A 72,089-nucleotide genomic window follows, 5' to 3' on the forward strand; every position below is an offset into this window, starting at 1 on the left:
ATAATACTAGTGCAATCGCTATCACTCACAATCCGGTGCTTCACTCAAGAACCAAACATATCGACATTCGACATCACTTCATAAGGGATCATGTTGAAAAGAAGAATCTAAAGATCGAATATATCCCTACGGAAAACCAAGTTGCTGATATTCTCACGAAGCCTTTATGCGAAACGAGATTTTCTAACTTAAGGCACGAGTTGGGAATGATCGAAATGAGCTAAGTATCACTGGACTTACTCTCTCTATTTAACTTGATACTTGTGCTCAAAATAAATTGTTCTATGTGATTATATGCATATGTTTATTCGAAATTTTTATATAATAAAATTGCAATATGTGTTAGGAATTTATTTGTGTATTTGCATGTGTTATTTAACGTGAAATCATATGCCATGCAAATTAATTTGATGAAATGTGCAATTCGTGATTTATTTGACAATTTGTTTAAAATTGCATGTTTTAACGTGTTATTTAGTCTCTAAGTATTTGTTCATGTTTGTGTAATTTAAATGATTTGTTTGCATGAACAATTTGCTTTAAAAGATTTAATTTAGTGTGTTTATTGCATTATATATGTGTTGCGTGCATATGTAGTATATGTGTTATAGTTTGCAATAAAATGTTTAAAAACCTGAGCTAAAAGTTAATTTATTTGTTTCTAAAATATTTTGGAACTAATTTGTATGCTAATTATGTGAAGTTGTTTCTAATTATTAATTTGGAATATGTGTGTTAATTTGTTTGTTTTGATTGGAAATTACCGTGTATATGTTTAATATATATTGGTATGTGTGATTGATTATTTGTGGAGTAATTTTTGCTACTAACGAGTTGTTTGAGTGTGATTATATTTGTGGTACACGATTTCGAGAAGGAAATCAGGAGATAAAGGAGGAAAATTAGAGTTTAATTGGGCATCAAACCTCCACCCATAAACTCCTACCCTTTCTAAACCTCCACCCAACCTAAACCTCCCCCCATAATCCTCTCCTAGATCAAATCTTTCCAAACTGATTCACTCTCTCTCTCAAATCGGCACACCCATACCTCCTCTCAACTAAATAATCTCAATCGTCTCCCACATAGCAATTAAAACCTAACCCCTCATTAAACTCTCCCCTCTAAACCGTTGCCCATCAAATCCCTTCCCATCCACCGTCATCTCGACCAATGAGAAGCCTTTCCACTATCCGTCACATCCCGTAAACTCTAAACGACGGCAAGCAAAATTAATTCATCATCGGCAAGTAAACCGATAGTCTTCCTGACCGCCCTATATATTGGGAGACAGCCGAGAAATATTTGTTGTGGAAGATTGTTTGTTTGGACTCTTTTGCAGGTACAAAATGGTGTCCAGTGAGTCTTAGGAGAACGAGATGAGGAAGCAAGCTCAGAGAACTTGGGAGAAAGTTCTCAAATAACCCCGAAGGGCAACGCGAACAGACACACCTAGAAAAGAAGGAGAAACCCCAAGCAACCCTCTGATTTTAATATCTGAAGAAAAGGAGCAAGAAAAGGAGTCGCCACAAATTCAAGCAGTAGCGGAATCACCACCGCGTGAACCGGGCTTCATATATGAAGAAGACAATGGTGACAAGAAACAATCTGTGGAACAAGAGAAAGTGGAAGGGTCTGAGCCTCCATTTACGAAATTTTCACCAGTTGTTCAACCTGATATGTATGCTGAGATTCTAAATATGAGCAATTCAGAATATCTCCTCTATTTAAAACTATCTCCTCTATTTAAAACAACTGACGTTTGGACCGGTTCTACCCTCTCCTGGTTTCGGTTTCGATGGGCTCTATCAACCTCCACCTCCACCAGAGCCTCTTCTGAAGTTTCCACCAAGTCTGCCAGTTCTTGCACCTCTTCCACAAGAAGTTCCTGCTCCTCCACCGCCTCCTCAACAGATGCCACTCAACCCGTTCATCCATCCTCCTGTGGACTTTACCAGGTTTTTTAATCAAACCTACTCATCTTCAAGCTCAAACGGGTCAATGTTCGAGGAAAGTGAGTCCAGTGGTGACTCTGGACTAGGATACGCCCCTTCACCACCAGGAGGTTATGACTCAGAAGATTGCATGAGTACTGGTTTCTCTGCGTGCTGAAAATGTTCTGTTATCTCTCTCTCTCTCCTTCTCCCTAAGAAGGAGATAAATAAAATTATGGATGTTTTTGCTACTGGTTCTTTCTATCTCTCTCTCCTAAAAATGAAAAATCCCTAAGATTTATAAAAAGAACAAAGTTTCGTAGCCAAAAAGATACACAAAAAAATATATGAAATAAAAAAAAATATTATATGGCTACAAGAAGCGATAAAAGACAAAAAGAATTAAGAGGAGAAGTGTCAGAAGAAAGAAGAAGAGATATACCAGTGGAAGTTGCAGTAGAAGTTGCTACGGAGAGTAAACAACAAATCACAGAGGATTTATCCAGTGTATTGCCAGTACACCATACCGAGTCTACCATGCCTATCATGGACCCTGTTCTAGAAAATGAAGATTTATTTGCAGACAACTACACAAGAACAGAAGTCTTAGAAGAAGAGATTGGTGATCTCAATCAAGAAATCGAATCACCTGAAGAAGAAGAAAGGATGCAACTTGTTGATACACCCGTTCTTACAGATCCGAGAAGGAGTCCATTCGGATCCCCTCAAAATTTCGTGCAGACAAGTGATCAAGAAGATGGCATTTTTACATCCTTATTTGCCAAAGTTGCCGAAACCGGTGATGTTGTTTGTCAAACCATTGGAGAAAAGTTGGTTGAACAAAATCAAAAGATGGATCAACAACACACGGATACACGAGTCAATCTGAAGGAATTAATGGAGCATCAAAATATTTTGAAGACTCAGATTGACAAAGCAGAAAGAATCTTGAAAGGAGAACTGACAAAAGGCTTACTTGAAGTGATTCAACTGATGAAGAAGGAACGAGAAGCAGCTGAAAAGATTAACAATGAACGCCACTTGCGACAAGTCAAGGCGATTCAAGATCAAGAAAGCCGAATCAACAAACTTGAAGTTGAGCTCACAGTTTCAACAAACAAGCTGGAAAATGTACAAGCTGTTTCCATTGAAACACACAATAGTGTTGAAGCTGTGAAGGCAAACCAAGACCGAGATTGTAAAACCCTTTGCATTTTTGGTTGATAACGCCAAAAGGGGGGAAGAAATTCTTAGTCACTTGGCTTTGCAACAACAAGGATTTATTCTTGGAAGCCAACAACAGCCAATAATATCGACCCAAGGTCGAGGCCGAAGCCGCGGACAATCCTCACAAGGACCATCTCAGATTGGTTTTGCTCAGTTCGCAAATCCTAGTCTTGGTACGAGTAATCGAAGGTTGCTGAAACTCATGGCTGGTTTGAATGCTCTAAAGGTATCGCCACTCAGACAACAATATGGACTAAGGAAAATCTACCAAGCATGATCAAGAAATGGCCTGCAGCTGATCAAGCCCAATGGATCTCGGAGAAGAATAAAGAAGAAGAAGGCAAAAGGAAAAGAACCGAGATGTGGTATGAACTAAGAGATTTCACTGGAAACATGGGCATGAATCTTGGAGAAGAAAGAAGCTTCGAAGAATGTGTTTTATGGTGGGAAGCCGGAGTTCTTCCAGGCAACAATATCAAAGAAGCTTTTGGATATTACATGGCCGGGCAAGTAACAAAGAGATTTCAGAATGCGAAGCTCAAAGATGATTTCTTCAAGCTCAGAGAACATGTCAAGGAAATTTTGAAGAAAGACTTTGGTGCGAAGAAACCCAGAAGGTAATCTGAGAAATCTCTTAAGCTGATGGTTTCGCTATTTTCGAACCTCTGTTGCGTTTTTCTCTAAAATATTCGAAATATCTCAATAATAATTTCCCATGGTCTTTTTTTTAGTTTAATATTTTATTTGTCTTTTGTAATTAGACTTTCGTGAATTAAAAAGACAAGGAATGTCAAAACGCACATAAAAATTTAAAAAAAAATGATGATCAAAAATAAAAATAATTCAAGATGCATTTAGGAACCTGTCTAAAAATTAATTCACAATTTTCTTTTGATTGTGTCTAGAAAACCATTTGTTAAACTCATATTGGCTTTGTCAAATAAAATTGAGCAAAATGATCATTTTTCAAAGACTTAAAGCCAATGACTGAGTATAGGTTTTGGCATTATCAAAAGGGGGGGAATTGTTAGGAATAAAATGTAATGGTTTTGATATGCCAAATATGTATTTATAGATCCCCCAATTTTATTTTCATAGGTCTAGTAGTCTCTTAGACCATGATCGGGAAATTATTTAAGTTACAAAAGAGAAAAACAAGAGAAAGATGCATGAAAATAGAAGAAGAAGATATCAAGCCGAAAATCAAGAATTTGTCTGGAGAAAATGACAAATTAAAGAAGAAGTTGAATGATATGAATAATCACGTCAAAGCTACTCAAGAAGATATCCCAGAAGAATTTTCGTGAAAGAAAATTAAGTTTTGAAGATTGCATGAATTTGACTTGGAGATCAAGCATCTATGGAAATAAAGGAGTACATCAATTATGATTGGAGATTTAACCAATAAGTTGTACGGATGAAGTGGAAGATGCCTGATTTATTATGCGAAATGGCTTAAGTTCAAATCTCACCATCAACAATTTTACAAGGTAAAATTTGAGAAGCCAAAATTAATTAAGTCTGATGGAATTGGGCGCGGGAATCAATTCAAGTAGGGAGCCAAATGTAGAATTGAAATTTGGTTTGCAATTTCAAATTGGGGACCGATTCAAAGAAGACATTGAAGATAAACTTAATCTGTTATTACTTCTAGTCCACTGCTATGAGGTTAGAGTTATGTATTAATTTATGTTTAACGTGTCTATCTCACCGCGCAACCTAGAGTCCTAAGCCTAACACTTAGCTTCTTAAGGTTTCTTAGAGGTCTCAAAATACACTTAACCACTTAGAAAGTCTAGACTTAACTCTTGGATATTTGTTATTTGATGGAATATTTATGAACTTGCAATTGTGACGACTTTATTTGACCGATAATTGCTCACTTTTCTTAATTGTGATTGTTCAATTCTGGCTCTCGTATAACAAACTTAAGAATTAGCACAAATAAAGAAATACTTGATCATTGTCTTCAGACGTGTGAAACACATAATTTTCAATTTTCTTACTAAGCAACAAAGGTAATCAAACCAGAATTTTTGAGATACAAAATGATGTCAAATTTCTCAAGTTATTTAATTTTATGAGTAATTCACCAAGGAATAACTTGAGATTTTTAGTATGTAAAATTTTTTCAAATGCAACAGTCAATAATCGTTTTTAGAAGTTACAAAAGTTTTTAAGCTCGCGTTGACTACGTCCCTGCCCTTTGTACACACCGCCCGTCGCTCCTACCGATTGAATGATCCGGTGAAGTGTTCGGATCGCGGCGACGTGGGCGGTTCGCTGCCCGCGACGTCGCGAGAAGTCCACTGAACCTTATCATTTAGAGGAAGGAGAAGTCGTAACAAGGTTTCCGTAGGTGAACCTGCGGAAGGATCATTGTCGAAACCTGTCACAGCAGAACGACTGGAGAACACGTTTGTTATTCACCCAGGAGAAGTGTGGGAGCCAATTTCGAAGCAATTGAAAGCACCAGGAGAAGATTGTTGGAGCCAATTACAAGTCAAAGTCAATTGGGAGCCAATTACAATGGAGAAATTCAAATTGGGTGCCAATTACAAGTCAATTGCAATTGGGTGTCAATTATAAGATTGGGAGCCAATTACAAGTCAAAGTCAATTGGGAGCCAATTACAATGGAGAAATTCAAATTGGGTGCCAATTACAAGTCAATTGCAATTGGGTGTCAATTACAAAGGAGAAATTCAAATTGGGAGGAAGTTCAAAGCCAGTTTGAAGTCTGAGAACACCTAGACGTGAGAATGAAGAAGATGAAGATGAACTTACATGAAAATATTCTCACAAGGAAAAATACTAGTTTAACTAGTATGGGATTAAATTGAAGAATATTTTTGAAGTATTTAAATCCCAAAGATACAAGGACCACTTAAAAGCTAATCAGAGAAGTCGTTCTACACCTAGATATTCCCACTCAACGTAAAACCAGAGGAATATCATATGAAGATTGGGAACCCATTCGCATGAAGTTCAAGCTCTCAAACGGCTAGCTTATCCTTTCTGACATCTTTGCAGAAGATAAATAAGATCTCTGACAAAAGATACAAGATTTCAAAAATGAGATCGTCTCTTTCCAACGGGCAGATTCTCATTACGAGCTATAAAATGATGAAGATATGAAGACTTGAAGATAAGAGCAGAGAACACAAACAAAAAGCTAAATAAGAGCAATAGAGCAAAAATCTCATTTGGTACAGAGCATACCAAAAATCTTCAAGTGAGAAGTGAGAAAAGAAAAAGAACTCAGAGAGCTTCAAAAGAGAAATATTCTGAGAGTTCTTAAACAGAGCAAAACAGAGCATAAAAATCAAGTGTTTTACTTGATACACTCAAAGAGAGAAAACACTAAGTTCATTCAAGAGAAATCATTCCAGAGTGTTTTTATCTTCATCAAAGAGACCTGCGCATTATTGAAGATCAACTACAGAGTCTCGAAGTTGGAAGCAAGACAACACTTGTTTTGGAGCAAAACAAGAAAAGGGAGGAAATTAGCACGGAGCTATGAAATCCTGGATTGTCACACGGAGTTGTGAGATCCGAAGCAGCAGTGTCAGAGGCACTGGGCGTGATTAGTGCGGGCTTTGTGATCAAAGCACTAGATCACGGGATACGTTTCTACCGGAGTGTGGAAGACGGGGGGAAAGTAACGCGGAGTCGTGAAATCCTGGGATAGTAGCGCGGCGACGTGAAACCCGAGGCAGCAGTGTGGTGTCACTGGGCTTGATTAGTGCGGGCTTTGTGATCAAAGCACTAGATCACAGAAATTCATTGTATCTTGGAACCAAGAAGTGGTGGATATAGTGAATTTCTCTTGGAGATAAGAGCAAGTGGAGTAGGAGGATTACACCACCTCGCGAACCACTATAATTGTCTTGTGTTCTTTACTGCTTTCTTTACTTACTGCTCTTTACTTAATTGCCCTACACGAGATATACTGCTCACACAATCTCACACACACTTTATCTTTATTTAATTCCGATGTGCACCATACTCTAACAATCTAGTTAAGAGTTTTGGTTTATCTCTGGCTTAGCAATTGTTGTGCTGTGCGAAAAAGTTTGAAAGTCTATTCACCCCCCGCCCCCCCTCTAGACTTTCACCTTACCTCTTTTGAGACCAACACTAACACCAAGTGAAAGGTCAAGAATACCCTTACTAACATAAGGAAGTGTAAGGAACAAGGGAACTCCTTACAAAGCTCAATGTAAAACTTTGACTTTGGGGTTGACTAGTCAATTTACTAGTCCCCAACTATTAAATTTCAGGAATGTAAGGAATTAAATTACAAATTGAAATAGGATTAATTACTTAATTAATCCCTTAATTGAATTTGGATTTCGGGGTGTCACAAATACCATCGTGACTAGTGTCCCATACCACTAGTCGTGCAATCCAGGTAAAGTCACACACACATCACACCACAACAGGAATCAATCAACGGATCACAACGAAGATATGAAACCATACTCAATCAAGGAATGGATCACAGTCCAACAACAACGATGAATAACACAAGTCATCATCAACAATAGGAAAGGACAAACAACACACATGCTAGCATTTAAACACCGAACTAGCATGCTTATCAAACGGGTAAACCGAAAGTAGTTTCGAGGAACACACAAGACTCATCACGGTTCAACGAATCACAATGTTGAACACTTAGCACGGTTCAAGACACCAAAACCTACATGGATTTCCTACCATATAGTTCTAGACATACGAAACATCAAGAAGACACTCAAATAGTTCCACAAAAGAACATCGGGAAGTCAAAAGACCAAATACCGAGTCAAAAGAATCACGGGGAACAAATCCCCGCCCAATTCCACAATGTACCCCGCGGGTGGGCCCACGGGTAGGCTCCTACCTGTGGTTCCGCCCGCGGGTACATACCCACGTCTCACTTGTACCCTGCTGGTAGGCGGCGGGTAGGCCACTGCACGCCGTTCCGCCCGCGGGTACATACCTGTACACCAAAATAATCCCTTCGGTGATTTTCAACACCAAGCTCAAATTCAAGTCCAAAACATGCCAAATCTCACCAAATACAACAAAATGACTTGAATCAAAGGAATAGCCAAGCAATGGCATACCAGAATCCTAAACACAAGCTCTAGATATGCATTTTCACAAGACAATGCATAAACACTCACATTTCATAGCAAAATCACATGTAGAATCCAAGAATCATCAAATAGGTAAGCAAAATAGGTTTATTAGAGCATGGGTTACCTCTTGTAGACAAAAACCTTCACTTAACACTTCACCAAGCTCCTAAAAAGGCTCACCTTCCAAACCCACTTCAAGAACACACCAAAAGATCATAAAGATTCTATCTTTAAGAAAAGACAACCTAGAAAACACTAAAAACACAAGATGAAAATAGATCTTACCCTCCTAGATGCCCAAATGTATGAAAGGTAGAATCTTGGAGACAACTCTTGAAGATTTGACAAAGCTTCAACTTGGCTTGGAAGAAAAGCTATCTACCTTTTTAGAGAGAATGTAAAGCTAAAGTTTGGAAAGTGTAAGGAGAGAAATGAGGAGTGTCTACTAGGTTAGCTTGCATTACTAACACAAGGTGAAATGTCATGAATACCCTTACTAAAATGAAGAGGTGTAAGGGAACAAGGGAACTACTCACAAAGTTTAAGGTACGACCTTGACTTTGGGTTGACTAGTCAATTACTAGTCCCCAACTATTGAATTTTCAGGAATTTAAGGAATTAAATCACCAATTTGCTTAGGATTAATTACTTAATTAATCCCTTAATTGAATTTGGATTACGGGGTGTCACATCCTCTCCCTCTTCAAAGAAGCTTCGTCCCCGAAGCTTGGGTACGACTAATTAAAACAAACGGTGAAATGAAACAACAATGTGACAAGAGGGTCAAGAACATCCTCTTTTGGTCAAGACCCAAAAGGTTCACAATACATCAAACAAGCATGGAAGTATATCAACACCAAGATTGAAAGAATGAAACCAACGGATAAGATGAGCATATCGAACTCTAAACTAAACACAACTACCAACTTCTAACCAACAACCACGAACTAACAACTAGCTCAAAGCACCAACCAACAAAGCTAACTACTCAACTAAACAAACAAGCAAGTACAAACACACAAGGCAAGCAACAAGCAACTAACAAACGGTAACAACAACTAAGAGGATAACCACAACAAAGGAAGGGCGAACGAGATTACCACAACTCCGAGCTAGAACGACTCGCTCTCCGACTCATCGGTGCTCTCCTCGGATTCTTCGTCATCCTCTCCTCTACGACTTGAACTGGCCTCAAACTGACCTAGCTTTTGGTGCACGGCAACAAACTGCGTCTTCATGAAAGCGAAGCAACTAAACCAACTACTCAAACTACAAGCTAACAACCACGACAAACAAGAGAGAACGACTAAACGCACAACTGAGGAAACAACTACCAACGAACCTACTAACAAAACAAGCAAGGGACGCAACAAGGTTCCACAACGAAAACGGTCGGCTTGCGAAACGGAGGACAAAGCTTAAGAGATGGGTTGCAAACGAGGTTTTAAGCATTAAGGGTATTCGTCGCCAACCAAAGTTAGAGAAACCAAGGGTTCAAATCAAGGTGGTGGGATAGATAGGTTTGGTCACAACGAAGTTCAACACCAAAATCGTCGTTTAACAACACGAGTGGCAAGGCTTAGAAATAAACTGAGGGTTCGCAAAGGTAAGACAAGAAAGAAAGATAAGGTGATAGATAAAAGATTTACAGGAAAGGAAAGCTAACTTCACACCGAGCCTAACTCCTGCTCAAAACTAGCCAACGATCTACTCAAAACGAGACGACTCAGCTAAGGAACAAGCCACAAACAGAAACTGACACCACAAGAACTCTAAACTAGATCACTCGGGATCATAGGATCAGGGTTGCATCTTCAACTGATCTCTGCTGGCTTCTTCAACCAAAGGAAACAAGTTACCCCCACTACTTAACTTAAGCTCGGCATCTGCTTGAACTTGATTCGACACTTCCGACAAGGCTACAACTGCTAGATCCAAAACACGGGTTGGATGTCCTTCTCTCCGGCTCTAGGGTGAACTTGATGCAGGCTACCGACTTAACACTTGCATTAGCACTCCACTTCCAACTCTCTACAAAGCAACGCTTGAAACTTCAAAACTCCAGTCCGGATGAAAAGTTCAAACATGAACGATAACAAAGGAGAAAGGTGTCTCAGGGGAAAGAAGGCTCACACGAAGAGATGCGGTTCAACGGAAAGGATTAGAGCGAAAGGTTTGGGTTCAGAAACTCAAGGAACACGTTACTTAAGAGTAGGATCAAAGTCATCAAAGTTGCAACTTAGGAAATAAGGTTGCCACCTTGCACAGAATCGTTAGAAGCGGGGAATACAAGAACGAGATTCGATTCAAAGGGGACGATCAAGGTGAGAGTTTGGGTTCAACAATTCGATGACCAAGTTGATTAAGAAGAAGAGAATTGTAAACGAGGTTACAACTTAGGGAGTAAGTAATCAAAACGGGGTTTAAGGAAGTTGAAAAGAATTTCCCCATAGAGGGTATCCGATTTAAACTCAAGGGTAGTGTTGATGAGGAAGGGAGTCAAAATTTTCAAAGTCACAACTTAGGAAAGATGAGGTAGTGACCTTGGACAGAGTCAAATCAAGAAGGGAACAAGAACGAGGTTTGAAAAGACAGGAAGGATTTCTCGAGAAGGAACAAGGGATTTGATGAGGTAAGAGAAGAAGATCAGCTTCACGAGGTAAAAGGGTTCACGACTTCCGGCGAAACTTTGGCTTGACGATGATCACTACGCTTGGTAGAACCGAAGGCTCTCTACCTCGACTCAGATGCAGTTTAACTCTTAGACCTTGCCAGATTCCTTCATAAACAGAAGTGCAACACCCCGCGTTACGACCCCTAAAACCAATTAATCACTTAACCAATTACCCAAAGAAAGAATTAAATTACAATAATTAATTAGGAAAAGGCCCACCATAGTCCGTGGGCTCTCATCTCTAAACCCAACCCCTAGTCCTAAAAGGAATAGAGTTAGCAAGCCTATAGTATTTGGGCCCTAATTAGGACTCTTAGATATATAAATAGGGGACATAGGAGGCACCTAGAACCCCCACCACAATAATCTCTCACCACACAAGGAATTCCAAGAATTCCCCTAGGAGAAATCAAGAAAGAAGAAAGGCTTAGAGAAAGACCCTTCATAGCCAAGGAAATCAATTAAGGCTAAGAGGTAACCCATGTCTCAACAAAACCTATTTTCTTAGCTATGATCTCTCTCTTAGGCATCCTCCTATATTCTTGTGTCTTGATGAATTGTTATGATATTGATGATGTGATCTTGATAATTGGTGATATGGTTTTATCTTGATAATCTTGATGATAATAAGGGTTTCTTGGTGATTGTGTGATGTTCTTGATGAATCTTGATATTTCTTGATATTAAAAGATGAGTTACGTTCTTGGTGATTTAATTGTGATTAGAGCCCTAGGATGTAATGTGGAAATCGTATGATGTTATTCTTAATGTATTGGGTGGGAATTCGCATGTTTGGGGTGTTAATTATGTTTAGAAAGCATGATAGGATATGTGCCGTATGTTTCTCGCTTTTGATCCGTTAATTGTCTACGTGTTGTCATCAATTGCGTTTAAAAGTGTCTAAGCATGGTTTCGGGTTCCACAAAGGTTCCCGGGGCGTTATTGGTGAAAAAGAGTCAGTGGGGGGTAGGGGACCCGCCACCTACCCACGGCCAGTTTTGACGTCGCCGGCAGCAGGCAGCCGGCGGGCAGGCGACTGCCCGCCGGGCACCCGCTGCCCGGAGACTTGTCGCCGGCGGGTGACCCTTCACCCATCGGCTACCCGCTGGAAATTCCCCCGCCTCGGGATTCCGGCTTCCCAGTTTGATGTTCCCCCGACCCCCGTGGTGTCCCAACGAACCCCGTCCATCGTGCCTATGTCTAGTTTGATGTTCGGGTACCATTCGTAGGTTGAATAAGTCTTATATATTGCATGCTAGTTGAATTGGTATCCCGTTGGCCTAGGCGTAAGAAGTATGAACCCCTTAGGATTATTCTTAGTATGTGGATGATCACGCATAGGTTTCGTTATACGATTTCCTCCCCCTTCCCAATGTGTCAATATGGGTTGCATGTGTTTGCTATGTGTTATGTGTGCATGATACCCCAATTTGGTTGCGATCAAATTGGTTATTCCTGAGCTGCGGTTCAGAAGCTGGCTGCGGTCAGATTTACACTCTCGGGCTGCGGTCCACCGTTTGGTTGCGATCAAACGTTTTACATGAGCTGCGGTTCATATTCCTGGCTGCGGTCAGATGACTACTCTTGGGCTGCGGTCCACTGTTTGGTTGCGATCAAACATTATGATGAGCTACGGTTCATCGGTCGGTTGCGATCGACCCCTCCGTGTTGCGATACGGGGCAGGGTGCTGCGGGGCCGTGTCAGAGCTATATGCACTGACCCTCATGTATGGGCATGCGATTGGTCCTGTGGCGCCATCAAAGTGTGCTATGTGATGAGATATGGATGGTTTGATGTTATGAATGTTATGAAAGCGTGACCATAGGATACATGCTAGTAAACTGTATATGCTTGGTTATGACTATTGGCTATGCTTATCTCTATCTGTCGAGTCTGCTCCCTATGCTTGTGAATTGTATATGCTTGATTATGACTGTTGGCTGTGCTTATCCCTATCTGTCGAGTCTATTCCCTGTTTTGAAAGCTAGAGTCTCTTAGGATATATCTTCATGCTTCAAAATGGTTTTTCGTATATCTATGTATATATCTATATGTATTGTATTTCAACGCGTTGGAGTGGGTTACCAGCATCTCTCGCTGAACAAATATATTTGGCTTTCAGGCACAGAGGAGTAGACACTGGAGCGTGCTAGAGTCTTGGAGCATAGAAGTAGATAGTTTCCCTTTCGGCCTGCGTGCCATGCTTATGCATTTACATTTGAGGATATTAGTTAGTTAGCCTGTGCACCTGAGTTCTCTAACTCAGGTGTGGCATAGCACCCCGTACTCTTTATATTATGTTTTGGGATTTAATGAGAATTTACCTTTATTATATAAGCTTCAAAAGTTTAAAAAATTTCGGGGTGTTACAAGAAGTCACTGCCGCCTTGCACAAGATAGTTCGGAAAGACAACAAGAAAATGGTTCGGAGGAAAAAGGGTCACTTGGCAAAAAGGGTGATTGAGTTATCAAGGGGAAAGAAAAGATCAAAGGGGGTCAAGGGTGACACTCAAACAAGCTAACGCTCAAAGCTAACACGCAGGAAAGGGCACAAAGACGAAGGAAAGTGCAACAGAAAGGGTGCAAGAGCTCACTTCAACGGTTCCCACTTGCATATGCCTCACGACGGTGGATCTTATCTTGCCGAGGTCCCGACTTCATACACAGGTCTTGGTTGCTACTTCCACTGAGCCCATTGTTGCTTCTACTTCGATGCTTACTTCCCGACCAAGGCCTTACACTACCAACTGGTTTTGAGTCCGTTGAAATCTTCCTCTTAGCTAGCCCTGCACTCAAAGGACCGGTGACCTTTCTTACCACCAACAAAGCACTCTATCGGTTTCCCAAGACAGACGACGCTGGGGTGGTCACCTCTACACTTCTTGCAAACGGAGCGCTTTCCCTTAGCCTTGTTGTTCCGGATTGGTTTGGGAGCCTTACCACTCTTAGAGTCGTCACTTTGAAGACTTCTTGTTGATTCAGCACCAGTAGCCATCAAACTCCTAACCACAGGTGTAACACTTCCATCAAGCTTCCTCTTGCGGTTCTCTCGGATTCCTTTCTAAACTTGCTGCACCCGGTAAAGGTCAGCGGCACAACGGTAGGCCTCCTTGGCATGAGCAGGATAGAACCGCGCACGTAATTTAACCTTCAGGTCTTCTCAACTGAACTTCGGATCTTGTCTACAAGCTGGCCTTTCAAGCATCCACCACGAGTCCGCTTCTTGCCTAAGATAGAACGTAGCTAACTCCACCTGGCGATCCTCCGGGCAAACCACAGCTTCGAAGATCTTGTCAAACATCCGAATCCACTCGTCCAGCACTGCGGGATCTTCTTCACCGGCGAAGATCGGGGGACGGAGACTTGCGACTTGGCGTACTATGTCACGATTCCCATTCTGAAGAGGGTGGTTGTTGAGGAGGGCGTTGCTTAGAGTCTGGGTGATTTGTGTTAGTTGATGAAGGCTTTGAGCTAACTGTTCATAGGTGACTGCTTCTGAAGACCTTGCACGACGTCTCGATGGTGCCATCCTCGACTTCTACCGCAACAGCACGATAACGGGAGGAAACTTAGGACCCGCACCCTTACCTGGTGCCTAAACTAAAGAGAACCAAAGCTAAAAGGAAAACAAAGCACAGAAAACACAACAGAAAACGACACAAAACTCACAACCTCACCGCGCGTCCTAAGAATCCTAATCCTAAACACTTAGATTCTTACGGTCACCTTAAGGTCTCAAACCACACTTAACCACTTAGAAGTCTAGACTCTATCATCCTAGGCTCAAACCTAGGCTCTGATACCAACTGAAACACCCCCTAATTTCCATGCTAATTTAAGCCTTAAACATGCAAATATCTAAACCAAACATCAAACACAGCGGAAGACTGAAAGAGAAATGTATAGACTGGAAGCAAAAGGGGTGCTATGCCACGCTCACCCAGAGGTGAACGCGCAGGCTAACATCTGCATAGTTCAACATCTAAAACCGTATAAGCTCAAAGTACTAAGTCTAACTGGGCTCACAGGCCACAAAACACAAGAAAGGAGCTACACTATATAGCACTAAACCACGCTCTAGTCTAAACATCACCTGAAAGAAACACATAAAATATGGGACGACGCCCGGTCAGCGAATAATGCTGGTAACCCACCAATACATGTGAAATATCATACATAGATAAGATATACATTTGTAAAATCATTTGCGAAACGGAATACATATATATAAGTTCAAAACCAAGAGTAGTAGTCAACATGAGACTCAAACACTCACAACAAGAACCCGGGAATACATCCCAAGACCACAAGGAACAACAACAACTCACAAGATGTCTCAAGGTATAATCTATCATCACACAATAGATTAACACCCGACATGCACAATACAAGAGATGAAGGACACAACAAATGGCAACACATGCCTTTGTGACTAAACACGTCACAAAATAGAGAATACACAACAACGACTACACAAGCCTTCGTGACATCACCAATCACGAATTGAGATGCCTTCCTTATGCCCGGTTCCAAACTTATGGCTACCCCCAACCTTATGTCTAGTTCCAACCATTACCTCCAGGACCCCTGTACAACCAAGTCCAACCTTTTCCCTCCTGGGACCGTTGTCCCCCACCAACAAACCACCAACAAGACCACCAATTCATAGTACACGAGGCTACCGATCACAGACACGGCAACACATGCCACCCAAGAAATACGCGAACCTTACACAAAGGCCACAAACTCCATAATCGCGTCATGGCCACCACGATGACCACTGCAATACCTTGGTGACTAGTATTTCATACCACTAATCGTGCAATCCAGGTAAAGCCACACACACATCACACCTCAATAGGAATCAATCAACGGATCACAACGAAGATATGAAACCATACTCAATCAAGGAATGTATCACAGTCCAACAACAACGATGAATAACACAAGTCATCATCAACAATAGGAAAGGACAAACAACACACATGCTAGCATTTAAACACCGAACTAGCAAGATTATCAAACGGGTAAACCGAAAGTAGTTCCGAGGAACACACAAGACTCATCACGGTTCAGCGAATCACAATGTTGAACGCTTAGCACGATTCAAGACACCAAAACCTACATGGATTTCCTATCATATAGTTCTAGACATACGAAACATCAAGAAGACACTCAAATAGTTCCACAAAAGATCATCGGGAAGTCAAAAGACCAAATACCGAGTCAAAAGAATCACGGGGAACAAATCCCCGCCCAATTCCACAATGTACCCCGCGGGTGGGCCCAAGGGTAGGCCCCTACCAGTGGTTCTGCCCGCGGGTACATACCCACGTCTCACTTATACACTGCGGGTAGGCCACTACCCGCCGTTCCGCCCGCGGGTACATACCTGTACACCAAAATAATCCCTTCGGTGATTTTCAACACCAAGCTCAAATTCAAGTCCAAAACATGCCAAATCTCACCAAATACAACAAAATGACTTGAATCAAAGGAATAGCCAAGCAATGGCATACAAGAATCCTAAACACAAGCTCTAGATATGCATTTTCACAAGACAATGCATAAACACTCACATTTCATAGCAAAATCACATGTAGAATCCAAGAATCATCAAATAGGTAAGCAAAATAGGTTTTGTAGAGCATGGGTTACCTCTTGTAGACAAAAACCTTCACTTAACACTTCACCAAGCTCCTAAAAAGGCTCACCTTCCAAACCCACTTCAAGAACACACCAAAAGATCATAAAGATTCTATCTTTAAGAAAAGACAACCTAAAAAAACACTAAAAACACAAGATGAAAATAGATCTTACCCTCCTAGATGCCCAAATGTATGAAAGGTAGAATCTTGGAGACAACTCTTGAAGATTTGACAAAGCTTCAACTTGGCTTGGAAGAAAAGCTATCTACCTTTTTAGAGAGAAGGTAGAGCTAAAGTTTGGAAAGTGTAAGGAGAGAAATGAGGAGTGTCTACTAGGTTAGCTTGCATTACTAACACAAGGTGAAATGTCATGAATACCCTTACTAAAATGAAGAGGTGTAAGGGAACAAGGGAACTACTCACAAAGCTTAAGGTACAACCTTGACTTTGGGTTGACTAGTCAATTACTAGTCCCCAACTATTGAATTTTCAGGAATTTAAGGAATTAAATCACCAATTGGCTTAGGATTAATTACTTAATTAATCCCTTAATTGAATTTGGATTACAGGGTGTCACAATTAATTTCATTCATCTTTACCTTAAGGTTTCATCTTCTTTTGCTTAAATCTCTGAAGTTCTATCTCTAGGCTTGGTTTGTATGGTTGTATGAAAGTCTAGGAAGTGTCATTTGGGAAAGGAAAGGAGGGGATTTACACAAGAAGAATAATCTACAAAGGTATAACCCCATGGACTCCCAAAGCTATTTTAGACTCTATGAAGTCTTGTTTTGTGTTTGAAATGAGTAGAAATGCAAGAATAGTGTTGTGTCTGACTTAGTAAATGATCTATTGTTGATGATTTGGGAGTGTTTATTTGCCTGATATTACATTACAGGTGAAGAAGAAGATGTCTGGTGCACACAGAAGGTGCACCGGAACATCCAATGGAGCTAGCCAATGGATCCTGGCAAGGTCCGTTGGCCAGCCCCGTTGAGTGGTGGACCATGGCAACGGACTATGGCAAGGTCCGTTGCCAAGCCCCGTGGCTTAGCGGAGCTGAGTGGTGGGGCTTCCCAAGCCCCGTCACCAAGCCCCGCCAGGCCAAAAAGGTTACTGGCCGGGCCCTTTGAGGCTCAGCTACGAGCTGTTCAGACCGGGACACGTGGGCCCTTGAGACTTGGGGACTCGGGCTCGTTATAACGCACTCGTGGAAATTCGTTTCGTTGATTTCGGAGTTGTAAAACATGATTTATAGATGTTTTTGTGAAGAGTATGTCTACTGTGTTGAAAATTTTGGCATGTGAAGCATTCTAGTGAAGTGAAATAAGCATTTGATTATATCTTATGATTTGAGAAGCATGATAGATACTTATTATTTGATTTAGAAGCATGTCAAATTACTTGCTAGCATTTACTGAAGAGTTTTGCTGAGCTTTGAGATTTATGCTACAAAGAGTGTTTGATAGTAGTTACAGTGAAGGAAAATGTTGAGCATTTGGTCTTGGCTATTTATTTTAGAAGCATGACAATTATATGAATGTTAGATAACGAAATGTGATCAATATTTGTTAAATATTTGCTAGAAATGCATGCCTAGATATCTATGATGATTTGTTGAGAATTTTGCCAAGAATGTTAAGTCTACAGAGCATGTTTACAGTAAATGAGTTTATGTTGAACATTTTGAGTTCAAGAGCATGTTGAATACTTGCTAAGTGTTTGCAAATGAAGATTTGTTAAATTATGATTTATGAGCATATTTATAGAATTGTTGAGAATCCATAGTGAAAAGAGAATTGAAGTTCATTCTACAGTAAAGTGCATATTTGAGAATATCATGTTTTAAAATGCATAAGTGGTCAAAGTGAGCCTAAGTATTATTTTTAAAAACTCATAGCTAGTTGTAATCTAAACTCTTGATGTTAGATGTTTTGAGATTTGTAGTTGACTTACTCTTTTGTTTTGATGGTGCTGTACACCGAGGTCTTATCCCCTAGTATGTTTGATGTTAGTAAGACTTTAATGATTTAGTTTGTTTAATCTTAGCATGTGCAATCACCGTGAAGGGTGATTGTGGCGGTGACACCTCTATTAAGTTGTTTAGTAAGTTTATTCCGCTGCCTTAGTTTACCTTTCAAGGTTAAGTCTGTTAATAAGGTTTAAGAAAAGTGGAGTGTTACAACGCAGCATCTCTTTCTCTTCCTTAGTTACTCGGATGACCGGGTAATCGTAAGTTTTGTCGTCCTCATCCATCTCATCGTCGTCAGAGACCGCATCATCATCATACGCCTGGTGGGTGGTCCTGCGATTCCATATATAGTTCGGGGTTGCTGCCGGAGTTCTACACCGTGCTGAGTCCGGTGTGCTCGCTCCATGTCCAATGGGGGTTTCCTGGGATCCTGAATCCAGTGAAGGCTGAAAAGCAGAGTCAACCAAAACTCTTCCTCTTTTAGCTCTCCTTATACTTCTTTCCAACAGATCTTGGTCTTCCGGTGACCGATTGGTCACCGCCAGCAAAGAGATATCTGAGAGAGAGTCAGTTAACATATCCGTTTTGGTTTATTCATTAATCCAGATTGTCCAAATCATATATTTAATTGCACTATATAATATTTGATGTCCAATTTAAATAATTATATAAATGATTCAAATATTTTTAATATATTATAATAAATACATTCACCGGTGTAAATACTAGAAACGAGTTTTTTGCGCTTTTGGTCCCACAACTATGGTGTCACTAACAACTTTGATCCATGACTTTTAAAACTTGTAGAATTAGTCCACGACTATGACTTTCTTAGCAAATTTGGTCCTTTCAGTGTATTTTTCGTTCAATTTTTGCCGAAAAATTTTACTCCACAATTTAACATGGGTAAAAAAAGTCATTTTACTCCACATTTTAGCAAATTTACTCCCATGTTAAAATCAGAGTAAAATTTTCCAGCAAAAATTGAACAAAAAATGCACCGAATGGACCAAATTTGTTAAGAAAGTCATAGTCGTGGACCAATTTTACAAGTTTTAAAAGTTGTGTATCAAAATTGTTAGTGACACCATAGTTGTGTGATCAAAAGTGTAAAAAACTCTACTAAAAACTTTAAATAAGATTCAAAATTTTGAACAGAAATCAAAATTCAGTCTCCCTCAATTCTCAAATTCTGCCGCCGCCGCCGCTGTTCCGGATTGACTTCGCAACTCCAGCTTCACGACTAACATCTCCGTGAAGACAAAGAGGAGGAAGAAGAAGAAGTTGACAAGGGTTTCTGGGCGAACACAGTACGAGTTTCTGGACTCCTCCGCATCAGACTGCGGCCACTCTTCTTCTCCTTCGGACGAAGAGAGGGACAGCAGAAGTAAAAGGCGGATGAAGAAGCGGAAGCGGAGGAGGGAACGCTCCGCTGATGCGCGTAAGCCTTACGAGCATGCTCTATTTTCTTGACGAAAACCAGATGTGGGAAGCTGGGCGTCGTCTTCTGCTGCTGCTGATCGTGATAATTTGGCCTTTGGATGCCTATATAAGTATTTGTCTTTTCACCATTTAAATTTTGTAATTAATTTTGATTATGGCATTGGCTTATCACATTCTTATTTATTGCCAAATTGATCCAATTTCAATCATATTTGGTTAATTATTTTGTTCCAACCTCTTATGCCATCTGTAGAATGGATACTGTGGCGAATTGTTTACCTTACACCCTGTTTTTTGCTTGTGGAATGGTCAGTAAGGATGGTTTGCAGTTGTTTTATGAGCTTAACTATAGCATTCAAGTGAAATTGAGTTTGTGGTCTTACTTGGTTTGAAGTAGAGTTCCTTTGCTGTCCGGAGGAGCTGATGAAAGGAGAGAAATAGAATATGATTTCATTTTATATTTTGGTTTCTTGTGTTTGAAATTTGAGACCAAGGAAATAGTGGAATTAGCTCTAGTTATATAGAAACTTTTAAATAGCAAAAAACACATGTTTCTTCAAATGCTACTTTTTTCCCTCCTTTACTGTACTTTCTCCTTGGACATTTGGTTAAACTTGTTCATGAAATAAAAGAGAGTGTCTCGGTTGTTTCTGTTACCAAATAGTGTTTGGGCTAATATGTTTTACCATCTACTTTGTTATAGTAAACTACTGGCAAATGTAACTTTGGAATTTAATTTGTGATAGTGCAGAATGGATGTTGCTCGGTACAAACTTCATAACACTAGGAAAACATTTGAGCTTACTTATTTCTGGTGGAACCATAATAGCATTTTTGATCCAGACGGTGATGTTGATGCATTTGATAGCAAGCTCAGAGCTGAGGGTCGCTACTGGTCTGCAAAATATGCCGCTATGGAGCGTCATAAGAACTTGAAGCAAACTCGAATGTTTTCTCATGCAAGGCCCCAGTTGAAAGATTCTGTTGATTTTATCCCTTTGATTGATGAAGGATCTGGAGGTGAATCAGTTTCAGGAGCTACTGTAGTGGAGGAATCATGGGAAGATGAAATATTTTGCAAGACAAAGGAGTTCAACAAGATGACAAGAGAACGACCACATGATGAGAAAATTTGGTTGGACTTTGCTGATTTTCTTCAAATACTTGAAAAGAAGATTAGTATTCTGGAGAAGGCTACTGAACTTAATCCAGACAGTGAAGACCTGCTTCTCTCTCTTATGAATGCTTACCAGAGCAGAGATAGTATAGATGTCTTGATAAGTCGGTTCGGTGGGAAAGGATACTTCTGCAAAACTCTGACAGTTATACTTTGTGGAGAGAATTTTTGCGGTTTGTTCAGGGTGAATTTTCAAGATTCAAGGTGTCTGAAATGAGAAAAATTTATGCAAATGCAATACAAGCTTTATCTGGTGCATGCAGTAAGCAGCATAGGCAGGTCTCAACTCTTTGACATATTCATATAACCTCAGTGTTTGTGATCTTTCTGATATTGATATGCATATATTTGAGTTCTCTTGCTCTTGAGATTTGGTTTTTGAAATTCCTTTCATTCTCATCTTTGAGCTACAGATAATCATAAAAGATATTGTTAATTTATAGTTAGTCACCTCATTTGGTTTCATTGTGTCTAATGTTTTTGATGTTTGCTTTCTCTGGCTGTTATCACTAAGGGTCCGTTGGAAAGTAGGAAAATGACTTCTGGAAAATGTTTTCTAGAAAATGAGTTATTTTCCTGAAAACATTTTCCTTTCTCGTGTTTGGCTGCAAAGCGGAAAACTGTCTTTTGTGTGTTTGGTTCATTTTCTGAAAAATGGGGTAGAATTATATAATTAAACGGTTTATATAATTAATTATTTTGTTTAAAATATAAAAATATTTATGTTTTTGAAATCAAATAATATTATTATCTATTAAAAAGTTATAAAAAAAATTTTAAAAAAAAGAAGAAGAAAGACGGCGGAAACCAGAGAGAATCTCTCTCTGGTTTCGGCCGGAAACCAGAGAGAATCTCTCTCTGGTTTCCGGCTGGAAACCAGAGAGCACTGCTCTCTGGTTTCTGGCGAGAAACCAGGTGCTCTCTGGTGTCCGGTCGGACACCAGAGAGTAGTAGAGCTGCTCGCCGAAAAATGTACTGCCACAAATCGGAGAACCAAATCCGAAGATTAGAGAACAGTGCGCAATAGGTGTTGGTGAAGTCGCGGAAATTTTCTGGCAACAAGATGAGAGAACAAAGAATGGAAAATGACTTCCCCTCCAAACAAGGGAAGTCATTTTCCGGAAAAGAGACCTCATTTTCCATTGACTATGTGGCATTTTCCTTTGACTTCCATTTTCCTTGCACAGCCAAACACCAAAAACCCGGAAAATGATTTCCAAACACACCCTAAAAAAAAATCCGCCAGAAACTTCCGCCCAAATTTGGCGGAAGTCATTTTCCGCCAAATTGGGCATATTTTCCCCAGTCAACGGAAAATGTTTTCCGTTGAGTTTTCCAAGTGTAACCAAACACCAAAAACCCGGAAAATGATTTCCAGAAATCATTTTCCGGGTTTCCAAACACAGCCTAAATTTCTTTTATCTTTTATCAATTAAAATACGATGCTACATGAAGTGATTATGTATTATTGAGGGCAAATACTGTTGGTCTTTCCCATCATCTAAAGAATATTCTATTGTAATAACCACACTTTGAACAAAGTAATGTCATAAGCAGCACAGGCAGGTTTTCACTCTGGATGTATTCTTGTAAACTTATGTGATTGTCATTCTGAATCTTGATTTGCAAACATTTGACTTTTCCTTCTCTTGAGATCACTTAGCATTCACTTTTGTCATATTATAACTTTTCATGTTATTATTGTGGCTCCATTGTTTTTCTTTGGTATAGGTCTGCCAAGGTGCTATGCCAGTTTCTCTTGATCCAGCTATTGTAAAACTAGAAGTTGGTTTAGTTGATATATTTATGTCTCTCTGTCGGTTTGAGTGGCAAGCGGGGTACAAAGAGTTGGCTACTGCCCTGTTTCAAGCAGAGATTGAATATAGCTTGTTCTCCCCTTTTCTTCTTAGCAAAAACAGTAAACGAAGACTTTTGAACATTTTTGGAGTAGCAATGGTGCTAGAGTTGGGGAAGATGGAGCACTTGGCTGGTCAACGTGGTTAGAAAAGGAGGAAGAACAGAGACAACAGGCAGTGAAGGAGGAATCTTCGAGTAATGTTGATGAAGGTGGTTGGACTGGTTGGTCAGAACCATTATCGAAAATCAAAGAATTTAATGAAGTTTCAGAAAAGGTGATAGATAGTGATGGAGTTCTCGAGGAGTTAGAGGATGGAGCTGAAATGCAAGAAGCTGATGAGAAGGATGATACTGAAGCTTTGTTGAAAATGCTTGGGATTGATGCTGCTGCTGCTGAAGTGAATGGTGAGGTCAAAGACACAAGAACATGGGCGGGCTAGGTGGTCAGAAAAAGAGGTAGAAAGGGATTCACACCAGTGGATGCCTGTTCGTGCAAGTTGTGGTTAGTACCTCTTTCCTAGTTTCACTGTGAATTTCAAGGAAATTTCCTCTGCCTAGCCTCATAATTCCTTTCTGCTATTATCTTTCCCCAAAAGTAATTTTTCAAATGGAGTATGGCTGTGATAATGTGATATAGCTGACACTTATAATGGCAATGAACTTATGAACCATATCATGCTGCAGACGATGACCAACTTTTGAGAGTAATAGGATACGAGGATGTCAGTGACTACCTATTCTCAATATATTCTAAGGAAGCACGCTTGTCTCTGGTATCCCAATTTATTGATTTCTATGGCGGGAGGATGGCTCAATGGTACATATTATTGCATACTTGATATCATTGTTTCCAATGTGTGTCAGTTTTGGAGTTTTTTTTTTTTTTTTTTTTTCATGATTTATTTGTGTTAGCTTGTTATGTTTTATGCATATATGACTTAAATATTGCACCAGTTTAATAGTTGGAGATGGCTTTTGGTTCAAGTTTCCATACGTCTTAAATCTCAAAGGGGGAAGTAAATGAATCTTTGTTGTGGGAAATCATGTGATTATTAACATTCTTTGATGACAAGGGTTGTGTGAATGCTCTGAAAGGACACAGGGAAATGCATTCAAGAAAGTGCAATTTTCATGAAAGAAAGAAGTGATGGAGCTAGGCATCTTAGAGGAAATATTGCATTATCCACTCACCCCCATATACAATGAGATGATTCTGCTATTAAAAAGAGAACTAGTACAAATTTTCCTCACACCTCTACTGACCTACTATGACCTTATTTAAGTACTCTTGTATTTGACAGAAAAGTTTTTTGTTTTAATTTACCTTTCTCAAGATTAAAAAAAAAGGTTATAGTTCTAAATAGAGTGAATACTGTGCCAATTGTTTTGGTTGTTGATTTGCTGACTCTATCAAACATGGAAGGAGCTGAACAAGCTTTTTTTAATCACTCATAAATAAGTTTCCATATGCAGTGTGGCCAGTGGTTGCTTCTTAATAAAAAAGGGTTTAATTTTATTTATTTTGTTTATTTAAAATTTTAAGCCTTAATTTGAAGCTTCTTGAAAAAGAGGACTTCTCCTCTTATGTGGTGTGAAAAAACATTCTATATTTAGCTTTTGCATTTTGGAGCAGATAAGCTCCAAGCAAGCTGGGCCAAATGGACATCTTTGCTACTCAACTGTCTACTTGCATTGCTGCAGAGCTGCTGCTCCTTACCATCTTCATGCATAAAGTAATAATTGCATTGACTGTGCCACTAATTACAGCCTATAGTTGCAATTTAAAACAACTTGGGCAAGACTAAAATGAACATGACTTGGGTAACCGTAAACCAGGTCCATATCAAATAGAAAACCAGCTTGTTGATAACTAGATAAAGTTGCAACTTTGGCTAATATTGTAAAGGTGACTAATAATTTTATACAGAGTAATGAATTTGTTTTTAGTCAAGCAATCCAACTATTGAAAGATAAAATCATGATAAAAGTACCAAAAGTTACTACCAAAATATATGCAGATATTAAGAAGCTGTAAAACAGTTGCTATGGGTTGCCCATTTGGTAAAGCTTCTGTTAGTAGGTTGTTAGAGGGATTCTCCTAACTACCCATTTGAAATTTGAAATGAGTGGTTAGGAGTTTCCATTGGCTTGTATATAAGCAGAGGCCTTCTCTGTTCTCTGCATTGTATTCATCTATCTCAGTATAATATACACACTTCACTTTGGAGTTCAACATGGTATCTGAGCCATAGATGTGGCCTGTGGGTGGTGGGCTTTGGTCGGAACAAGGAGGCGCCGCCGCCGGGAGGAATGGACCAGTCACCGGAAGGTTCACGCGCCGCCGCACTCCAGGGCCTCCGACGCCACGCGCCGGCGCGTGCGCCGTCCTCCGACCTCGCCTCCGGTCGCCGCCGACGCGGCTGGGTTCGTCTCCGTGCGCCCGACGCTCCTGTGGTGATATCTCCGTCTGGTGTTGAGGGGATTTCGCGTGGGCTGTTTTCCAGATCTGCCACCTCTGCTGCGTGAGTTTGCTGCCTGGGCTGGGTTTGTAATCTGCATAGGAGTGAAGCTGTGTTTCCAGGTTGGTCTTTTTTGTGTGTTTATTATGGCAGAAAATAGGACCGTTACCGTGGTGTCAACACAATCTAAATTGGTTGATTTGATGTGGGCACCTGATGGGTCTAATTTTGGGGAATGGAAGTTCTTAGTTGAAGTGAACTTGAAGGGTATGGGTAAAGCTGGACATTTAACTGGAACATGTCCGGCAGACCCTACCGAAGCCCAAGCGTGGCAGAAAGATGATGACGCCCTGTTTTCACGTATAATAAATTGTATTGATAGGAAGATAATCCTATCTTTACAGCATTGTAAGAGTGCAAAAGACGTGTGGGATTTAGTGAATAAGTGGTTTAGCGGGGCGAATAATTTGAGGAAGTTATATCAGTTATCCCAGGATGTTCATCGACCGTCTCAAAAAGGGCGGGACATCGGGGATTACTATTATGACTTCAAGAATGTGAGTGAGGCATTATGTGCTGCTGTTGTGTTCTCACGTCACGGGCAAGAAAACATAAGGAAAATTGAATAGAGAATAACAGTTGGAAAATAAAGAGAAGAAAACACTGGGTTTGCTTGAGACCCAAAACTCCCTTAGACCCTTTTTGGGATTCAATTTCTGCTTCCATTATTCTCAATAATACTCCCTTTTTATAGGGTAAAATACAACTCATAGAATGGCTAAATAAGCTAAGTAATCTGTTGAAATCTTCTAGTTTATTTCTAAATAATTAAACTACCTAAATTAATTCGAAGACTAAGAATAATAAGTTAAGTAACTACTTAGTAATTTCTAAATAACTATTTATTAGTTTCTAAATAACTATTTAGTAATTTATTAATATCTAAATTATATAATATAATAAAATAAGACTTCCTAAAATCCTGGTCCCAAGCATGTATCAGCTACTATGCCGATTACTGATAAAGTGGATCAAATGAAAAAACAACGTGATCAGTTGCATATTTTTAGTTGGATTTCTGGGTTGGATAAGGAGTATGATGTTTTGAAATCACAATTATTGGGGAATAAGGAATTAGACTCGCTCGACCAAGTGTTTTCTATGGTTCAAAATGCGTCAGTGAACCTTGGTACTGATAGTACGTTGGAGAAACAAGTCTTCTTCTCACAGGGAGATAGTGGGACTGATGGTGCCAATAGTCGAGGAGGTCGGTCCAGGGGACGAGGTAGAGGGCGCGGAGGAGGTCGAGGGCAAAGGGCTTGCTATAATTGTGGTGATCCCGGCCATCTGCGTAATCAATGCCCACAGCTCTCCAACCATAGGAGGTTTGCTAATTCTGCGTCGAGACCGGAAGGGACGGTTGTGATAACTGAAGAAGAAATGGCTTTGTTTAATCAGTTAAAGCTGTCTTCCTCGCAGTCTCCAGTCCAGGGTCATTGCCGTCTCCGTCAGCTACCTTTGTTCAAACAGGTAATCCTATTGCTTGTGTTTCCTCCTCGTCTCGACAGTGGGTCATTGATTCTGGAGCCAGTGACCACATGTCAGGTAATCTAAGTATGTTTTCCAAATATTGTTCCTTTAAATATGGCCCTACGGTTACCTTGGCAGATGGTTCATCCACCTCTATTTTAGGTAAAGGTAGTGTGAGTGTTAGTTCGTCATTTCCTCTCACTTCTGTGTTATATCTCCCAAAGTTCTCATTCAATTTATTGTCAATTAGTCAAATTACCCGGGACCTAAATTGTTGTGTCATGTTCTTCCCTGGATATTGTCTGTTTCAGGATCTGTTGACGAAGACGATTATTGGTAAAGGGAAGGAAGTTGGTGGGCTTTACGTGTTAGAACAGCTGTCCAAAGATTCTGGAAGTGTTTCGGTTGGTTTGTTGGGAAATATGTCTCCGCTGCAGTTGCACTTCCGGTATGGTCACCCGCCTTTGTCTGTCTTAAAGAAGTTGTGTCCGGGGTTAGAATCTCTGTCTGGCTTGCAATGTGAGTCATGCGAGCTTGCTAAGCATTGTCGGGTACCATACCCTCCTAGAGTCAATAATAGAGTCGAGTCTTTATTTCAATTAGTTCACTCAGATATATGGGGGCCGTGTCGAGTAGTGTCGAAATCTGGGTTTAAATATTTTGTAACGTTTGTTGATGATTTCTCTAGACACACTTGGCTATATCTCATGAAATCTAGAGATGAGTTGTTTGGGATCTTTTGTAATTTCTGTGCGATGGTCAAAACTCAGTTCAATAAAACGATACAGGTTTTGCGGAGTGATAATGGGACTGAGTATTTTTCTCGTTCCTTCTCGAGTTATATGAGTCAGAATGGGATGGTACATCAGTCGTCTTGTGTCAGCACTCCCCAACAGAACGGTGTGGCAGAACGTAAGAACCGTCATCTGTTGGAGGTTGCTAGGGCCTTGTTGTTTCAAATGAAAGTCCCTAGAGTTTACTGGGCAGATGCTGTTCATACGGCGTGTTTCTTAATAAACCGCCTACCTACAAGGGTCCTTGGGGTCAGAGTCCTTGTCATTTCATCTATCCGTCCAAACCGTTGTTCTCCCTTCCTCCTAAAGTGTTTGGGTGTACGTGTTTTGTCCAGGATGTTCGTCCTCAAAGAGGGAAACTCGATCCTAAGTCATTAAAATGTATCTTCCTGGGATATTCGAGTACTCAAAAAGGGTATCGATGTTACTCCCCGGATTTGGGGCGATACTTGGTTTCTGCAGACGTCTCGTTCTTTGAGAACACTTTGTTCAGTGAGGAGCCCCCTAGTTCGTCTGGTTGTAGTTCCGAGACAGATGAGTTTCTGACATATGTTGTTACTATCCCGAACTCCGTAGGAGTGGAGTCTAGGCCTCCTGTTACGCAGGTTTATCACAGGCGGCCCAGAGAAGTTGATGCGCTTGCAGCCCCACCGGTTCCACCAGTAAATCCTCCCTTACCAGAATCTTCGTCGACAGACCAAGATGTTCCTATCGCCGTTCGGAAAGGTACGCGTCGTTGTGTTCGTCCCATTCCGTCCTTTGTGTCATATACCAATTTATCGGCGTCTTCACGTGCTTTTGTGTCCCAGTTAGAGTCTGTTCCTGTTCCCAAATCTTTGAGCCAGGCTATGTCCCATGACGGTTGGAGGCGATGGTAGAGGAGAACCAGACTTGGGATCTGGTGCAGCTTCCCCCTGGTAAGGTTGCTATTAGGTGTAAATGGGTGTATGTGGTGAAAATGAACCCGGATGGGTCTGTGGCTAGGCTCAAAGCACGCTTGGTAGCCAAGGGGTACGCCCAGACGTATGGTATAGATTATACCGAGACGTTCTCTCCAGTGGCCAAGTTAACATTTGTGCGTATATTTATCTCTTTGGCAACCTCGAGTCATTGACCCTTGCATCAGCTTGATGTGAAGAATGCTTTCTTACATGGCTACTTGCGTGAGGAAGTTTATATGGAGCAACCACCGGGGTTTGTTGCTCAGGGGGAGTCTGGGAAGGTGTGCAAGCTGAAGAAGTCGTTATATGGGCTGAAGCAGTCTCCGCGTGCGTGGTTTGGGCGGTTGTTGAGTTTGGAATGCGGAGAAGTGCATATGATCATACTGTCTTTTACAAACATACTAACTGTGGGTGTGTTTTGTTGATAGTATACGTAGATGATATTGTAATTACAGGCAGTGATAGGGATCGAGGCACTCAAGTCCTTTCTCGGCTCTGAATTTCATACTAAAGATCTGGGAGTGTTGAAGTACTTCCTGGGAATTGAAGTTGCACGCTCTAAGGGCATATTCCTCTCACAGAGGAAATATGTGTTGGACTTGCTCGGGGACACGGGGCTGCTTGGGTCAAAACCGTGTGATACGCCCATGGATCAAGGTGTGAAGTTATTGGCAGGAGAAGGGGAGCCGTTTGAAGATCCAGAGAGATACAGGAGGTTAGTGGGAAAACTGAATTATCTCACAATCACCCCGTCCAGATATTGCGTTTCCAGTGAGTGTGGTTAGTCAGTTCATGAGTGCACCGACCCAGACTCATTGGGAAGCGGCGGTTCGGATTGTGAAATATTTGAAAGGTGCTCTTGGAAAAAGGATTCTTTATGCTGACCACGGGTACATGCGTGTTGAGGCGTTCTCCGATGCAGACTGGGCTGGTTCACCAGGTGACAGGAAGTCTATGACAGGTTATTGTGTGTTTGTAGGAGGCAACTTGGTCTCGTGGAAGAGTAAGAAGCAGAATGTGGTGTCGCGCTCGAGTGCTGAATCAGAATACCGGGCTATGGCTCATGTGGCGAGCGAAATAGTCTGGGTGCGTAACATTCTAAAAGAAGTGGGTGTTGAAGTGAAGTTACCGGTGGATTTGTGGTGTGATAACTGTGCTGCTATACACATCGCAAATAATCCGGTCTTTCACGAGCGGACGAACCGACGAAGCATATTGAAATGGACTCCCATTTTATACGGGAAAAAGTGGAGCAAGGGCTAATATCACTTACACATGTTCGGAGCGGTGATCAACTGGCTGACATATTCACGAAAGGGTTGTGTAAGAATCGGGTTTCATATATATGTAACAAGTTGGGCATGTTTGATATTTATGCTCCAACTTGAGGGGGAGTGTTAGTAGGTTGTTAGAGGGATTCTCCTAACTACCCATTTGAAATTTGAAATGAGTGGTTAGGAGTTTCCATTGGCTTGTATATAAGCAGAGGCCTTCTCTGTTCTCTGCATTGTATTAGTATAATATACACACTTCACTTTGGAGTTCAACAGCTTCTTTAAGCAAAATGATGAGATTATGGATTAAATAAACCACTTCTGCATGTTTGGTAAAAATTGTATATTATGGATTCTATAGAAATTTTTAGCCCAAAAAAACCCTAAATTAACAATTAATTGTTCCAGATGCACTTCAGAGGGATAAGAATGCATAAATTGCAGAAGGAACTATCCTGTTGGAATTGAGAGAGAACTAAAATACTAAATATGTAAGGATAGATATGGGGATAAAGTAAGCAATGTCTATAGTAAAATATTTATATTCCATAACACTTTCAGTGTGTGTGTGTGTGGATTTTCTTTTCCATCTTTTAATTTGAACAAAGCAATAAAAGCATACTTAAAGATTACTTATACTGGAAAGTGGGCATAGTTCTAGCAGGACCTAAAAAAGAGAACATGGATATCTAAACAGGATGGGGGAGTATGAATGCTTTATGCTTTGACATAAATGTTTATACATTTTTTTGTTCTACATCTTTCATTTGTGCTTATGTGGGAAAAATAAGTTACATCAAGAATTATATAGGTTCTAAGTGTCTATGATGCTTGTTTTCTATGCCGTTGATGGCACTGCTTAGCTTTGCTTTCTTCAGAAGTCAAGTGTTGTGACTTGTGTCTTACCCCTCATTAAATACCAAATATTATCACTCTTGATGAGGAATAGAATCACTATAAGGAAACATGTGGATTTAATGAGTTTTTCCTTGTATTGTTGGAGTTCATAAAATTATGTGAAACAAACAAACAAGTATTGTTATTAAATCCTTACTATTCTGCTCCAGCTGTGATTAGATGATGATTACAATTACAGTTCCATGTTGCTATTTGAAAGGTTGACTGTCACTATGTTTAACGACCTTCAGCGTTTACTGTTGCAGTGTAATTTAGAAACTAAATGAAGGTCTCTGGACTTTTCTTATACACTATGCTATTACAGTACTTATAGAAAGCTATTATTGATAACCTATTCGAAGCAAGTACTCTGTCACTGGTTTATGATGCCACACTAGCTCATCCCTCTTTAAGATGATATTTTATTTTCCTTTCATTTTCGTCTTTCCTGGTAATGATTTTGTGGACAGGTTAATGCTTGGGCACATAAACACTTTCCATTTGATTTTTCCTTATTTTATTTATATATTTACTATAGGATATATTGCTATGTGGAGTCTATGCACAGAGAGAGGCAGTGTTTGGGAATATTGATCATGCTAGAAAGATTTTTGACATGGCATTGTCATCCATTGAAGGACTTCCTGTGGTATGCTCCTAACTTTAGTTTTTAGTACTTAAATTTGACATGGTTTATGCTATACGCATGTGATTGCTTGTACAAGCTGCTTAAGTTCATGAATCCCAACCATATCATCACCTGTTATGACAACGTTGACAACATATACAACAAAAATTAAACATTTCCCTGGAATGTTAAAGAACACAGAATAGTGAACTTAGCATTTCTGAAGACCATTCATTGGACAGCACAATTAAACCTGCAAGCCATGTTTTGGTCATTACAGGATAAATTAGATAATGTTATAAGTTCATAAAAATTAAAAAATGAAGATGATTTTGAAAACAAAATGGCTAACCAGGCTGCAAGCATTCAGTAAATTAAATGTTCTTCCGCCTTCCTAAGAAGATCCCCATTCAGATTTCATTATTGGGTGTCGGTGATATATCTTAATCATATGTATTGCCTTTAGAGTGACATTTTTCCTTTAGATGATGATTCCCGGCCTATTTGTGTTTTTTAATCATTCGGAGAAACGAGTCTGTTATATCTCTGGTATGCTGAAGTAGAGTTCTCATGGTAGTCCAGAATCATTTTATCTTGCCTGGGAAGTGGTGTGAAATACATAAGTTATGTTTCAAAAATAAAAATCTAAGTTCAATTCATTATTAATAATTATAGGTATTACTATATTATTAGTGAATTTTTTATTTGATCTTGCCTGAAATACAGTCCTTACAAATGTCAACCATGCAGTTCAACCTGGACACATGGTGTGATAGATGACCAGTCAGTTGCTCTTGTATGTTCAGCCGCATTATATTGTTTTGAGGAAATTAGTATTGGATGGACGGCCAGTGCTGAATTTTTTGACCAGGCATTTTCAATGGTTCTTCCCGGTAATTAATATTGCACTGTATATATTTCTAACCATAAATTTCTACTGCATATATTTTTAACCCTAACAATGGAGTCGTCCATGACAAAACCGTACGTTCAATAAAGTCATTTCTATTTGGTCCTTTAATTTCTTGTATTACCAATAACGAGCATTGGCATTTTTATCTTATCATATAGTGTTCCCCTTGTGCTTTACCAATAATGTTTGAATGCATCTCCTACTGTTGACTTTTGTTCTGTATCACTATTCTAATAACGCATTTCTGCAGAAAGAAGAAGGAACAGCTATCATGTAGAAGCTTTGTTCAATTATTATGTTGCCATGCTTTCTAAACATCACAGACAAGTAAAACTATCAAAAGTGTGGCAGTCTATATTGAACGAGCTGCAGATGTACCCTGTCAGTCCAAAACTTTACAGTGCATTAGTTCAAATCAGCCATCTTTACACTTCGCCAAATAAGCTAAGGCTGGTATTTGATGAATACTGCAAAAAGTAAGTCCTTATGCTATGTCTGCAGATCATGGAAACTTCATTATTCCATGATCTATATTTGATGAATGTTGCTATGCATGAAATATTTGGCATATTTTTATTAGTTGACTCTGGATCTATATCAATTATCACAATCTTACATCTCTCAAGTTACGTAACACTTGTAAAAGGCCTTATGGAAGATTTGTATGAAAAAAGTGTTGTCCTTGGCCTCCAGGCCATTTGCAAATCTGAACTATTGGTTTAATTGTTATACAAGTTCCAGCCCCAGTCCATTAGAACATATAATAGGTCAGAGTCGGTGCACCTGACTCTACCATGAATTGAATAGTTGATTGCTCCTGCTTTTGATCATGTTAACCTCATTTCCCTCCCAGACAGCCTCACCGAAACTTTTCTTCATTTCTCTCTCTCTTGTTTACTCTAACGAGTAATATAATTACTCCGATCCTATAGTGTGAGGGAATTGAAAGTGGTTTTCCAGCTCCACTTTAATTTGGTATGAGAGTATCCAAACATCTTCAGTTGTGGCATTTAAAATCACCATCTACCTTGTATATATAGATCAGTCTCATGCTTGTATAAACACACAGAAACAGAGAGAATAGAAACAAGGTCAGTGTTCAACATAGAATAGCTTCTTCCTTTTTTAGTTTTCTACAACTTAAATGGATCATTTGCTGTAGACTTGTTCACCTGTTTACTTTTTCAAGTTGCTTATTAATCATCTAATCTATTCTGATAATAAATGAATGCCACGTTTAGGTAATCTGACATATTTTAGACTGTCAGTCAAGAATGGCCTGTATACCTTTATAGTGTAGCGTAGATCAATCTCATAACTTCTTACTCTTCATGATCTTCTCTGTTTAAACTTCTAGGAAACCATCTGTTATTAATTGGCTATTTGCATTGTCATTCGAGATAAGTAGAGGTGGTATTGCACTGATCTGTAGGATGTCCTTGCTATAAACCCCACAAACGGAATATGACAATGAGCATCTGCGTCTGGGCTATTTTTTGTCCTTTCTTTTGCATTCAAGTCTTTACATTGCACTTGATAATTTCTTTCCACAAATGATCTTTTATCAAGAGCAAGGTGAACACTGTTCCATGGAGGTAGAATTAGAACTCCGATCCAAAGGGTCTCATGGAAGGAGGATTTCTCTCCACCTTTTCATCAGCAGCATCTGCTTCCATTTTCATAAAACATGAATATGAATATGAATATGAATTGCAGTCAGGAAAGTCAGAAGGAAAGTATGGCAACTCAGCCTGCAAAGGGAAAGAGGAATTAAAAAGAATATCACAAGAATGATACAATACAGATCCTGGGCTGCCAATATGCTAAAATCAATTTAGTTATCTTATTTTCTAGTTTATTAGTAGTTGTCTTTTTAACTTTAAGTAACCATATTTTAGAATATATATTATTTCCTTATGTCTTAAGCTTTTAACTCCTATATATAGGGAGAATATTATATTGTCTTGGTAAGTTGAAAATTGAATAAAATCAAAAGGAAGTTAATTTCTTCCTCCAACTCTCTCATACTATCATCAGCCCCCATGGTTTCTATTAGCCATATATAGACCCGTGACATGTAGTCAAGCTACTGAAACATATCATCTGGTTCCCGTTGCTGGCGTCATGGGTACTGAATTGAACGTCGAATCCGCCATCAAAGCTTTATAGAAATCTGTCAAAGCCTTGGAATTGCATCACAAAAAAATTGACAATTTGTCCGCTACTGTTGCTTCCTTATCCACATCCTGTCACACCCAGGCAATTGCTCTTGCTAGATTGGAGAAACTAGTCCAACAGCTACTCACCAACCAAGGGAAACAACCTGTCCAGGAAGAGGACTCCGTTATTGCTACTCAAACCGAATGGGTCTCCACTGCAACAGACATAGGGGATCACCACCCCCGTTTTTCTCCGTAGCCTAAGGTCTTTGCTCTGTCCACCACATCACATAATCATGCCATTGCTCTTGCCAATCAAGCAGGGGCAAACAAAAATATCCCACCTGGTAATCCTACTAATCCTCCTGCTGCTGTTGAGACTTCATTTGTTGGTACCCAATCCCATACTCGTCTGGGTCAGCAACAAGACTCTGCAATGATGTCACAGAATCCAGGAGCACTGGGACCTTCAAAAGCACGAGTGCCCTAAAAAAAGCCACCAACAAAGGCAACCCTCAGTCCAGATTCGATAATGGTTAAAACCCTTCAGATGTTGCATCACTACTTAAGGCTGCACAGTCTATGAATGTTGTCCTAATATTGCCTGGAGGAGGAGGCCCTATGATTAAACCACTTGCCTTCAAAAGCACGAGTGCCCTAAAAAAAAGCCACCAACAAAGGCAACCCTCAGCCCATATTCGATAATGGTTAAAACCCTTCAGATGTTGCATCACTACTTAAGGCTGCACAATCTATGAATGTTGTCCTTATATTGCCTGGAGGAGGAGGCCCTATGATTAAACCACTTACTGTTGTTGGTGCAAATACATTACCCAGACATAAATGCCGCCACTTTTTTTTTTTTTTTTTAATGTTGTGGACATTAGAGGATGGTGACAAACTGCCTGCTTGGCTTGCATCCACAGAGAACTTTCTTGAATTAAGCCTGAACGTATGTGATGGAATCAACCTGAATATTGTCACCTGCTTCAAGTTTGAGGACAAGCTTGATCTCCAGGAAGAGTGTAATGATACAATACAGATCCTGCCAATCTGCTAAAATAAATTTAGTTATATTATTTCCTAGTTTATTAGTAGTTGCATTTTTTTACTTTAAGTAACCATATTTTAGAATATATATTATTTCCTTATGTCTTAAGCTTTTAACTCCTATATATAGGGAGAATATTATATTGTCTTGGTAAGTTGAAAATTGAATAAAATCAAAAGGAAGTTTCTTCCTTCCTCCAACTTCTTCTCTCTCATACTATCATCAGCCCCAATAGGTAAACCATCTTCTTCTTCTTCTATTAGTCATAGCCCCGTAACGTGTAGTCAAACTATTAAAACATATCAAAGAATTTGTAAAATCATTGGCAAAGAAAATTGTGTACTTACTTCACATGCAATCCATTGCTTCTCTCTGAGACCAATTGCATGAGCACCATTGGTGATGAGACTAATCCAAAAGACCTTGACCCAACTTAGTGGTAGAAGGATAGACCACATACGAGAATTTTTAAGGACTATTATGTATTTGAACAGTTCGAACTTTAAAGAAAAACGATTGACCGTCCTTTCAAGTTCTTTGGTAAATTATGATTTAAATCAAAATCAAAATCAATAAGCTAAGAACCCAAAAAAGGATCACAAACACCATTTGCTATTTGTTGAGAATTAAATTCACAAGAATTGAGAAATTAGTTGAACAAAAACTTGAAGATAAAATATTAGGAATAACGGAATCTAGCATCATATGAGAAGAATTAAAAGTGTGCAAACATGAATATAAACACTTGCATCAAACTAAAAGATGTGTTGTGCATAATTGCATATTACATACTACCGATCATAGTATTATACTCGATCACCAATTAAAGGAAATTCACCTTTTGATAGAAGATTTCTGCCCGTAATTTTTTATTAGCAGAAGTGGACATGATCTTGGAAACTGCATACTATTTGGAGTATTTGATTCCCCAGAAATTCTATCACGAATCCGAAACAAATCCATTCGCTGATTGTGTCTCTCCATGCAAAGAACACTTTACTCTACAGGAGGACTTAATTCTTTGTCAACATGCCACAAATCCATGCACTCAGATGAGTCACACACACACACACGATTTATATGAGAACACCTACTCTATGAAGACTGAATAGTGCAAACACATTCACACTCTCCATGCATCTTGAGAAATCAAGGGTTTTGACCTTATCATTACTAGATTTTTAAATTTGTAATAATTATAAAATGAATCTCACTCTTAAAATTTTTTAATAATTATAAAATTGATCTTGTACTTTTTTTTTTCTTTTTTTAATTTTTACTAAAATCCTTAACCATTGGTTAATCGTGATAGACGTTAATATTAGTCTTCACTTTTTACTAGAAGACATTGTATTGATATATATAACTAACATTCACCATATAATGAAGACTAAAAGTGTAATTTTTTTAATTTTTCACTATATTTATTTCGAAACATTATGATATTAGGAACCAGACCTATATATATATATATATATATATATATATATATATATATATATATATATATATATATATATATATATATATATAGGGTTTGACTCCCATGAGCACCACTTTCTAGATGAGAACATGTGATCTAATCTGGACCATTACTTATAGCGCTTGTAACATTGAAGAGTTTGCTTCGGGCACAACTCAAGTAGTCAAATAACTTAAATAAGTTTTATTGTGTTATATCAGCTAGGTGCAGGATCTGAATCCTAAAGACAAAAAAATGATGTATAAATTTGACATTGTTGTTGTTAGTGTATAAATATTTGGAGTCTAGAGACCAGTACATATCTTGAGGTTACCTCATTTATCATCTCACAGCAAAAATAATGAAGGGCTATGAAATTTGAAGTTCAAACTTTAAGATATTGAAGAATAGGGAAGACAATTAGATTGAAACGGCCACATAAACAACAACGTTAAACCTTTCGATGAATCTTGCATAAAAACCTGACTAATATACAATAAATCTGGTCAAAGTAATTATGAGGTCATTGTATTATAGTGTTTTGTTCAATTTAGTTATTCTACCTTAATTTTGTTCAATTTATTCCATGTACTTTAAAAAGTAAAACAATTTTTTTTTTTCAATTTGACGATAACATCTCTGCCATGTCATCATACTTACATGTGAACTCATATATTATTTTATAAATATTTAAAATTAACTATTTTTCCACCAATATATTACATTAATATGTAAAAAAAAAAAAAAAAAAAAAAAAAAACATATATACATGCTTACAATGAGATTTGTACACTCTAACTTTTTGCATAAAGAATACACCCACTACACTCTATCATACTCTTATTTGTTATTCCATTGTAAACAATGTTTAAATACCATTACAAAATGTGATGTGTAAAAAACTGTAGTTGTATTAAGATGGTTTTTTTTTTTTTTTTTTAAATTTACAAAACTCTATATTCAAACTTTTTAAACTCTATATTCACAATTACAAAACTTTATATTCATAATTGTATTGTGAATAAGAAAAAGTTGTACAGAATATATTCAAATTGCAAAATTGTGCACGGGTACAAGATCTCTATCAAGAAGTCCTCCGATTCTCCACTTGGTTTACTTGACTTGAAAATTTGGCTAAAGGGCCTCCGGAATGCGGCTTGTTCTTCAATGAAGAACTTTGTTGCTCAATCCTTTAGTTTTGTTTGATCTTCAATCCTTTATCTTGATTTAATTTGATCTTCAATTCTCTAGCTTGATTTTATCTCCAATCCACTAGCTTGATTTGATCTTCAATCCTCTAGCTTGGTTTGATCTTCAATCCTCTAGCTTGGTTTGATCTTCAATTCATAGTTGTATTAAGAAGTTTAATACGAAAAATAATACATTGATACAGTAAATAATTTAATCTATATTGATAAAATTAAAAATAAAAATAAAATAAAATTTTAATATTTTAATTTATTTAGATTTTTTTAACAAATAAATTGTTTAAATTTATATTAAAATACACATAACTTAATTTATTCAAATAAAATAAATTAACATTATCAATGCATAAATAAATTTTTATTAATGTTAATATTTTTTGATAAACTAATAAGTAATATGCATTTTAGTACAAAATGTAAAAATGTCAATTATTAAAATATTATAGATCATAACAAATTAAAATGTTGCATATTTATCATAATTATTAATTTTTTATTAATTAAAATTTAAAATTTTTTACTTATCAATTTGTTCTAAATTTTATGAAAACTTTTATTACATCTAAAATTTTCTACAAATTTCATTTTATAATGGTACAATGAATTTACAAGATTAGATAGTGTTAAAGTGGTATTGAGTACATGTTTTGTCTATGTAAGAAGTTAGGTATTCAAATGTCATTGTAAGCAAATATTTATGTATTTATTTTAGACATACTAATATAATATATTGATGGTAAAAATAATTAATTTTAAATATTTATAAAATAATATATGAGTTGCATGTAAGTATGATGACGTGGCAGAGATGATGTCAACACAACATTAGTTATTGTCCTTAATTGATTCACGTTTTAAAGTACATGGACTAAATTCAACAAAATTAAGTTAAAATAGCTAAATTGAATAAAACACTATAGTTAGGGACTTCATAGGTACTTTGACCCATTAAATCCATAATCGGGTTACCATAATTATCATATAAATGCGATACAAATATATATTTTTGATAATCCTCTAATTCTTCACTGTACGTCTCAAACGTTCCACTAAAGTGTCTCTGAAATTCAAATGGCTTAATTCACAAAGAATGATTTGTATGTCATTGTTTTTCATTGAAGGGTTGCTGGACTCGACTTAATCCTCTTAGAAATTATTAAATTCAGAACTTATAAATTTAATGTCTACTTTATTAAATTCAGAACTTATGAATTTAATGTCTACTTTTCAATGATGAACTCAAAATGAACAATGCCACTATTGTGTCTACATTTGTTATTATCATGTTCTTGAATTTAATTATAATAATCATTTAAATCCAAATACATAATATGACTTAATCAAATCTTGCGTCAATAAGCCACAATTCATTTACTTAACGAATTAATGATAACCGAAGGTAACTTTACTAATCATTTGGGGTGAAGGTGATTAAATTAATTATTCCAAAACCAGATAATTTGGGTACAAATTATATCGTGGACTATAAATAAATTTACATTTTTAATATATTGAATGTATATTATTTGTATATTGAAAATTCATTATTTAGTATTATATCAAATAATATACTTTCGAAAAATGAATCTTTAATGTATTAAAAATATATCTTTAGTATAATAAAAATATACTTTATGTTAGTAGTCTATCTTACAAGGTGGACTATGGTCGATAGTATAATAATTATAAGAGTAAAAGACATTTTTGGTTCTAAATTTATAGTGGCTTGGACAATTTTAGTCCTTTATTAAAAAATTTGCCATTTTATGGACAGAGTTATTGTGGCGAAGACATTTTTGGTCCTCCATCTATATTTCTGTTAGATAACCGTCGGAGAGAGGGGTAATTACGTCAATTTAGGCTATCTCCTTCTATCTATTATATCTATGTGTGTTTTGTTTTCTTCTCGGTCATAATTCGAAAGAGTCGGAGAGTCCAAGTTGCAGTTGTACGAAGAAATTGCCGGAGAATCGAAGCCGCCAAACATGTTACTAATCAAATAGATAGAAGGAGAATCGAAGCCGCCAAACACACATAGATATAATAGATAGAAGGAGATAGCCTAAATTGACGTAATTGCCCCTCTCTCATACGGTTATCCAACAGAAATATAGACGGAGGACCAAAAATGTCCTCGCCACAATAACTCTGTCCATAAAATGGCAATTTTTTTTATAAAGGACTAAAATTGTCCAAGCCACTATAAGTCTAGGACCAAAAATGTCTTTTTGGTACAAATTATATCGTGCACCGCGGTGCATAATTGATTATGCACCGTGCATCAAAACGACGTCGTTTTGTTAAATGAAAAGAAACGGCATTTATTTTCCGTCGTTTTGCACCATTTCGCAAAAAGTAACTCTGTTATTCAGTTTTATTTTGTATACACTGCAGTTTCAGTTCAACACAATTACGGTTTCATTTCGATATAACTACAGTTTCATTCGATATTTATAAACTCAAATATGTGAAAATGTTATTTAATTTTATTTTATATACACTATAGTTTTATTAAAACACAACTACATGATCATTTTGATATAATTACTGCTTCATTGTACAATATACACTCAAATATGCGAAATGTTATTCAGTTTCATTTTATATACAGTGCAGTTTCATTTCACCACAACTACATCATCATTTTGATATAACTGAAGTTTCATTTGATAATATAACGACTGCAATTTTTTTTTTATTACAAGGGAAAAGGATACTCAAACTACTAATTAAATGCATCTACTAAGACACAAACCTATCACCTCCCACTTAGGGGAATAACCGGATACCATTGGACCTCAAGATCGTTGATGAGTAATTATGTTGTGCATCCGCATGCACCATGCATGGTGCATACGGATTCAAAAACGACGTCGTTTTATTAAAAACGCGCGTCTCCCCTTAAAAAAAATTCAGGTTCGATTCCCAGCAACAACATTATGTTGTTCATTCATTCTGGAATTTTAGTTCATAGATTATGGAATTTTAGTTCATTGATTCTGGAATTATAGTTCATCGATTCTGGAATTGTAGTTCATCGATTCTGAAATTTTAGTTCATAGATTCTAGAATTTTAGTTCATTCATTCTGGAATTTTTAGTTCATAGATTAGATTCTAGAATTTTAGTTCATAGATTCTGGAATTATAGTTCATCGATTCTGGAAATCATAGTTCATCAATTATGGAATCAAAGTTCATCGATTCTGAAATTTTAATTCATATGTTGTTGCTCGGAATCGAACCTGAATTTTTCTTTTTAAGGGAAGACGCGCGTTTTTTAATAAAACGACGTCGTTTTTGCATCCGTATGCGGCATAATTTGCCGTCGTTGATATATGAGGACTTCAATTTGGGCTAACCAAACAAAATCAATTACCATGTCCCAATATAATTAAAGTAGATGTTAGCCCATTATTGTGTGGACCATGGTCCACACAATGTTATGTGGACCATAACAAAAAATACATTTTTAATATATTAAATGTACATTATTTTTGTACTGAATGTACATTATATAATATAATGTACACTCAGTACAAAAATAATGTACATTCCCTGAATACAATGTATATTATTTTTGTACTAAATGTACATTATTTTTGTACTGAATGTACATTATTTTACAGCATACAAAATATGGTCCACACAACTTGTATAGACCATGGTCCACACAATAATGATTGACCAAAATATGCAACCTGATAATCCAACTTAAACAAATCCCAATAACTCATTCATGGAAACTTATATCGTGGACCGGAGTCCACATTATCCAATACATAGAATTTAACTTCATAATGTACAGAATTTATGTTCATAATGTACAGAATTTAGGAATAAGGGTCAAATAGGCCACTGAACTGCACACAAGAATGTAATTAGGCCATTGAACCTAAAAAACCTACAATTGGGTCCTTAAATTAACCAATTTCATTCAATTTGTCCATTTTTCAGGTTTCTCAAGTTGCTAATAGGTTACCCCTCCACCTAGAATGCATATGTGGCATTTAAAAAAAAATTATTTTTAAATTAGTTTTTTTTTAAACCTTAAATTATTTTTTTTAATGTTTAATAAATAAAAACTAAAATAATTTATTTTTAAATTAAATTTCTTTTAATGTTTAATAAATAAAAATTAAAATATTTTTTTTTTCTGAAAATAAAATCCAAGCCCTGTACGACGTCTTAACAAATTATTTTATTTTCAAAAAAAAAAAATATTTTAGTTTTTATTGATTAAATATTAAAAAAACTAATTTAAAAATAAATTATTTTTTAAAAAAAATGCCACATATACATCCTAGGTGGATGGGTAACTTGTTAGCAACTTGAGAAACTTGAAAAATAGACAAATTGAATGAAATTGGTTAGTTTAGAGACCTAATTGTAGGTTTTTTAAGTTCAGTGGCCTAATTGCATTGTCATGTGCAGTTCAGTGACCTATTTGACTCTTATTCCCAGAATTTATGTTTATAATACATATATACACATAAACACGATATAATGAAGACAAATAAAAACTTAACACAATACACATAATTCATATTCATAATGTATAGAATTCATGTTCATAATGCACAAAGTTCATGTTCATTATATCATATTTATGTGTATGTGTATTATGAATATAAATTTTGTACATCATAAACATGAATTCTGTATATTATGAAGTCAAATTATGTGTATTGGACTAGGGTTCACAGTGCACTATAGACTCTGGTCCACGATATAATTGCCCATTCATTGGCTCGCTAAAAATTTTTAAACTTTAAAATTTTTTAAGGAAAATTATTCTGTGGACCTAGATCCACCTTGCAAGGTGGACCCGGATCCAAAATAACACAATTTATATATTGTATGTTCACAATTTTACAAGCTGAATGTTCACAATTTACATATTGAATGTTCACAATTTTATATACTAAAGGTGTGTTTGGTTCATACATGGGAATTGGAATCGAAATCGGAATGTGAATCAAATACTTGGTAATGGTAATAAGTTTGGTGAGAGTATTTTGCATGTTTGGTAATAGGGTGGAATTGGAATGATTACCAATATTGTTGTTTGGTTATGTATGGTTAAAGGTTTTAAAAATACAAAAACAAAAAATCAAAACAATTTATTCAAATATAAAGACATTCAAAGCACCAATATGAACTAAAAAATAAAAACAAAAATCTAAAAGTAATAATACAAACTTAAAAATCAAATTACCAAGTAGGGGGAAAATAATGGGATGAAACCCTTATTTTATTAAGGAATGAGTTTTCTAATTAAGGGGTAATCAAAAAAAGAAGAAGAAGAAGGAATATCAAATAGATCATCGAATTACATATCAAATTGCAATTAGGCCTCCAACTCAAAAAAAACAACAATCAGGTCCCTGAACAGTGCAAATTCAAACAATTGAACTCAAAGTGACTTGTTGATAAGGTAATTAAATGATGTGGTGGTACCAATTTATTTATTTATTTATTTTAAAAAACACATTATTTTAATAATTCTTAAATAAAAAACTCAAAAAAAAAAAAAAACAAAACAAAAAAAAAAAAAACAAAGTACGGATTATCCCCTTCCCCAGTCGTTATATAGTGGACCGCGGTCAAAACGGTGTCGTTTCTTTAAGTAAATAAACGGCGCGCCGTTAGTTTTAACGGAGCGCGCATTTTGTATAAGTTAATTACCAACTGACACTACAGTATTTCTAAGCCGACACTGCCTCACGTATTATTTTTATATTATCAAATGAAACTGCAGTTATATCAAAATGATACTGTAGTTGTGGTGAAATGAAATTGCAGTGTATATAAAATGAAACTGAATAACATTTCATATATTTGAGTGTATATTGTACAATGAAGCTCTAATTATATTAAAATGATCATGTAGTTGTGTTTTAATAAAACTATAGTGTATATAAAATAAAATTGAATAACATTTTTATATATTTGAGTGTATAAATATCGAATGAAATTGTAGTTATATGGAAATGAAACTGTAGTTGTGTTAAACCGAAACAGCAGTGTATACAAAATGAAACTGAATAACAGAGTTACTTTTTGCGGAAGGGTGCGAAATGACACGACACCGTTTTGATGCGCGGTGCATAATCGATTATGCACCGCGGTGCACGATATAATTTGCCCCCTTCCCCTTCCGATAGGCTATTCGTATCCCGGCCGTAGACGAAGACCATTTCTTTGTCTCCGATTGGAGACGAAGAGAGGTCTTCTTTAAAACAACTCTGCGATCCATTTACTTACAAGTGATTCTAGAATCAAGATTGGTCTTCGGCTTTCGATTTGTTCACGAGTTTTTGATTTGTTTTAATTTGTTGTAATAGTGACGATAGTCATGAAGAATATGCTAATATTGACTGAAACAATTTGAGATTTGGTCTCACTCAAACTAATTATATGTACGTTACAAAATTCACCGGACATGGCAAGGCAAACTCCATCGCTTTGGAAATCTGGAACTCAGATCAGTGCCGCCGCCAGCGTGTTAAATTATGGACAGGTTGATCTGCCAAATTTTGATTTAAATCTCAATCCCGACCGGTTTCAAATTTCTTCCTCTGTTTTCTTTTCTCTATCTATATGATTATATGAATGTGTATCCAATTTAAATTAAAAAAGGGCTTGTATGAAGGCATGAAAGCATTCAGGAGATAAATTGGAGGAATCTTCTTATACTGTCCAGATCAAAATGCAGTCAATATTAACATATTCTTCGGTGGTCATCTTGATTCTTGAATTACCTGCGAGTAGATGGAGATGAAGAGAGGCTCTGGGGGTGGCCAGTGGTTTTTTTTTATTTATTTTATTTATTATTTATTTTCTAATTATAGTTTTTATTTAAGAATTATTAAAATATTTTTTTTTTAAAAAGTTAAATTGGAAATCGCCACCTCATCTAATTACCTGATCAACAGGTCACTTTGGATTCAATTGTTTGAATTTGCGCTGTTCAGGGATCAGATTGTAGCTTTTTTTGATTTGGATGGCTTAATTGCAATTTGATGTGTAGTTCGTTGGCTTATTTGATCCTTATTCCAAAAAAAAAATAAAAAAAAATCACACGGTAGTGTTCTAGAAACCTGTCAACCAAATAAGAACAATGACTTTAATTCTAATTCCTGATAGCTAAACACATGAACCAAACATACCTTTAATGTTCACAATTTACATGTTGAATATTTACAATTCAAATTGTGAACAATTAGTATATAAATTGTACATTTTGACCTAGGTCCACCTTGCAAGGTAGAATCGATTCATGGCATAACTGTTGAATTTCTACAATCATCTTTCGAGTTTCTAAACGGACCATTGACATATTTGGTAGAGAATAATTTCAATTTGTTTTCCACTTAATTCTGAGAGATGGAAAATTCTAAAGATTGTTGGGAATAAATTACAATTCTATGGAATTACAATTCCTCAAATTTGAGAAATTGCAAATTCTACCCCTCCCCCTAGAAATTGAAATTTTATAATACATGGAAAGAAATCTTGGAATATGAGGACCAAATTGGCCCTCCTAATTATCCTACATCTTTCTTTACCAATTATAATTATACAGACATTTTAGTTTTTACTAATATTTATTCCTTTTTAATTTTTTTTTGAAAGAATAAGATTAATTCATTGAATCACGAGTAAGAATGTTTACAAGAAAAGATGGAGGAGTATCTAGTCACTCCCCGCAACCTGACTCAGAAAAGGCCTCCCTAGCAACAGAGTGGGCGGCACAATTCGCAGATCGCCTAGCATAACAGAATTTAACATCACCAATATCCATTGCTAAATTCCTAACATCATCAACTAAGAACCCGAAAAAAGAATTAAAAGAAGGTGCTCTAATTGCATTATTCCTTTTTAATTTTTATGTATACCAAATATTAGAATTTAAATTTTTAATTATTCTATTTTCACTTACGAAACAATAAACATTGAATTGCTACTTTATTCCTCTTTCTGTCTATCAAACTTCCCATTAATCCACGGGATTTTCTCATCTTCAATAAAGGAATATGAGAATATTTAAAATACCTATTCTTAGTCTCTTACAGAGCTAGTATGGATGAGCAGAAAGTAAAAGACTTTAAATTGAATAACATAAAATTCTTTAATATTATTTCTTTAAATACTTAGGTTATCTCAATTTTATTAGACTTTCTAAGTCTATAAAAATTGTCCCTAAAGTCATTATAGAAGTAAACAGGAAATCACGCAATCAATTCATTAATTAGACTTTAATTTTCATGCGGACATAAAGAATTGAAAAAGTCTTATATGCCTATGTTAAATCGCTACTACAAACAGGGAACATTTGAGCAAGCAACAATATACAAATATCCAACCAGGGCTATGCTCAATTTAACTAGCTAACTCAATCATCTAAAATAACTTATATAGGACTCTAATATATAATGTCTATATATTAGTATCATTGAAGAAGATAATAAAATATATGGCAAATGGATGTGCATGTTAAAAATAGTTGAAAAAGATAACAAAAGTTATAAGTGTAGGAGTATTTTTTATCCAAATATTACATAGTACAACTCTTTAATAATATACTACGGCCATTCACATATATGTAAAAAGAAAGATGATGAGAATTAAAGCTTCTTCTCCCAATTAAAGCTAAGGGCAGATGGAGTATGGAGAAGGATAAAAGGGAGAAGGGGTATGACGTAATGCAAAATTAATATGGGATATGGAGAGTGAGGTAAGGAGTAGCTTCATTTATTAGAGCATTAATACTTTTTATTTTTTTAATGGTGAAGACTAAATTATGGACATATCTACCAAACTTTGCAGAACTAGTGTGACATCACATATCACCTTTCTCCTCTCTCAATTTTTTTTCCTACTACTAATTAAGACTTTGTAGAATATATGTTAGAGATAAGCCCGTATGAGCTTAGCTCAATGGTTTAGTAGGCAATATTCGGGAGAAGAGACTACGGTTTGAACTTTAGCGGCGGTGATATGGATTATGTTCAAAGTGGACAAATTTTTGTGCGCACTAACATTTGATCCAGTCTACTGAGCCATTAAGTCGCGGTATTTTGGAATTCAAATAAGAATTTATTGAATGTCATTTATCTTTTCTTTCCTTTAAAAAATCTTTAATAAATTGGGTAATTATCATAATGATATAATGAAATCCATTTACTTTTAGGCCATATGTTACTAGGGTGTTACTATTTGTACCACCTCTAGTGAAAAGTGGGGGTAAATAATCTTGGAATTGTAAAAATAAAAAATAAAAATTCAACAGGTACATAAGTGGTGTAAATAAAAAGAATATGGTTATTTATACCAACTTAGTCAAATGTAATTTACGAGATTACATAATAATTTTATAAGATTAAAATGTACCATTAATAATTTTTTAATTAAATTTTATTACTAAGGATCCGTTTGGAAAGTAGGAAAATATTTTCTAGAAAATGAGTTATTTTCAAGAAATCATTTTCCTTTCCAGTGTTTGGTTGCATTTTGAAAAACTTGATGTGTTTGGTTTATTTTATGAAAAATTAGTAGAATTGTATAATTAAATATTTTGACAGAAAATAACTTCATTTACAAATAAATGGTATAACATTCATTTACACTTATTATAATTATAGTTTTTAAATTAAATATAATAAAATATAAACAAATTGTATCAACTTTTATTCCCTCTTATTAATTTTTTGGATTTGAATCATTTACTCCGTTACCCATCAATTCAAAAAGAAACCCAACTATCCAAGCCTTCCTTCGGTCACATCACTACTATTTCTAATGGCAACATATTAAAATCACTATTATTAGAATAGACATATTCTAATATATCTATAAGTAGAGCTAGCAAATTAAACACTAGTATATACAAAAAGTTATTTGGGGAGGGGGATGTTTTGGAGAAAATAATATATTTTCTCAAAAAGTTGTTTTGAGCAACTTTTTAAATTTTAGCATTTTGGAGTAATAAGTTATTACAAAACACTGATTAACCAAACACTCATATTACTTGTTTGATCAAGTCAAACAACTAAAACAATAATCGTGAATGAAAATTAGTAGGAATTAAACATGTGAATCAAAAATGTCATTTTGTTAATACTCGTAGGACCAAAATTGGTATTTGCTCAATTATTTCATAAAGCCTAACAATGACATATTAGTAGGTGTAGAATTTTTTTTGCATCGTTGATTATTTTCTTTAATACTTCATCCATTCTATTTTATGTGTCTGATTCAGTTAATGAATGTTATTTTTAATTCAAAATTTTTCATAATATTAAATTTAATATTAATATATAAAATCTATATATTTAGAAATTACATTAAAAGTATTATTAAACACACAAAATTGAATTTAAAAATAATTAATAACATCAAAAAAAAAAATCATGAATAATATCAAAAAAATAATACCAAGACTATGTGGTCTAATGGTACCCGGGTTGGACTTTCATTTGGAAGGTTGTGAGTTCGAGTCTCAATGGAGGTGTTATTGGTTCTTTGTGTTTCAGTAGGGAGTCAATAGCCTTCAAAAAATGAAAACGACAAATAACATTTCTTGCCAACAGAGAAAAGGTGGAAGAAGCTTTTTACATACAGAATGGATATTAAATGTGGGGGTTATAACTAACTACACTTTTTGTGTAATGTCCTTGTTGCCCTTGGCTTTTGTCTTTATTAGTCTGATCAGCTTCTCCTCTCTTAGCTTCCAATACAAACAGTTTCTCCATCAATCATTGACCTTCATCTTCTCTCCTCCATCAGCTTCAACTCTCATATAATCTTTGAAACCCAGTTCAGTATCTATCTATCTATCTTATTAGCTTTCTACTCTGCTCTCTGCACTCACTGTACCAAGAAAATGGAAAAACTACTGAACACCACATGTGTCCTCCTGATTGTTGTTGTTCTTCTTCTTCAACAATCACAAACTGCTGTTGACTTGTTCAGGACCAATTCCATTTTTCTTCAAAGTGTTGTGTCCGTTGGGGCTGTGTGTTTGGACGGAACCCCCCTGCCTACCTCTTTGGAGAAGGCTATGGGAAAGGGAAACAGAGATGGCTGGTTTATCTTATGGGCGGAGATTGGTGCAGCAGCATCAAAGAATGCACCTTCCGCAAGACCTCACATCTCACACTTCGGAATACAGGAGGTTTCGAAGTAAATCATAAGACAGCTGCCAAAGTGGTAGGCGACTGGTACTTCATGAGGAGAAGTAGTGTGAAAGAGGTTGACAAAAGCTCATTGGTCAAAAACTGTAAGGAAAATCGGTACATACAGAAGGGTGCCTGATTGAATTGAAGTACGTAGTTGTTGAAAGTTTTTCTTTTTATTATTTTTTGTTGGTGTAATCTTTCCATCTTATGTTAGTTGCTTTAATCCGATCCCATGTATAATATAATGAAATTAATGATGAATGCACCAAGAGGTCTAATGGTATTGGGGTTGGACTTTCATTTGGAAGATCCAGTAACATTCAAAAATAATAATAATAATAATAATGAATGCAATTGGAGTTTGAGTTTGTTTATTTCCATGAACTAATTATAAATATATTTATGCTTCAATTTGATTCACTGTTACTTATTACGTTGTTGCTAGACATACATGAATTAATTTGTTGGTTAATTAGCAGATCGAACAACATACATATATTTTAATTTAGCAAGAGAGCCAAGCTTCAGTCCAGTACGTACGTAGTGATATTATTAGATCGAGATAGTATTTTCCATTTTTTTTTCTTTTTAAATAGAGACTTGTTTCCAAATAAGTCGATGAGAATTCAAGTTCTCATAAAATCAAAAAAATGGGATCCAGCTTTGAATGAAGCCTTTAATGAAATGAATTTAAATTTATGTTCGTTGAAGTCAATCATTTAAATAACAACGTTATATATGCATCAATATAATGTATCATATATCCCTGCCTCGACCCTCAAGCCAACCACCTAGCCATAATTATTGTTTTTATTTTAAATAAATTGAAACCTTAGGCTGTGTTTGGAAACCCGAAAAATGACTTCTGGAAGTCATTTTCTGAGTTTTTGGTGTTTGGCTACACCTGGAAAATCCAGTCAACGGAATCCATTTTCCGTTGACTGGGGAAAATGAGCTCAATTTGGCGGAAAATGACTTCCGCCAAATTTGGGCGGAAGTCGTTTTCCGCCTTTCTCTTTCAATTTTTAATTCAAAATATGTCTAAGGAGAATTCATTTTCTCATAACAACAAAAACAAAAATTAAAAATTAAAAAAATCCAATTTTTAAGCCTTTGTCTCGCGTAAATAATCATAAGAAAGTTAATAGTCTATATACTTGACCGGTTCAACTCAAGATAACTAATAGACAATTTCACAAAGAAATAGCAAACTTGGAACATTATAGTATCCAACCAATTTCCCTGAGAGTTGTTAGTAAAATAACAATAATAATGAAGTATATTATTAGTGTTGCTTATGTATAACTTTGAAGAGTACACATATAACATATTGTGATTATATATGAGTTTAATTGATATTTCACAATTATAATTATTTAATCGAACTAGCTAACAAGTCTTATTTATCCTATAATCATTATGATATATATATATATATATATATATATATATATATATATATATATATATATATAATTTTAGCTAACAAGTTAATTTTGTTGAAAGTAAATTTATAAAACAATAAAGCAACATGATACTTTATTTATTCTTCTACCTTCCCCATGCTAGCATATGACATGTCTAGAGATAGATGTGAATGAAAAATGTTTGGTGGGTGATGTGACGTTGGTGTGTGGAAATTAAGTGAAAAATTTTATTACTCTATGTCTTATTTTAATTTTGAAAGCTAGATGGCAAAATTGTCCTACTAATTTTTCATTTAAAACTTTTTCCGTGAAAAAAATATAAAAGGAATGAGTGAAAAATTGTTTCATCATTATTGAGTAAAATATTTTTCAATATTGAAAAATGTTTTAATTTTCATGAACCAAACAAAGAAAAATTTTAATTTTTAATTTTCTTCAAGGTAAAAACTTGTGTGAGACTATTTCATGGGTTTCAATGAGTGAGACGGGTCGAGTCTTTGGTGAATAAGATCAAAGATTCGATCCATTAATTAAAAAGTTGATTTATTAATCAAAACCGTCTCACGGATTAAAACCGGTGAAACAGTCTCACACAAGTATTATCTTTTCCTCAATATTTAAGGACCAATAAAATATATCTTTAAAAGTTGATGAATAAATCTGGTTAAAGTCCAATCGCTTAGTTATGTTTAAAGTATAAACCGGTGCAATCCATTTACGATCAACGTACACAGTAGTGAGAGTACAATGAAACAAGAGATCATGACCTCATTTAATAAAAGTGGATAACATTATTAATAATCAATCTCATTATTTGTTTTCTTCCAAAACCCAATGCCGTGTTAGTCTGTTAGATCAAATTTGCAATTCCTTTTTAGTTTCTTAGACCCTTTATATATAGCCTAAAACGTTACAGACAATACATACATTTTTTTAAAAAAAAAATTGATGAGAATTTAATTACTTAATGATCAAGAATTTTAATTATCTGAACGTGGATTAGATTGAGAAGAATTGATTTTTTTTTTCGAAGATAATTTCTTTTGAGACTAATTAATTTTTAATATCTGATGTTCTAAAAAAAAATGTAAAATTTTTGAATTAACATATATCCTGAGTAGTAGACTTTGGGTTTGGAGAATCGAAAGATCTCCTCGATAAGGATGACCACAGTTCAGATTGAACCGAACCGTGCTCTATCAGAACCGCACTAAAATTGAAACCGTTTCGTACGGTTTTGATTCTAATTTAGAACCGGAGGTCCGAAACATATTAATGTGATCTTCATTCATTAAACAATAACAAAAATATTAAACGATGAAAAGAAAAAAAAGTTTACTTTGTTGAAATGATTAAATGAGGGTATGTAAACATAAAGATGTAAAAAACAGTATGGGAATTAAATGATAGAGTGAAGGCTAGTTTCCATGCTAGGAGTGTGTATTTAAATAAAAATAATACCTAAAATTGTACCCTAAAATAATTGTAATTATATTACAAGATGAAGAGGACATTTTGTTTGATTTACAAAGTATTAAATTTGTAATTTTAATTTGATTTTTTTTTCTTTCTATTAGCAGAGAGAATAAGAATTTTACATTATATGAAATATGATTTGATATTTCCAATTAGCATTAGTGTGGTTTCATATATTGTTACAAGATATTTTTAAATTTTCAACAATATAATATAATATGGGCAAGCACATATATGTAAAAAAGAAAGATGGGAATTAAAGTTATGGGTGGAGTATGGAGAGGGATAAAAAGGGGAGGTGGCATGATGTAATGCAAAATTAATAAGGGATGGAGAGTGAGGTAAAAAGTAACTTCAATCCATTTATTAGAGCATTAATACTTTTCAATGGTAAAGACTAAATTATGGGCACATCTACAAAACTCTGCATAGCTTGTGTGACCTCACCTATCACTTCTCTTCTCTCTTAATTTTTTTTCCCTGCTATTAATTAAAAGTTGTATATCATATTATACATGTCGAATGTTAAAGATAAGAATTTATTATATGTCATTTTTTCCTTTTATTTCAAATCTTTAATAAGTTGGGTTAAGTTACCCATACATAATGAGGTTAATTAAGTTACCCATACAAATCAATGTCAACATTTTACCACCATGAATATATTATGTTTACACTACTAAAAAAATGACTAATAAATTTTATGACAAAAGAATTAAAAATTTATCACGAAAAAAATAAAAAAATTTATACTACTATTAAATTGGGTCGACTAAATGCCCAATAAACATTTAATTGATCTAATTAGATGTTGGGTCGTTCCGTCTAAGCTAAAGGAATATTTTATTGGGTTGAACCAAGCTATTTGGAATTTTAGAATAATTAAACTCCTTAATTGACGAGTTTGACTTGGTTTTTTTGACCCAATTTAGGGAGCTAAGCAAGAGAGCCAAGCATCAGATTAGAGAGAAAGGCCAGTACGTACATGATATTAGATCGAGATAGTTTAAAATGATTATAGGCAATCAATAATTATTTTTCTTTAATTTTCTTTAATTAATCACAATATATATATATATATATATATATATATATATATATATATATATATATATATATATTCTTTCTTTCTTTCTTTCTTTTTTTTTTTCATACCGCTTTTAAAGTAAAAAATTGAGAAAAGAGCTAATTAATACATTACTCTTTCATCCTAAAAAAAGAATACATTACTCTTTTAAGTTAGGCACTGCATGTGTTCCTTATGATATATATGTAGTTGTTAGGTTCTAATGTCCTATGGGTAGACTCATCGTTTCGGTTCAGCGAAAATTAGAGATAAAAGAAATTGCCATCATGAATTTGATTTTAGTTAAGTTTTAGTTTATTTGAACTTATATATGCCATTTATAATATGAATTTAAATCATCTAAGATATAAGATAAAAAAAAAAAAAAAAAAAAAAAAAAGACAAGATAGGTGAAGTAAGAAAAACAAGGGGTAAATTTTGGATTCCAAGATTGGTCAACATCATTCATTGTCATATACTGTATAATACTAGGTATCTATACTAGCTAGCTGGGTAATTAATGGAATAAAGTTAGCTTTAATTTTCAAAGTTACATTGTGCAATATTAATTAGAGTTGGTCCATCAACATTAATGATTTCCTTCATGTAAATAATAAAGTTGGTTTTAATTTCTAAGGTTGTACAATATTAATTAGGGTTGGTGTACACACCGTCACTTTCTCCGGTGAGAAGGCGATGGACTGCCTTCTCACCGGAGAAGGCAAATGGGTTGTCTTCTCCGGCGAGAAGGCGACCCACTGGGCTGCCTTCTCACCGGAGAAGGCAGTCCAGTTGCCTTCTCCGGTGAGAAGGCAGTCCGTCGCCTTCTCACCGGAGAAGGCGATGGTGTGTTCTTCGTTTTTTTTTTTTTTTTTTTTTTTTTTTTTAAAGAATTAAATTTTGAACTCATAAATGCAGTTTTAATAGGGTGGTGCAAATAGCATTTTGACCACCCATTAGGCTATTTGCACCACCCATATATTTATTACAATTTACCACCTTTTTACATTTTCAATGATACTTTATACCATATTTGGTCAAAGGGGGTGCAAATAGCAACACCCTAATGAATTCCTGCATGTAAATATGGTTTGTTTATTGATGCTCAATCACATTTCTTCTTATTAATTTTTTAGAGTTGGATCATTTACTCGTATTTCAATCAACTCAAAAAGAAACCCTATTTTTTTTTTTTTTTCTGTCTCAACATGTTGAAGCACAAAGAGTCAACATTACCCTAGTGAAGTTCGATCTCATGACCTCAAATATAGGAGAATCATTACATGTCATCTGAGTAGAAGGTGTTTGGCAAGAAATTCTATTAATTACTATTACTATTATATCAAATAGTAATTAGTATTTGGCATTATCTACTAAATCATTGAGTTACCGTGTTTTATATCCTCCAAAATAGAATTTATAATAAATAAATAAATTTTGAATTGGCAATAAAAAAAATTGTTCGAACTGAACCAAATCATCCGTACATATAAAGAATAATTTGTTGGAGAAGAAAAAATAAATGAAAAAAATAAAATATATTAATTGTTAAATTTAAACTATTTTAAAATTAAAAAAAAAAAAAAAAAAAAAAAAAAAAAAAAGATAAAGGCGGTTCAAAATCGCGAACCAGATCCGAAATTACCGGTTTACGGTTCAGGATCCAGTTTTTTTGATTCATAATTTTAATAAATTAAAATTTAAATATTGGGTTCTGGATCTGAATCATAACCAGAAACTTTTAATTCGATTGCTATAGTGTCCGGTTCAGTTAGAACCGAACCGTGGTCATCCCTACGTATACGCAATAATTTGTAGAGAAGAAAAATAAATAAAATGTTTACTTTAAGTGTAGAAATGTCAATTTAATATATCAGGGGGAAAATCGTCACTTTTAGAATAATCGAGGGGGCTAATGTGCTAACACAAATAATTCAAGGGAAAAAACGCTATAAGTATATAACTTAGGAGGAAAAAATGTCATTTTCCCTTAATTAAATAAAAAATTATTAATTACACCTCAATGACCTCATAAATGAGGTTTAACCAAGGTGGTGCAAAGTGTCATTGGAACATAATGGATTGTCAAATTCAATATGACTGCGAAAGCCTAAGAAATCAATAATTTTTTTTTCCTTTTTAACTGGAATGAAGTTCGGAAGAGTAATATATAACACGTGTGATTGGAAATTAAAACAAACTCTATTTGGCTTTGCTTACGATTCAGAACCGAAAAAAATAAAATACAATAAAATAATTATTAAATTTATATTTTTTAAAAAATAATAAATAAAATTTATAATAAATAAATAAATTTTGAACTTGGCAATAAAATAAAATAAAAATTGTATGAACTGAAACGTGATCATCCGTACATATAAATAATAATTTGTTGGAGAAGAAAAAATAAATGAAATATTTAGTTTTTAAGGGTAAAAATGTCTATCAAACATAAAAGGAGGAAAACTTGTCACTTTTAATATAACTGAGGAGGTAAATGTGGATACATGAATAACTAAGAGGGAAAAACTGCTAAAAACATATACCTAAGGGGAAAAAGTGTTATTTATAATAAATATTTGTTAAAAAAAATAATGTTTGACTAAAATTAATAAAGGTGCATCGTGCAAATAGCAATTTTCTATTTACATCACCTATAAAGCTATCACACTTATTAAATAGGTGGTGTAAATAACAATTATGGTGGTGCAAATAGAATTCCCCTAGCTTTATATGTGGTGTAAATAGAAAAATACAATTTATACCAATTTTATTAAAGTTAGTCAAACATTAAAATCTAGGTGAATACATCACTTTTTGTTAGATTTTTTTCTTATTATTATCTTTTAATTAGTTTTATGAAATGTGTTTAACTTTAATTAAATGCTTCATGTTTTATTTAAAATATTTATTATTTATTTCAAATTGTGATAGTATAATAATTTTGTCTATAATATTGTTTAATTATTTTGTGTAGTATCTAACATTTAATAAATTTTAATGATAAAATTAATTTTATTTTTTCTTATTCTAATATTCTTTATAACTCAAATCTTTTGTTTGCATTATTTTACATTTTTATAAAATATAATAAATTAATTTTGAATCACTAAAAACTGTAAAAACACATTAACATCATAATAAAATATAAAAAGAAATTTCATTCCATTTCAATCCAATATAACATTCTCATGAGTACAAATGTACAATTAAAACATATGCACAAAATTATCTAAACTAAATTTTAGGTGAACTTAATAGGATATTGGTTTAGATATATTTTTAATTAGGCTCAAGTGCCAAATTGCACCATGAACCAATTGTGATATGTCATGCCGCACCATGAACTTTCATATCTGCTGTTTCTATGCATAAACTATAAAATTTTATTCGTCTAGACTTTTTAGTAGGTTTCCAGGTTGCCTTGATGACATGGCAACGGTTATGTGTTGATGTTGACTTATTTTTAAGATTCAACACCCATTTAAGGACTATGTGCTGATGTGGACTGAAGGCCGTCCGACTGATCTTCAACGCCATCGACAGAGCTCCTTCTGTAAATCGACGGGAAGTTTCGCGACCTTCATTCTCTGGTTGATCTTCATTCTCCGATTCTCTCATACAAACAAAATAGTGAAATACTAATGTAGATCTGGACATCTGTGGCTCAATTTCGAGGGCAGCAATTACATCTTTGATGGTTATGGTTCTAGCAATTTGGGAGGTGACAACCTTGTTTTTTCCAAATTTTCTCACAGTGCCTGTAGTCTGTAGAACAAAAATGGTTCAAAGATCTCGAACGTTAAGGTGTAAATTTGTAACTAAACTAAAGACCAATCATGATACCAAAACCAACATATATACCACTTGGTGAAGAAGCACCTTTTTCAGATTCTTGAGGGTCACTTTATCTCTCTGTTCAAGCAATTCATAAGCTTTTTCACCCCTCTCTTTATCTCTCTATTCTTCTCTAGCTGATCTGTTTCTCTGTATCACTCTCTTGACTACAGGAGCCCCGGCGAAGGTGTGCGACAGAGGCATTTGGTCTATACTCTCGCCGGCAGCCATGGCGTGAATGAGGGCAGCAGTGGAGCGATGTCAGCGTGGTCAGCAACAACGACGGCATCACCTGGAAGCAGCAGCGGCGACGAGACACGTCTGGATTTGACCGGCGAGACAGCTGCGGTGTTAGTGGTTGTCGACTTCCTGTAGTGACGACCGAAGAGCTGTCTGTTTCCGGCGAGCGAAGCAACGGTGGCTGGACCTCCGGCGGCATTAGCACTCTCTCATTCGTGTCATAGCAGGTCTGGCGTCCTCTTGGCGAAGCTGAGCTGTGACTGCAGCGATCGAAACTGACGAAGCTTCCCGGCGTTATAAATGGAGAAAGTATTAATGTTGATGCTGGAATGGTGAATGGAGAAAGATGATGCGGAAAAGTAAAAAATGTTGGTCAATAAAAAAAAAAACTCCACATCAGTATATTATAACCTGTAACTTGATGGCAACCTGCTAAAAGCACTACTACAGAAATGATATACTACGGCGCTTAATAGAAGGCGGTTTTTTAAATAACCGCCTTCTATTATATTTTGTTATACTACGACACATAATAAACGGCGGTTTTCTAAATAACCGCTTTCTATTACATACTACGGCACATAATAGACGGCGGTCTTTAAATAACCGTCTTCTATTATATACTACGGCACTTAATAGACGGCGGTCTTTAAATAATCGCCATCTATTATATACGGCGTCACTTAATAGACGGCGGTTGTTAAATAACCGCCTTCTAATATATATTTACGTCACTTAATAGACGGCGGTTTTAAATAACCGCCTTCTAAGATATATTTACGCCACTTAATAGACGGCGGTTTTAAATAACCGCCGTCTAATATATATTTATGTCAATTAATAGACGGCGGTTCTTAAATAACCGACGTCTAATATATATTTACGTCACTTAATAGACGGCGGTGGTAAATAACCGCCTTCTAATATATATTTACGTCACTTAATATACGGCGGTTTTTAAATAACCGCCTTCTAATATATATTTACGCCACTTAATAGACGGCGGTTTTAAATAACCGCCGTTTAATATATATTTACGTCAATTAATAGACGGCGGTTCTTAAATAACCGCCGTCTAATATATATTTACGTCACTTAATAGACGGCGGTTTTAAATAACCGCCTTCTAATATATATTTACGCCACTTAATAGAAGGCGGTTTTAAATAACCGCCGTCTAATATATATTTACGTCAATTAATAGACGGCGGTTCTTAAATAACCGCCGTCTAATATATATTTACGTCACTTAATAGACGGCGGTTGTAAATAACCGCCTTCTAATATATATTTACGTCACTTAATAGACGGCAGTTTTAAATAACCGCCTTCTAATATATATTTACGCCACTTAATAGACGGCGGTTTTAAATAACCACCGTCTAATAAATATTTACGTCAATTAATAGACGGCGGTTCTTAAATAACCGCCGTCTAATTTATATTTACGTCACTTAATAGACGGCGGTTTTAAATAACCGCCTTCTAATATATATTTACGCCACTTAATAGACGGCGGTTTTAAATAACCGCCGTCTAATATATATTTACGTCAATTAATAGACGGCGGTTCTTAAATAACCGCCGTCTAATATATATTTACGTCACTTAATAGACGGCGGTCGCCGTGTAAAGGTGTGATACTCCATATTTTTTTGGGCATTGTACCTGGACCGTATGTGCATATGACTAATTTTATTAAATTTTCCTAAATCAATATTATTCATTAAGCTTAATAGTTTCTTAATCCAAGAAAACCTAGTATTTTCTAATTATATACATGTGCACGTATATTATGTTCCTACATAGCATAATTAACTATCTCCCTTGTGGTTTGATGGTATACGGTATGGACCTTCAAAAAGGAAGGCCTGGGATCGATTCCCATCCCAAGCGTGGGTTGGAAGGCCCAGGATCGATTCCTATCCCAAGCATGGGTTGGAATATTGTTGGTAAAAATGACCATAGGCCTGAGCCCCTCGAACCCTAGGCCTTGAGCATAGCTCGGACCCTAGCCCCTGAGCCCCCCCGAACTGTGTAGAAAAGGAACAGGGACCCATGATGTGTCGGAACCTGGCGGGCCGTGATCTCGGGGCACATGCGATGGACCTTGGGCGAAACGAGGTGCGGAGGCGTCTAATGTAGGTTCAAACAAAAAATATATATATAATGCAATTTTATTTTATTTTCTTTTAAGGTGAAAATATATATGTATAGACGGCGGTTCCTCAAGACAACCGCCGTCTATACATATGTATAGATGGCGGGAGCCGTCAATACATATGAATAGACGGCGGTTCTTTATAGATGGCGGGAACCGCCGTCTATTCATATGTATTGACGGCGGTTCTTACATTGAACCGCCGTCTATTCATATGTATAGACGGCGGTTCTTATAAAGAACTGCCGTCTATACATATGAATAGACGGCGGTTCATCAAGAAAAGCGTCGTCTATACATATAATTGTTGAGATTACACGACATACATCGTGAGATTAGACGGCGGTTAGCAACCGCCGTGTTTTAGAAGTATACACGGCGGTTCAAATAACCGCCGTAGAAAGTTTTTATTTACAAAGGCGGTCACTTACACGGCACTTCAAGAACCGCCGTGTATTTATAAAAATAACCGCCGTGGTAAGTGTTTTTTGTAGTAGTGAAGGTCTAGACGAATAAAATTTTATAGTTTGTACATCGAAACAACAGATATGAGAGTTCATGGTGCGACATGACATATCGCAATTGGTTCATGGTGCAATTTGACACTTGAGCCTTTTAATTATGTTAAACATAGATATAAAATTTGTTCAGATATCAAATGTAAAAATCTTACATATATTAGACTTAAAAGTTAAAATTATATTTATTTTATTTAAATCAAACATATCCAAAAATATTTTAAATATATAAAGTAAAAAATCACTCAAAATTTCAATTGTGTTAATTTTATAACATTAATCTAAAAAATTAAATTAAAAAAGAAGAGTGTTAGTAAAAAGTTTTTTTTAGATAGAAAACAGAGAATGAAATCTATTTGAATCTCATTTTAATTCATACACCAATTCCACCATGTATAAATATTCTTGAATTAACTGACGATCCAAATCCAACCAAGTTCTAAATCACATAAGTGAAAAGGATTCAATAATGAATAATCTTGAAATAATATTAGATTCTATTACACATAATAATAATAATAATAATAATAATAATAATAATAATAATAATAATAATAATAATAATAATAATAATAATAATAATAATAATAATAATAATAATAATAATAATAATAATAATAATAATAATAATAATAATAATAATAATAAATAAATAAATAAATAAATAAATAAATAAATAAATAAAATGATAAAAGAATACTGTAATGGCAGTTTGACTATTTTTTTTCTTTTTTAATATTTAAATTAATTAAATTTTGAATTTAAAAATTATTAATTACACTATATGAGGTTCCGGTTGGTAAATTATTTCAGCTTCAAGTCTCTCTCCCCATCTTACGCTAAAAGAGGTTGACGTCAAAGACTGAAAATGATAGGTACATACAGGAGGTCGCCTGATTCTGACCAGAATGCATCTATCCTATCTTTCCATCTTATGTTAATTAGTTTCTTTGCGTTTATTGGATCGCATGTATAATATAATGAAATTAATGATGAATGCAATTGGAATTGCAGTTTGTTTATTTCCATGAATTAATTATAAATATATTTATGTTTCAATTCGATTCACTGTTAGTTGTTGCCAGACATACATTAATTAATTTAATTTGTTGGTTAATTAGCAGAACATACATATATTTTAATTTAGGGAGCTAAGCAAGAGAGCCAAGCTTCAGATCAGGGAGAAATTAAAGTCCAGTACCTGCGTAGTGATATTATTAGATCGAGATAGTTTAAAATGATTTTTAGCTATCAATAATTATTTTTCTTTTCTTTAATTAATCACAATATCTATGTCTTTTTTTTTTTTTTTTTTTTTTTTTTTTTTTTTGGTTTTAAATAGAGACTTATTTCTAAATAAATCAATGAGAGTTCAAGTTCTCATAAAATAAAATAAAAATGGGATCCAACTTTGAATAAAGCCTTTAATGAAATGAATTTAATTAAGTTTATGTTGAAGTCAATCATCTAAATAACAACGTTATATATGCATCAATCAATGCATCATATATCCCTGCCTCATTTAAATAGAGACCTTACTTCAAAATAAGTCTTAAGAAGAATTCAATTTCTCATAAAAACAAAAAAAAAAAATTAAAAAAAAATCCAATTTTAAGCCTTTGTCTTCCTATCTGGTAAATGACCACAAAAAAGTTAATACTCTATATAGTTGACCGGTTCAACTCAAGATAACTAATAGATAATTTTCACAAAGAAATAATAGAACTTGGAACATTATAATATCCAACCAATTTCGCTGAGAGTTGTCGGAAAAATAGCAAAATTGAAAAAAATGATATTGTAAGTGACTATTTTGTGGTACAAATATATGTTAAGTCCACTTTTGATTTGGGTCAGGTCAAAGTGGATTCGGATTCTTCGTAGTTAGATGAAGAGATTGATTTATTGTACGTTCAAAACCGATAATGTGTGAATGGAATGAGAAACTGATTCTCAAAGTAGACCCATTTGAGATGGAATATGAAGGTGTAATGGATTATAAGTAGCCTCTGCCCCACATTGGAAAAAGATGAAAATTTGCACTACTATATATGCAAGATCCTTTTAAAAGAATATTGAATTGTATAGCACAAAGTTTCCCTAGACTATTCCCTTTGGGTTATTATAAGTCGATCTTTAGTCACAGTTAGAAATGAAGTCAACTCTGCTACTTGACTTATTCCGCTTCTCCCTCCACTCGGAGTAAGCTTACCTCGAAGGTTGTGAAGGGATCCTAACAATCGCCGAGGGCTAGCAGCATAGCTTACCTACATTAAAAAAGATGATATCATATATGACCTATGAACCACCCGGGGTTAGCTTACCTACATTAAAAAAATATGATAGCATATATGACCAACCTATGAACCTTACACTGAAGTAATGCACCGTCGGAGAGGCAAAGCAGCATATCTCGCAACCTTCCTTTCCGTACGGGTAAGACAAGACAGAATAGGTTGTTATAGTATATTTGGAGAGCTCTTTATGATAGGAGTGAAATTGACAATTATCTATTACAATACTCATCTTTACTACTACTTTAATTACAAGCTAAAAATTATCATTTTGATTATATTAAAAATAATTATTTTTAATGTTACTTAACTTTGATATTTAAAAATTATACTAAATATTTACTTATTTTAATTTTCATGTTGGGCATTAATTTAATTGCGTAATGCATGCATTATAACTAATTATAATAAAATAAGTCAAATTAGCCACAAAACCAGACATGAAAATACAATTATATCATTAAACTATAGAAAGATATAATTAGACTATTGAACAACATAAAATCGTGCAATTAACTTCAAGTGACTAAAAATAACAGGTTGAGGATGGGTAATCAATGTTTGATCTTTTGAAATAATAATAATAATAATAATAATAATAATAATAATAATAATAATAATAATAATAATAATAATAATAATAATAAAATTTAAAAAAATAAAAATTAAAGCTAAGGTCTTTGATTACCAATTATCAACATGCTATTTTGGGTCATTTACCTTGGGTCATTTACCTTGGAATTGGGTGTATAATTTTACAATGTTTAAAGATTTAATTTCATTTTTTAAGTTCAATGCCTTAATTGTCATGTAAAATTTATCGGCAGGTTGACCTCTATTCATATTATAGTAGTATAATTATATTGTGTTTAGAATTTTGTTGAAAGTAAAATTATAATGTGATATTTTATTTACTCTTTCACGTTCCACAAGCCAACATATGCCATGTTTAGAGATGTGTACAAAAAGGGTTTGGTAGGTGATAAATTATGTTGTGCATGGTGCACACGGTTTTCAAAAATGACGTCGTTTTGACTAAAAACGAGCGTCTTACTTTTAAAAAAAAAAAAAAATCAGGTTCGATTCCCGACGATAGCATTTTTTTGTGCATAATTTGAATTATATATCCACAAATTCATAACTATATATCCACAAATTCATAACTATATATCCACAATGAATGAATAACACAAAATCCAGAATGAATGAACTAAATATCTACAATGAATGAACTAAATATCCATAAATTCATAACTATATATCCACAAATTCATAACTATATATCCACAATAATGCTGTTGAAGGGAATCGAAACTGTTTTTTTTTTTTTTTTTAATGGGACGCGCGTTTTTAGTCAAAGCGACATCGTTTTGCAACCGTGTGCACCATGCATGGTGCACACGGTTGCAAAGCATAACTATTGAATATGATGTTGGTGTGTGAAAATTAAGTGAAAAATTATAGTATTTGATTGACTCATAATAAATGAAAAAAAAAAAAAAAAAAAAAAAAAAAAACTTACTACTTCCAAGATTTTATCCTCGTGGTTAGGATGATTTGAACCAAATGGCACTTCATCTATCCCACTAAATAGGGTGGGCATGAAATATTAGAGCACCTGAAAAGCTAAATGAAAGTAGCATTATTAGCATAAATATTCTCATTAGCTTGCCGGTATAGTAGAAGCACACAATTAAATCTTCATGTTTGATTCAAAAAGAATATTTGAGGACTGAAATTGAAATTTAATGGAAAATTTGTTAAGAAATTTAATTACATTGTTTGGTTGGTGAAAAAAATTACTGGGAGTATGTATTGATTTCATTGTTTAGTTAAGTTTAGAAAGATAAGGAATAATGAGTATAAAGATTAATATATCTCTATACAACAACGATGACGATGGCAATGATGATATATAATAGGGTAATTAAGAAAGTTCTAGATTAAAAAAATTGTCCTACTAATTTTTTATGAAAATCTTTTTCCATGATAAATAAAATATCAAGGGGTAGGCTATCTAAAATTATTTTTCTTTTCTTTAATCACAATATCTATGTATTTTCCTTATTTTTTTTGTTGAATATTACTGGCTCTATTACATTGTAGTATCTGTTCATATACTTTCTCAACCTACTGAAACACAAAGAACCAATAACATTTCCGCTAAGGCTCGAACTCACAACCTTCCAAATGGAAGTCCAACCCAGGTACCATTAGATCACATAGTCTTGGTTCTTATTTTGACTTTTATTTTTATTATTTTCCTCATAATCAATGTTGCACATATTATCACGAGGCATATGAATCACAAGATTGTGTTCGAGATGCTAGCTATTTTATATTATGCCTTTTTGCATACAGTAATCAAAGAATCCGGACCAACTAAACTGAATTCATGATAATGAGATTAAACAAGCAATTATTGAAAAGTCAAATTGACATTTCCTTTTAAATGTGCTTTTTAATTAGGGATGGCAATTTCAATCCGTCCCGCGGATATCCACCCGAATCCATCCCGTGTGGATCAAGTTTTTTAGGTGGTAGTGGGTGATGGGCTCGGGTGTGGATCTTAAAAAAGTAAATCCGCGATGGGTCGGGTTGGATTCAGGTTCTATGTACAAAACTCGCTTAGAACCCTACCCGACCCACCATGTAATTATTTATAAGAGTTTATATAACTTTATGTAAATTTGTACTATTTTTATATCTAAACTTCCAAGTTTATTTTTAAAAAATAACAATTTAGTTATTATATTTAAATATTTCGATTATTTTATGTTTAGTATAACTAATAAATTTTATTGTTTTATTATGTGTATGTAATTTAAATATTTTTTTTTTAAAAAAAAAATAATAAGATTATAAGTGGGTACCCGTAGTGGGCACCTGCATCCGGTGGGGTGGGGGTGAGTTTTGAAAAAGTCCACCTGATGCGGGTTAGGGGTGGAGGTGGATGGAGAAAATATAAGGTGGGTCGGGTGATGGATGTAGCCCTTCCCGACCCACACCCGACCCATTGTCATCCCTATTTTTAATATATAAGTACCTAAGTAAGAATTATTATAGCAATAACAATTATGTTCGTCTAATAATATATATTGCTAAGTTGTTCATTTTAATTTATTTTTAATTTTAATATAAGTACCTAAGTAAGAATTATTAATTAATGAAATATTCTATCAATTTTTATTATTTTTAACTTATTCATTGGAAAATATTTTCTAACCTTTTAATGATAATTAAATTAATGAGCATTTCAGATGGCATGTAGTGACCTGTCCCATGTGGAAGGTCATTAGATCGAACCTCAGTGGAGGCGTTGTTGACTCTTTGTGCTTCATTAAATGGAGAAAGTATATTTGAACAGATATTACAATGTAATAGAGTCAGTAGCATTCAAAAAATTAATGAGAATTTTATTTTTATATTATTATCATAATAATTAAAATAGTGTACAGAAAATCAAACTCATGTCATTTTTTACTTTTTTAAAAAACATTTCTATTCTTTTTATCACTATTTTCTTCTATTCTTTTTATAACAGGGGTTTGATTTGTTTCTTTCAACTATTAAAAAAAATAATTTACAGCTATTATTTTTTTATTCCCCATTTAAAAAGAATATGAATGTCAAACTATATTTATTTTAAAAATAAATAAATTATCTTCTCTTTACTTAAACCAAACCTTATTTGTTGTACAATAAATTTTACTTTCCTAATCCAAATATATATTATTTAATCAAAATTTTTATTTTATTACAAGTTGATCTATTATATACTATACGTATATGATACAACATTTCTCTCTACTTTAAGAATTTAAATGCAAAATTTCATTATCTAATCAATATTGTAGGGAAAAATTTAATATTTTAAAATATCAATGCTAATTCAAGATGATGAATAGTTCACATTTAATGACAATTGAGGTTTCAATCATATACATAATGAAAACTTATTAATTCCCTGTATGCTATAATTTCATTGCATAACTCCTTAATTAATTACTATATTCGACAACATCAGTAAGCCTATTATAATCATGTTTATTTTAACCAAAAAAAAATGGTGTGTTTGGTTCGTACATGGGAATCGAAATCGGAATGGGAATCAAATACTTGGTAGTAGGGTAAAAAAATTAAGGGTGTGTTTGGTTAAAATATTTTGCATGTTTGGTAGTAGGGTGAAATTGAAATGATTATCAATATTGCTGTTTGGTTATGTATGATCCAATAATGGGAATAAAGATTTTAAAAATACAAGAACAAAAAATGAAGACAATTTATTCTAATTAATATAAAGACATCCAAAGCACCAATATGAACAAAAAATAAACAAAAATAAAAATCTAAAAGCACTAATCTAAACTTAAAAATCAAATTACCAATTAGGAGGGGGAATATGTTTTCTAATTAAGGGGGTAATCAAATCCCATTGTAGTGCTCTAAAAACCTGTCAACCAAACATTAACAATGACTTTGATTCTCATTCTTGATATTTAAACCCATAAACCAAACACATTCTAAGTTTTACTGACTCATCAATATCGCATTAAGAAAACTTTAAATTTATTTTAATATGAAAATTGTTAAGGAATAATTGTATTCTAGATTATAATTATCTATAAAAATACTCATCTTTACTACTATTTAAATTAAAAGTTGAAAATAATTATTTTCATTATATTCAAAACTATCATTTTTATTTTATATTACATAACTTTGATATTTAAAAACTATACTAAGTATTTACTTATTTTAATTTTCATGATGGACATTAATTTAAGAGAAAATTGTAAAAAATGTCCCTCTATAATATGTCAATTATCAATGTCACATCTGAATTATGAGTGGTGTAAATGTTGCCCCTCAATTATCAAAACGGTGCGCATATAGCCCCTCCCATAACGGACATGTGGTTCCCTATTAGTGTACGACACCGTTAAGTCGGAGTAAATATGTAATTTAGTTGTTTTTTCCCTCCCTCGATTCGATGTACCAGCAATGGACAGCGGTGGTGAACCACAAGTCCGTTCCGGGAGGGGCTATATGTGCACCATTTTGATAATTGGGGGGCAACATTTACACCACTCATAATTCAGGGGTGACATTGATAATTGACATATTATAGTGGGGCATTTTTTACAATTTTCCCTTAATTTAATCGCGCAATGTGTGCATTATAATTAGTTCTAATGAAATAAGAGTCAAATTAGCCACCAAACCATAAATGAAAATGCAATTAGATCATTAAACTAAAAAATATATATATAATTAAACTATTGAACATCATAAAACCGTGCAATTAATAACTTCAAGTGACTGAATATAACACGTTGACAATGGGTAATCAATATTTTTTCTTTTAAAATAATAATAATAACAAAAACAACAACAACAACAATTACAATAACTACAACAATACAATATATAAACAAAATTTAAAATGGTCCTTGGTAGGAGACCTTTTTGGTCTCGATCGGAGACTGTCACCTCTCCCAGACCTTTGTCTCTCAATGGAGACAAAGGTTTGGGATGAACGCAACCAGGTTCGCCTTAATTTTTTTTGAAAGGAATCAATGTGATTGCATTTATAAATAACTTGAAATTGAGTCAGGCGGGACAACATTCCAGTACATAGATAAAGCGTGATTAAAAGCATCGGATGCTAACGTATGCGCTAAATAATTCTGTGATATAGAAATAAAACTAACTAAGTAGTAATCAAACATAGCCATAGAATCTCTGCAGTCATTAAGAGCATAACCAAGATAGGATGGAGTTTGAGTCTCCGTTGAAGTCAAGTAGGCCTGAAGCGTCTGACAGTCCGTGAATAGTTTAATTGACCGTTCCCCACGTGCTTTGAGCCATGGCAACGCTTCTTTGCATGCAAGAGCTTCCGCCATAAGTGGTGAGAAGCAGCTCTGCAAGGGCGCACTGTAAGCCGATATGTATCCGGCATGATCGTCGAACAAAATTGCTCCAACTGTGGTCGTCTTGGACTCCGGGCGGAGGTTCGCCTTAATTTATTTATATGTTTATTATTATTATTTTAAAGGGACCGGATGAAGGCAGCTCTACTTCATCAATAGAGTAGACAATTGTTGGCCTTAATATTAATATTTGTTATGAATTTAAACAAAAAATCCTTTGATTATCAGTTGATAACATGTTATTTTGGGTCACTTGGAATTCAATGTATAATTATACAATATTCATTGGTTTAATTGCACTTTTTTAGTTTAATGACTTAATTGCGTTGTCACATTTATTGGTCAGTTTGAACTCTCACTAGTACAGAATTGATCATTTGCTACAGTCGTAAATGACATTTAGCTATTGTTGTACAACAGTCGCGGTCGCGACTATTCTTAATGTCAAACAGACGCGGATTGTATTTTTTTTTTTTAATTTCTTTATCTGTGGTCACCGCGACTATTTTAGTATAGAAACAGTCGCGGATTGTTTTTTTAAAAATATATATACTGCGACTATTCTAGTTGAAGAACAGCTAGTCACGAATTAATTCTTTTTTTTTTTAATTATTTAATTTATTTTTGTTAAATCCCCTATTTTTTTTTAATAATTCTTCTACCTGTTATAGTTAGAGTCCTACACAAATTAATTTCGTTGAAACTTAAGTTATATTGTAATACTTTATTTACTCTTCTACCTTCCACATGCCAAAATATGACATGTCTAGAGATGTGAACAAAAAGGGTTTGGTGGGTGATGTGATGTCGGTGTGTGAAAATTAAGTGAAGAATTTCAGTATTTGATTGACTCATAATAATTAAAAAACTTCACTACTTCAAATCTCATGAGAAGGCTTAAGATCCTATGAGAACACACCCTGAGAGAAAACTAAGTACAAATTGCAGCCTTACATCTGTAAAAATTGGATGGATCATATCATTTTTTTGTTTTGAAAAAATGCAGTGACATATTTATAATTATCGTCAACATAGCTTTGCAAATTTGAACACTTAAATATGCAATACTTAACAACTAAATATGCAAACTTCACTCTTTGAGCAATCGGCGTTTGGGTTGGCACACTGGACCCTTCAATGCATGCTCAAGTAAGTTTTGAATTGTGGCTTTCTTCACTCTTTGAGCAATCGGATAAGGCAAAGCTTTGCAAATGTTTGGCGATATGTTGGAGTGTGTGGAAAAGGTGCAACGATTGGGTATGGAATAGGAAGCTTTGGTCAATGGAAATGCTGAAGCATTCGGTCAATAATTGTGTGCTAGAATGGCAATCTTATACTGCTTTGTTGGCTTCGATGACTAATAGCCATGCAACGTCAGGTAGCAGTCAGGTTATTCCTCCTTCGACTTGGGTGGTGGAAGTAGATGCGTCTATACAGCAGAATGGAGAGCATGGGTATTATGGAATTGTGGTCTTTGATGATGGCGGGGGGGTTTGTGGCAGCCAAATGTGGTCCCATACGTTGTCTAAAAGATCTCCATCTAGCAGAAGTCATGGCTGTTAAGGAAGCTCTATCTTGGATCCTCTCTCGAGGATGGCGTAAGGTAATCCTTCATTCGGATTGTCAAATGGTATGCAGGTTCATAAATCAAGATGTCCCAGATTCTTCATATGCGGGCAATGTTATCAGTGAATGCCGGTTACTGAAACGACACTTTGAATCAATGTCTATTGAGTTCATCTCTCGATCAGTGAACAAATGTGCTCATGCGTTAGCTCGAGCTGCTAGTTCTCACTCTGGTCATGTTACTTGGTTTTCATCGGTTCCTTCATGTATTGAACAATTTATTGCTTAGTTTGAATAAAGATGTTACCCTTAAAAAAAAAAAAAATGCAAACTTCCATAATTTTTTAAAAAATATTAATGAAAAGGCTAAATTTTAAATTTAAACCGTAAGTATACCACAAAACCAAATAAAACCAAAAACTCAAAAATCGAAATCCTAATTGCATTGCACTTTCGCATTTTTTGCAAGTGCAATCTTTTAATACTAATGTACAAAATATTAATTCTAAATGTGCAAACCTAGAAAATTCTTAAAAGTGAAGATTATAGTGTTTATGTTTACATAGTAAAATTTGTGATAATTACGAAAATATCATTGCATTTTTTAAATCTGATGTGGCCAGTTTTAGCCATCTCCAAAAGGTTGCCTTCTTAGCCATCTCCAAAAGCAACCGGCAACCGCACGAAGTCGCCGATCATCAGTATTAATTCTTGGAGCATCACTGGAGTACGCTAGAGCGCTGTCAGAGAGTCGTCGGAATCTTGTGACTTGCTATTACATATCACAATTACGTTTTTGTGTTTCAATGCATTAAAATAGTATGTTCATGAACTTAATTACACTTTTAATAATTTAATGACATAATTGACTTTTCAAATAAAATTAATAACTTATTTAACCCTTTTTTCTAAAAAAAAAAATGTAATTTGACCATCCAATAAAACAAAAATACAATTAACCCTAAAGAACAAGTCAAAATCTTACAATTAAGTCAAAAGTGACATGACAATAACATTAAATAAGTTATTTTATTTACCAAGACTATGTGGTCTAATGGTACTCGGGTTGGATTTTCATTTGGAAGGTTGTGAGTTCGAGCCTTAGTAGAGGTGTTATTGGTTTTTTGTGTTTCAGTAGGTTGAGAAAGTATATGAACAGATACCCAATTGTTATATCGTGCACGCGTCCTGAAAATCCCCAGTTGTGTATGTACATAGTTATTTAATAAAATACACATAAACTCTTAACATAATATACATAATAATAACATAATACATAATATACAAAAACTCTTAACATAATACACATACACTTTTAGGGTGCAAAAAAAAAAAAAAAAAAAAATGAGGCATGTCAATCCCCGGTACGCAGGTGTCAACGGAATAATGAAACCATACTTGGAACTTGGAAGGATTAAGAGGCATCACCCAAACCAATTATCGGCAATTATACTGTGGACCGCGGTCTACAAAGCTTTGTGGTTCATAGTTCAAAACGACAGACATTATAGTGTTCTAAACTGACATTGTCTCACGTATTATTTTTATTATATTATCAAATGATACTGCAATTGAATTGAAATGAAACTGTAGTTGTGTTGAAATGAAATTGCAGTGTATATAAAATGAAATTGAATTATAATTTCATATATTTGAGTATATATTGTCCAGCGAAACTGTAGTTATATCAAAATGATACTGTAGTTGAGTTGAAATGAAACTACAGTACATATTTAATGTCTAAACCACAATGCATTATAGACCACGGTCCGCAGTATAATTTGCCACCAACCATTTTCACCCAGCAAAGCAATTTTGAGGAAAATGCTCAAGTCCACCTTCTGCCATGAATCTTCACGAACCAGCTTATGACTCAATCCAATTGAACCAATTTATATTAAAATCCAATTTCATAACTCTATTCATTCCAGTACACCTTCAATAGTTATACCATGGACCCGAATCCACCTTACAAGGTAGATTCAAATTCAAAATACACAATTTACATATTGAATA

General features: G+C 35.0%; 3 protein-coding genes across 3 annotated transcripts; 2 read left to right on the forward strand and 1 right to left on the reverse strand.

Annotated features, from left to right (window-relative positions):
- The first annotated feature begins 20,776 nt into the window (after nucleotides 1-20,776).
- On the forward strand, nucleotides 20,777-23,205 carry LOC109174443 (protein NRDE2 homolog). Its single transcript, XM_019323679.1, has 3 exons — nucleotides 20,777-21,295; nucleotides 21,385-21,480; nucleotides 22,933-23,205. The coding sequence occupies exons 1-3, from the start codon at nucleotides 20,777-20,779 to the stop codon at nucleotides 23,203-23,205; spliced, it is 888 nt and encodes a 295-aa protein (XP_019179224.1).
- LOC109174444 lies at nucleotides 22,756-33,942 on the forward strand. Its single transcript, XM_019323681.1, has 7 exons — nucleotides 22,756-22,767; nucleotides 22,933-23,560; nucleotides 23,743-23,875; nucleotides 31,492-31,602; nucleotides 32,332-32,474; nucleotides 32,745-32,970; nucleotides 33,852-33,942. The coding sequence occupies exons 2-7, from the start codon at nucleotides 23,461-23,463 to the stop codon at nucleotides 33,940-33,942; spliced, it is 804 nt and encodes a 267-aa protein (XP_019179226.1). The 5' UTR covers nucleotides 22,756-22,767; nucleotides 22,933-23,460.
- Nucleotides 33,943-34,095: 153 nt separating this feature from the next.
- LOC109174445 (ribonucleases P/MRP protein subunit POP1-like) lies at nucleotides 34,096-36,760 on the reverse strand. Its single transcript, XM_019323682.1, has 3 exons — nucleotides 36,543-36,760; nucleotides 36,052-36,160; nucleotides 34,096-34,245 (listed from the first exon to the last, which is right to left on the reverse strand). The coding sequence occupies exons 1-3, from the start codon at nucleotides 36,686-36,688 to the stop codon at nucleotides 34,096-34,098; spliced, it is 405 nt and encodes a 134-aa protein (XP_019179227.1). The 5' UTR covers nucleotides 36,689-36,760.
- Nucleotides 36,761-72,089: the final 35,329 nt, after the last annotated feature.

Source organism: Ipomoea nil, unplaced genomic scaffold (genome assembly GCF_001879475.1).
Source record: "Ipomoea nil cultivar Tokyo-kokei standard unplaced genomic scaffold, Asagao_1.1 scaffold0642, whole genome shotgun sequence".
Taxonomy (NCBI): domain Eukaryota; kingdom Viridiplantae; phylum Streptophyta; class Magnoliopsida; order Solanales; family Convolvulaceae; genus Ipomoea; species Ipomoea nil.

Excerpts from the sequence above, each read along its gene's own strand:
- LOC109174445 (XM_019323682.1), bottom strand. The coding sequence starts at position 36,688 with ATGGAGAGACACAATCAGCGAATGGATTTGTTTCGGATTCGTGATAGA. Across the intron at positions 36,161-36,542 it reads CAGAAATCTTCTATCAAAAG|GTGGTCTATCCTTCTACCAC; the intron begins GTGAATTTCCTT and ends AAATTCTCGTAT. Across the intron at positions 34,246-36,051 it reads AGCAATGGATTGCATGTGAA|GCTGAGTTGCCATACTTTCC; the intron begins GTAAGTACACAA and ends TTCCCTTTGCAG.
- LOC109174444 (XM_019323681.1), top strand. The coding sequence starts at position 23,461 with ATGGTGAGGTCAAAGACACAAGAACATGGGCGGGCTAGGTGGTCAGAA. Across the intron at positions 23,876-31,491 it reads GGCGGGAGGATGGCTCAATG|GATATATTGCTATGTGGAGT; the intron begins GTACATATTATT and ends TATTTACTATAG. Across the intron at positions 32,971-33,851 it reads TTTGATGAATACTGCAAAAA|GAAACCATCTGTTATTAATT; the intron begins GTAAGTCCTTAT and ends TTAAACTTCTAG.
- LOC109174443 (XM_019323679.1), top strand. The coding sequence starts at position 20,777 with ATGGATGTTGCTCGGTACAAACTTCATAACACTAGGAAAACATTTGAG. Across the intron at positions 21,296-21,384 it reads AGAGCAGAGATAGTATAGAT|GGTGAATTTTCAAGATTCAA; the intron begins GTCTTGATAAGT and ends CGGTTTGTTCAG. Across the intron at positions 21,481-22,932 it reads GCAGTAAGCAGCATAGGCAG|GTCTGCCAAGGTGCTATGCC; the intron begins GTCTCAACTCTT and ends TCTTTGGTATAG.